This window comes from Gastrolobium bilobum, unplaced genomic scaffold (assembly GCF_033153095.1).
Source record: "Gastrolobium bilobum isolate Gb01-03AN ecotype WA unplaced genomic scaffold, APGP_CSIRO_Gbil_v1 utg69057, whole genome shotgun sequence".
Lineage (NCBI taxonomy): Eukaryota > Viridiplantae > Streptophyta > Magnoliopsida > Fabales > Fabaceae > Gastrolobium > Gastrolobium bilobum.
The window spans coordinates 107702-159369 of record NW_026895406.1 but is presented as its reverse complement, the minus strand read 5'-3'; the positions used below and the strand labels follow the sequence as shown (position 1 = coordinate 159369).

Below are 51668 nucleotides of genomic sequence, written 5' to 3'. Positions count from 1 at the left end.
GTGTTTTAGAGAATCGGCCTTTAAAAATTCTCATAGAAACGGCCCTCACTTCACACTCACATAGGTGATTTCTTGTGATGTAAATCACTATACATCATCTGAACACAACAGATTAAGAAATCATTAAAAGCCTTAATGTTTACCCTCATAAATACACTGTCTTGTCTTAGGAATGAGTATGAGTTTAAAAACTCCACAGTGTTTGAACAGTCGACCATCACTTATTTGTCTCTTTGAACCTAGTTCATGGGATCTCCACTCTTCTAGGTAGAGTTACCGCAATGCTCAACAATTGATAGGACTTAAACCCATTCCTTTCGACAAATTTTCAACCAACTCTCTAGGAATCCCTTTAGTTAACGGATCCGCTATGTTTTCCTTAGACTTAACATAGTCAATTGAAATGATTCCATTCGAGAGTAGTTGTCTTACGGTATCATGTCTACGACGTATGTGTCTAGACTTACCGTTATACATGACGTTCTTGGCCCTTCCAATAGCTGCTTGGCTATCACAATGTGCAGGTTTGCTTAGACGATTTCCAAGACACAGCACCTCCACCAAGGGTGAACACATATCCACTAGTGGATCTAGTGTCGTTAGAGCCGGTGATCCAATTTGCATCACAATACCCTTCTATAACAGCGGGGTATTTTTCGTAATGCAAAGCATAATTCTGAGTATACTTCAAGTATCCCAAAACTCTTACCATAGCTTTCCAATGATTCTCATTTGGATTACTGGTAAAGTGACTTAACAGACTTACTGCATAAGCAATATCAGGTCTGGTGCAGTTCATAACATACATAAGGCTTCTCAACACTTGAGCATATAGCTTTTGTGTTGTAGCTTTACCAGTGTTCTTTAATAAACTCAAATTAGAATCTACAGGGTTCCTCACAGGAGTTATATTCAAACTCTTGAATTTCTCAAGAACCTTAACTATATAGTGAGCCTGTGATAATGCCAACCCTGCAGATGTTCTATGGATTTTAATTCCTAGGATAACGTCTGCTATCCCCATATCTTTCATCTCAAACTTACTTTTAAGTAATTGTTTAGTAGCATTAATCATTTGATTATTACTACCCATGATCAACATGTCGTCTACATAAAGACAGACAATGGCAAAACCTTTTTCAGTATTCCGAACATAGACACATTTGTCACATTCATTAATTCGAAAACCATTTGATAACATAACTTTGTCAAATTTTTCATGCCATTGTTTTGGAGCTTGCTTTAACCCGTAAAGGGATTTTATTAAGCGACAAACTTTCCGTTTTTGTCCTGGAACAACAAAACCTTCAGGTTGTTCTAAATATATCTCTTCGTCCAGGTCGCCGTTTAAAAAGGCAGTTTTCACATCCATTTGATGTATTTCTAATCCATTCAATGCAGCTACCGCGATCAACATCCTGATGGATGTGATCCTTTCCTTGTAACGGGTGAATAAGTGTCGAAGTAATCGAAACCTTCACGTTGCCTGTAGCCTTTTACCACAAGCCTTGCTTTATATTTATCAATAGTGCCATTCTCTTTCATTTTTCTTTTGAACACCCACTTACTTTCTAACGGCTTATTGCCAGGAGGAAGATTTACCAGTTCCCAAGTGTGGTTGGACAAGATAGACTCTATCTCACTATTGATAGCCTCTTCCCAGAATGGTCCTTCCGGGGACGTTATAGCTTCCTTATACGTGCGAGGTTCATTTTCCAATAAGTATGTCATAAAATCAGGTCCAAAGGATGTGGCGGTCTTTTGCCTCTTGCTACGTCTAGGTTCATCTTTTATGTCCTCTACGGTATCAGTATCAGTTGTAGCATCTCGAGGTATCTCAACCTGATCATCATCATTACCACTTGATTCATGTATTTTCTTATACGGAAATATGTCTTCAAAGAAAGTAACTTCCCTTGATTCAATCACCGTATTAATATGTATATCTGAGACATCAGATTTATACACTAAAAAACGATAAGCACTATTATTAAGTGCATAACCGATGAATACACAATTCACGATTTTAGGTCCGATTCTTAACCTTTTAGGTTTAGGAACCGCAACCTTAGCCAAACACCCCCACACTCTAAAGTATTTCAGGGATGGCTTCTTTCCTTTCCATATATCATATGGTATGCTTTTTATCTTTTTGTGGGGCATTCTATTAGTAATATAATTAGCCGTCAACATGGCTTCCCCCCACAAATTCTGTGGTGAACCGGACGTAATTAACATAGCATTCATCATCTCTTTCAGTGTCCGGTTTTTCCTTTCTGCAATTCCATTTGATTACGGTGAATAAGGAGCTGTTGTCTGGTGTATAATACCAGACTCTATACAGAATTCTTCGAAGGGGCCATTATATTCTCCCCCACGATCGCTCCTTACCATTTTAATTTTCTTGTTGAGTTGATTCTCAACTTCACTTTTATATTGCTTAAAAGCAACAATAGCTTCATCCTTACTATTGAGTAAGTACACATAACAATATCTACTGCAGTCATCAATAAATGTAATAAAATATTTCTTATTACCCCTAGACGGTGTAGATTTCATGTCACATATATCAGTATGTATTAAATCTAACAACTCGGTTGATCTTTCAACTGATTTAAAAGGTAATTTCGAAAATTTTGATTCAACACATACTTGGCACTTATTATTTAAACATTCAAATTTAGGTAATAAATCTAAATGTATTAAACTCTTAATGGACTTTAGATTAACATGTCCTAATCTACTATGCCATAAATTAGAAGACTCAAGCAAGTAGACAGAAGTAGTAGTATTATTAATAATATTGGAGTTGTTTACAGTCATCACATTCAGTTTGAAAAGGCCCCCACTAAGGTAGCCCTTTCCTACATACACATCATTCTTAGTAAGTACAAACTTATCAGAAACAAATAAAAGTTTAAAGTCATTCTTGCTTAACAGAGATCCAGAGACTAAGTTCTTGCGAATATCAGGCACATGGAGCACATCATTCAGTGTCACTATCTTGCCAGATGTCATTTTCAAAGCCATTTTGCCCACTCCTTCAACTTTTGAAGTAGATGAATTACCCATATAAAGTTTCTCATCATTATCAGTAGGAGTATAAGAGGAGAACATGCCCTTGTTTGAACAGACATGTCTGGTGGCACCAGTGTCCACCCACCATTCGTTGGAGTCTCCCATCAGATTGCACTCCATCACCACTGCTGCCAGATTCAGTTCTTCAACCTGATCAGCAATATCAACCATATTGGCTTGAGTGCTCTTCTTCTTCTTATTGAACTTTTGTGGCTTCCTCTGATCTTTCCTTTGTTCCTTCTTACAATCCTTTGCACGGTGGCCAGGATTCCCACAATTAAAACAATTGCCTTTGAACTTTTTGCCCTTTCCTTGCTTAGCATTTCCATCTTCAGAATATTTCCTCTTCTTTGACTTTGATCCCTCTTCAACTACATTAGCTTTGGAGATCATAGGATTGTTGCCATTCCTCTTGTCAGACATCTTATTGTCTTCTTCTATTCTCAATCTGGTAACCAGATCTTCAAGTGTCAATTCCTTGCGCTTATGCTTCAGATAATTCTTGAAGTCTCTCCAAGAGTTTGGTAATTTCTCTATGAAAGCAGCAACTTGAAAAGACTCACTAAGAGACATTCCTTCTGCATGAATTTCATGCACAATCACTTGAAGTTCCTCAACTTGACTCACAACAGATTTGGAGTCTACCATCTTGAAGTCCAAGAATCTGCCAACTATGAATTTTTTCAAGGCAGCATCCTCAGTTTTATACTTCTTGTCCAGACTTTCCCAAAGTTCCTTACTAGTCTTCAGGGTACAGTACACATTATACAGTGAGTTGTCTAGAGCATTGAGAATATAGTTCCTGCAAAGGAAGTCAGAATGCTTAAAAGCATCAATGGCAGCAACCTTTTCCTTGTCAGACTCTTCTCCCTCTTTCAGTTTAGGAGCATCTTCCTTGAGGAAACGGTCTAGACTCAGAGTTATCAAATAGAACAACATCTTCTCTTACCAGCGTTTGAAATTTGTTCCATTCAGTTTTTCAGGCTTGTCAGCATGCATTGGAACAGAGGCAGTAACATTGGCATTGCTAGTACTTATATTAGCCATTTCTGTTACACAAACAGAATCCGAAATTAATCACACAGATTAATTTATCACACAGATTAATAACCCTGATTAATCACACAATAAATAAAACAGAAACAGTATATATAACGAAAAAATAAATACTGATCACAGGTTCAAAAACACCAAATTGTCTTAAGATTGTTATTGAAGACAGTGAGTGATATTATATCACTAATAGATTTGAACCCATGTATAAAGCAGAGGAGGTAGATGATCAGAATTATCATTGTGTAATTAAAAAGATTAAAAACAGATTTACTTGTCAGTGGCAGAATGATGAAACAGACAGAATGAAAGGATGAATATATGCAGTATCAGAGGAATTAAACCCGAGCCCACAGAACGTGTCTCCTTAAGACAATTTGCCCCCTCACTGATGCCTAAGGTTGATGGACACTTGTCTCCCAGGATAGAACGGATTTCGTCTGAAGAATGGTGGCACTACCAATCAACAGCCCAAACGAACACAACAATATGCCAGAGGAAGTCACACCGGGGGATGAACAACAGTATGCAAAACCGGAAGAACAAAAAATTCCGGCAGAGTTTAAGTGCAGAAAAAACTGGATAGATTTCTGAAGGTAATAGACACTGACCGGTCACGATGAACAGTCGCCGGCGGCGAACCGCCGTGTCTGATGGCGGCGAACGGTGACTGTTCCGACGAACAGATACGACCGGTGACCGGTTCAGCGAGCAGACACAACCGGTGACTGGTTCTCGAAGGGAAAGAACCGGTTCGGTTCAATACTGCTCAAAAAATCGGCGGGTAGAAACGTTTTTGGTTGGAGGGAAGCAACGGTAAATTATTTTTTATTACACACTATGAACCGAACCGAACCGAACCGAACCGAACTGATCCGAGCCGAGCCGAGCCGGCCGGACGGACGGCGGCGGCGGCGCGCGCGTGTGGGGAACCAATCCCCACCTAGCTCTTCCCCCTACATAAAACATGTAGTGACCCAAGGGCAAATCTAAGAGAGGGAAGTGGGAGCTTATATACTCTTCCATTTCCTACTAATTGTCCAATGTGGGACTTGTTGAAACCCACACACCTCTTCATCTTCCCTTTTTCTCTTTTCTTTATTAACCCACTTCTTATTCATAACCAATGGTTCATTGTACATTAATTCATTCATTAATTCCAACAGCCACCACCATGCCCACCACCACATCATCGCCACTGCCACCACGCCATTGTCACCAACCACTACCACCATCGCCGCAGCCACTGCCGTCTCCAATACCAACATGCCATCACCACCACCACCATCGTCACAGCCATTGCCATCACCATCACCATCGCAACCACCACCGCCGCCGCCGCCACCACCACCATTATTACTGCAACCATTATCATCACTACCACCACCCCCACTGCCGCCACCATGCCATCACTACGTCATCGCCACTGCCACCACGCCACCGCACCAACCACCACCACCATCTCTGCAGCCACTGTCGTCACCACCACCACCATGTCATCACCAACATCACCACCACCACCGTCGCCACTACCACCACTACCATCGCCGCAATCACTACCATTAGTACCACCATTGCCGCCACCACGCCGCCGCCGCCATATGGAAAAGAAAATGATGATCCGAAAAAAATTATGCTTAATAGGAATTATTTTTTATTGTATTATTTGTTGTGTTATCAAACGCAATTCTCATTCTCAGAATTAAAATAGATTATGTTATCAAACATATTTTTTTTTTCTCAGAAACTGTTTCAAGGAACGAAAATAGAAAAAAATTGTGTCTTTTCAGAAACAGTACTAGGGAACAGAATAATTGTCATGCACACCCTAATTTTCTCAAAATCGCTTTTAACCAAAATCGATTCTTACAAAATTAAGTTAACAATCTTTAATTCAAACACACACGATGTGTTTGTGTTTGATGTCAACTCCATTATCCCCAAAGTACGCCGAAGAATATCTTCCAAATTCGAAACCGGTTTAGTATTATTAGGGCTTCGAACACCGGTTGCTAATTACTAAAAAAAAAATCGTCAAAAAAATATGGATATTGAAATAATTCCAATCCATACCCTAACTGACTTTTATTAATAAGTAGCATGTTTGTCAAAAGGTTGACTGAGTTGCATTTTGATATTCTTTTTAGGGGTGTAAATAGGGCTTTGATTTAAATAAGTTAGATCTGTATAAAATATTTTAGGTATAGTCTATTCTATTAATCTTGTATAGGATCAAATTATAACTATAGTCTGATCTATATTAAAAAATAAAAGTCTAGGTCTGTTAGCCTGTTTAAGTCTTTAGGCATTCAATAATTAAAAATAATAATTAAATAATATTACTGTATTATTCAAAATTATTAAAATAATAATTTATTTATTTTACTTAAAATAAATAATATAATATAAGCTGACATATAAACTTATAGGCACAGCATGTAAAAGAAAGTCTATAATCTACTTTCTAAATATAAATATTTTTTAAGCATGAGTCTGGCTTGATATAGACTAAACCGTAGGCCGGTTAATCCATTTATATCCCTTTTGGCTTCAAATCATAATTTGAGTGAGAGATAAAAGAAATTACTTTTTATTAAGTTAAAAAATGACTAGTATATTTAGATTGTAATTTACAAGTCATTTTTTTTATTTAAAAAAATATGACTTGTAAATTACAATCTAAATATACTTTTTTTTTTAAAATAAAATTGTTGAGGTCCTTTATCTTGTTTTGGGCCATAGCCATTGGAATTTTGAATTATGACGTCGTGAGACTAGTATATATGACGTCCTGTTTCAGGATCATCGTTCGGCAGAAGAAACGTGTTTTGAATTATGTTCAGTACTCAGATAACACCATTGGAATTTTTGTTAGGAAAAAGATGTCAAAATTATTATTAAGAGGATGATCTTAAACATTGTTTTAATAACACAGGAAGTTTTATGCAATGCATACAAGAAACTAAAAATAAAATAATACGAAATTAAAGTATATCGTATGGAAATATATGATACAACAACGAAAAATCCAAGTTCAGACAATGTGTTCTTAAAATAACTTTTCCTCTCTATAGTGCCCATAATTAATAGGTAATTATCTTCCAAGATAGAATGAACTATCCCTATTCTTGTAATGACATTTTTACATATAACAACTTCATTGGTGATTAATGGCACGAAGAATGTAAATACAAATGCAAAATAATGTATAAAGGAAAAATTTTAAACTCTTGAAATTCCAATCCCAATTTATTTATAAAAAATGAAATGTCACCTTTGGCAGACCCAAAAGAAAAATCCAGCTAGTGCCAAAAGATTCACGGGGTAGAATTCAGCCAATACCAATGTTATATACTTATATTATTTCTGAAAACTCAATTAGTACTAAAGTTGTACTATAATTTTTGAAAAAAATATGTGCCATTTTAAAAAATTAGCTGGTTCTTATACAAGTGGCTCCGTCACTAAATGTCACGTTTTAAATGACACTTATTAGATTACGAAACAACACATTCATTCAACTACGAAAATATATATCTTTTTTAAATTAATATTCTTATTCATAAATATAATTAATTTAAAATTAATTCTAAAAATTTTCAAATATAATTTTGTCGGCAAATAATTGTTGAACACATTTAGCTCTTATTTTTGACCGGTGACATGATTATGGTAGGTAAAAATATTCATTTGCTAACGAACTTGACATGTATGCATTTCATAATCAAACAGGTGTGTTTCCACCTCTTGCGTAATTCCAATTAAAAGAAGAAAACAGTTGACTTGCTAAGTAACAAGAAAAATCTAGTGAGGCACGTAGTTCGGTTTTCTCTGCTGATCAATAAATATTTTCAGCACCATGATAATGAGCTCCTGGTGTACCAATTGAGTGACACATTTTAACAGCATCCTTTAATTTGCATTAATTGACTGATTTTTCAGTTGCCTTAAAACAGGCACCCAACTACCACCAATCAAAGCAATGAACTAAGCAGTTGAAAATATAGCTCGACAAGTTCATCAAATTTATTATGTATCCTTTCTCCTTTTCCTTCTAAGTGATTCTATGCTCTTACGATAAACTTTTAACAAAATGACGTATTCATATCACTTCCATTATGAATTTCATTATCAATGGAAGCTCCACATGATATGTACGTATCATGAGTATTAATAATGTTTTGTAATAATGAGAAAGTGACTAACAACTAAGCATTTTCACTCTTTTGCTTTTCTTATCATTTTTTTCTTAAAGAAATATAAAATTATATATTAAAATGACATTTACTTAATAGCTTGAGTTGTTAGGTTAAATTAATTATTTACATGATATAAAAGCATACCTGATTACAAGGTTAAGAATGCAATCCTCTTCGCCCTCACATTCAATTAATAAATAATTAAATATTATGAAATTTTCTAATACAACAACAAGCCTATAAACATATGTTAAGAAATGTGTTCACTTAACACTTTGAGCTCTAAGATTGAATTAATTTTTTATATTTTTTTATTGTTTAGCATATAAAATTACAGCTTGGGGTCTTCTTAATTTGGTAATTACTTATTGGGTTTAAATTGATTACAAATGCTTTCAAATCACAAGAACATCCTTGTCTCAATGGTTAAACTACTGCTAAGAATTTTTTGAACAAGCCTTATAAGTTGTCATCATTTGTATTTACCGGAGGGAGACAGCTTTAAATAGACACAATTAATGTATAGGTGGACAAGGTTGGGGGGGCTTCAAGATCCAGCATGCGTGCCATTCGTCAGGGTCTGAGCTAATTAACAAGAAGATAGAAAACTTCACATGCAAGCAGCATCGAGATTGCTTCACTTTTTAGCTTTTGAGCTGCTTATAAAGGGGCTAGCAAGGAAGACCAGGTTCCTCCAATGCATGCTCTGTACGTAGGAAACACACTCTGAGTCGCTTTTGATGGTACCTTTTTAAGTAAAAAGGGCCGTGTAAGTTACACTCTTAATCTCATCCGTTGATCCTATTTATATCTAAGGGCTCTAATTTTTTAGTAATATGAACCATTGGATACAAGTGGATTAATGATTAAGATTGAGTGTAAGATTTCTAACTCTTACACTGGTGTAAGAATATCCTGCCCCTATATATATATATATATATATATATATATATATATATAAAGGGTTAAGATCATTTTACACCAGTGTAAGTTATACTCTTAATCTTGTCCACTGATCCCATTTATATCTAAGGGCTCAAATTTTTTAATAATGTGAGCCATTGAATACAAGTGGATCAATGGTCAAGATTGAGTGTAAGACTTCTAACTCTTACACCAGTGTAAGAATATCATGTCCCATATATAAAATAAGATATTCTTACTACCAAATATTTCTACTATCAATTTACTACCATTTTTTAACTGTTAGATTCCACTTTTCAGCAGACAATCTTTAAAAAATTTCTTAAGAGAAAGAGAAAAAAATAATTTTTAATGTACTATCGGTAATACATAATTATATTAAATTAATAATAGGAATATTTGGTAGTAAGATATTTTACCTAAAAAACCTTCCAAATTAACAGAATTGATTAATATGGAGCATAGAGTTTTTGGATTTATATGCGTTGTTCAATTTACTCATTTATTATGAGTTGTCATGTTTTTCATTGATGTGTGAATATTAGTCTTCCTAATTAGAATAATCCAAAAACTTTTAAGGTATTAAATTTAGGAATAAGCATTTTTACTATTGCAGGAGAAGTTTTTTTATCTCTCACTAACCCATAAAATATGTGAAATCCGTCACTTAGTAAAAAAAAAATTGAGGCATGAAGTTCGATGAGACTTGAGAAAAAACTTCTCCTTTATCCCTTAAATTTATAGTCTCTTCTACTTATATATTTCTTCCTTTAAGTGCGAGTGATGCAGGGCTTTGTCGTTCTGGTGTTAGTTTTTATCAAACTAGCATAAGAGCTAATGTGATTTGTGAAATTTATCTTGTAAACAATGAAAACTAATACCAATAGAATGGGGCCTCAAGTATAATATTTGAAAGACAAAATTGGAAGATCTATTTTATGGAGAGAAAAAAAATCATCAATTAGTTTTTGCTACCGTGAAACCTAATTATAAATCTGACAAAGAGTGGACTTTGTTGCATAGACAAGTATATGGATATATTAGGCAGTGCGTAAATGATAATGTACGCACGGATAATATGGTCTAAGCTTGAAGTGTCATATTCTCAAAAAACTGTAAATATTAAGATTTTTTCTCAAAATTATATTTTTATTAAAATATAGAATACATATTAATTTTAAAGTAAATATTATTACACAAGAATCTAAGCAGTCCCCCCATGATACCCGAACACGCACATTTTTTAAAATAATGGGTGTCGGATACCGATAGGTTTCGACATGTTCTGACACTCCGTCAACATTTTGAGACACGCGGTCAACTCTCCGACATGTTCTGACATATTTTTTCAACACGCAGTCAACTTTTTTCGACACACGGTCAACGCTCCGACACGCATCCAACACGTTTTTTGTAGTCTTAATTTTATCTTATTAACTAAACATAAAAAAATAATTTATAAATCAAATTTTTTCTGTTATGAAATTTGACAAAAAAATTAACAAAGTACGGTCACCGAGTGACGCGAGGGGGACCCAACGGCACTGAGTGCCGCTACCCTCCCCCGCGTCACTCACATTCTTTTATTTTTTTCAATCGAGTGACGCCACCTCCCCTTGAGCACTCACAGAATTATGCCAAGTGACACAATCTCGTTAGTCCAGTTACCATAAAACATCAAAAAGCCATAACTTTTGACTCGGGTATCGAAATCAGATTTTTTTTTGTTTCACATAACTTTTTGAGATTTACGCAATGACACCTCATTTGACATATTTTATCTTTCATTAACATAGTTCAAATTTACAACACTAGTTCCACTTTTTTTTACAGATTTGAACTATGTTTGTGAGAGATAAAATATATTAAATGAGGTGTCATTGCGTAGATCTCGAAAAGTTATGTGAAATAAAAAAATCTGATTTGGATACCCGAGTCAAAAGTTATGGCTTTCCAAAGTTTTACGGTAACGCGACTAAAGAAATTGTGTCACTTGGCACAATCCTGTGAGTGTCCTAGGGGAGGGGGCGTCACTCAATTAAAAAAAAATAAAAAATAAAAGAATGTGAGTGATGCGGGGGGTGGTAGCGGCACTCGGTGACGCTGGGTCCCTTCGCGTCACTAAATGACCCCCATTGATAAATACCGGGAACCAAATACCAAATTAATAAATTAAAACCTCAAAAAACCCTGTTGGTCAAAGAGCCCTTATTATGAACTGTTATATGTATTAAATATAAATTATATTATATATTTTAAAAATATTATTTAATATCAAAATGTGTCCAAATTTATAACATATTTTAGAATTAATGTGTCGACATGTCATATGGTGTCGTGTTGTCCGTGACAATGTCAATGTCAATGCAACGTAGCCGTCCCACTTAGGGGTGGCAATACAGGTATTGACCCGCGGGTTGACCCATGACCCGACCTGCCAAATCACGTGTCGTGTCAACCCGCGGGTCAGGGCGGGTCGTGTCAGGGTTGTGTAAATGTGACTCGTTTTTTTTCGTGTCGGGTCACGTGTCAACCCGCGGGTTCGCGTGTCAACCCGCACAGTGTCATTTTTTTAATTTTCAATTAAATATTTTATTATATTATTATTTTTATTCGTTTATATATTGATATAAATAGTCATTGTTTAGTATAGAAAAGAATACAAGGAACTAAAAATCTCAAGAAACAGAAGTTAATCTTTTTTTATTTTATTTTTTATTTTTTTATTGTTTTTAATTTATTTATTTTCAAAAAATCCCACTTTTTTTAAAATTTTAAATTTTGCGGGTCGTGTCGTGTCGACCCGAACCCGCAACGGGTCGTGTCAGGGTCGTGTCAAATAGTGTACGGGTCGAAAACGTGTCGTGTCGTGTCGAGTTGACCCGTGTTGCCACCTCTAGTCCCACTTTATAAAACTTTAAACATTTCAGACTCATTCAATTCTGTAAGATCCGCACCATCGAAACCCATGGAAAGCGCCATATATTAATGATTAATAATGACTACCTAGCTACCATTTTTCATTGCCATTGAATATATAAAATACCTTCACTAGGGGCTTAATTTCTCTTCATCTTACCTTTTCTTTTGTTTTCTAAATTCTAATCATAATAGAAAGAAAGAAAGAATGCAGAAATCGGAGAATGCAGTGATAGTCGTTGGAGCAGGCCCTTCTGGCCTCTCTGCTGCTGCATGCTTCACAGAACACTCTGTTCCTTACATAATCCTTGAAAGGGAAGATTGTTTTGCTTCACTATGGAAGAAATATTCCTATGATCGTCTTCACCTTCACCTCAAAAAGCAGTTTTGTGAGCTTCCTCACAAGCCATTCCCTTCTTCGTTTCCAGAATATGTTCCCAAGAAGCAGTTCTTGCAGTACCTGGATGACTACGTTTCTCACTTCAGAATCAGTCCTCTGTATCGCAGAACAGTGGAGCTGGCAGAGTATGATGAAGGTTCTAAGAAATGGAAGGTGAAGGCTAGGAATGGAGACTCTGGTGAGGTTGAGGAATATGCTTCGAGTTTCTTGGTGGTGGCTACTGGAGAAACCGCTGACCCTTTTGTGCCGGTGGTGGAAGGATTGAAGAGCTTCCCTGGGAAGGTGCTTCATTCAACTGGGTTTAAGTCTGGGAAGGATTTCAAAGATGAACATGTTCTTGTTGTTGGGTCTGGGAATTCTGGCATGGAAATTGCATTGGACCTGGTTAACCATGGTGCCAAAACTTCCATTGTGGTTCGAAGCGCGGTAAGATTCAAACCAGTAACTTTTTAGTCATGAGAAAACAATTTTACCACTTTTCCTCACTCGTCCATTTTTTTTCTCGTCATATATTATTGATGTAAAAAAAAATTAAACACGTATACTTAAATGGGTATGGTTATTAGATCTTTTGTTTACTTGAATGAGTTGTGATTTGGTTAAGACAGATACTAATTATAGAGTGCATGCAATGGGCAGGTTCATTTTCTATCAAGGGAGATGGTGAATTTGGGGTTGTTTATGCTGAAGCATTTGTCGTTGAGCACGGTGGACTCAATGATGGTGATACTTAGCAGGATTGTGTACGGGGATGTCACCAAGTACGGGGTAGCTAGGCCCAATGAGGGTCCCTTTTACATGAAGGTCAAGTACGGCAAGTATCCAGTTATTGACGTTGGAACCTATAAGAAAATTAAGTCTGGAGAGTTAAAGGTGCGTTATACAGATAGCCTTAATTGGTTGGTGTAACTTCAACTTGGGGGTTAGTTGAAGTTCATATTTCAATTACTACCCTCTTTAGTGAGTACATGACAATTATTCAATGAAACAGGAATTTGATTTTTTACTATTACTAAGTTTCTTTTTTCTTTTTTCTTTTTCTTTTTAAAAATCCATAAAGTGGCATTGCGATGAACTATTATTTTTGAACTTTATTAGTTAGGTAAACTGTTTCATTTGCCGATTATTATTTTATCCCTGGCCTGCAAAGTGCAAGAACTATAGTTGTGCCGTGCACCTAATGTTTTTGTAACGTGACGAATCGGCATTGTATATATTGTGTGTGTTACTTAGGTGTTGCCAGCAGAAATAGAAAGCGTGAAAGGCAAGGATGTCTTATTCAAGAATGGCAAATTGCACCCATTTGACTCCATTGTTTTCTGCACCGGCTTCAAGAGATCAACTCACAAGTGGCTCAAGGTAATATAGGGAAAAAAAGGTTAATATCGAATGATTAATATGTAATATAGGAATTAGAAGAAATGCGTTAAGCTAAGAATTTGTAAAACTTCAATGTGGACGCGTATATATAATGAAATAACTAGCAATTAATTAATTGTTTATGGTGTAGGGAGATGATTACCTTCTGAGTGAGGATGGTCTTCCCAAGCCAAGTTACCCCATTCATTGGAAGGGAAAGAATGGTTTGTATTGCGTTGGATTATCAAGGAGAGGTTTCTATGGAGCTGCCGCAGATGCTGAAAATATAGCAAATGATGTGAGCTACATCATGCAACATCCTTAAGAAGAAATTATATGAGCTCAGTACATTAATATGTATGAAATTTTATTCAATTTCGGTCATAAACGTGAATTTCACTCCAGAATCTAGATTTTCTCATGAATATTGATAGCTATAGTGAATTGTTAAACATTTATTACCTATTAGTTATATTTAATTTAATTTTGAATATTTTTTATAAATTTAGTCACTGATAAATATTTAATAAGCCACCCTATATACATTTATTATGAAGATACCATAACAATTTTCATAAATCTTACATGGAAATTGTTACATTATCCTTAATGGTACCGTACTCAAGTGAGTCTTTAAGCATTCATTTTGTTGATTTTATGATAGATGGTTAAAAATTTCTTAGATATAATCCTTTGAAAAAAAAAACTTGATAACTCATTTTATTGTATGTATTGACTGAATTTAAAATTTTAATATAAATTCATTTGACTGTTTTAATATAATTTAATTAATTAAATTCCCATAAAAAATTATTTAAGTTTATTATTTATATATTTTTATTAAATAAATAATAATAAAAAATTACAGACTAACTCGAATAGCTGTGCGAACAATTTGTCACTCTAAAGTCTAAATGATACTTGACTTGGTGTGGTCCAAAGTCCAAACCACATTTGACCCGAATTGTATTTCCACTGACCCCGAATAAGTGAGATCTACCCAAATTAACAGTAACACCCCTAAGGCCCTAACTTTACCTAGCATCGATGGCAGACCAGATTTTGAAATGACAAAAAAATTTCTCAGCCATAATCAACGAAAACTGCAGAATAATTGTAATACTTATTTTTTTGTTTTTATAATTTATTAATAATAAATTCTTATTATTGTCAGCGAAAAATATTATTTGTTTATAAAATTAATAGTTAATGGTGTAATTAAACACTTCATAAAGTAATGTTACATATAGATAATTAATAGTAATATTAAGTGACGATCAAGACAGGTTTACTGTATAACACTACTATGGATTGAGCTACAGTCGTTACAAAACAAAATATGGTGATAATAATTTTAACTATGTCTTTGATTGCTGCAAAAAACTTTTTTTTTTTTTTTTTTTTTTGGGAAATTATATGAGAATCAAAATGTAAACCAAATACACACCCAACACCACTAGCCTAACCCTAGTAGTGCAAATCTAAAGGAGAAGTTAAGGACCCTAATTTTATTAAGATAAATTAAATACATAAATCATTATCTAATATATGGTGTTAACCAATAATCATTAAACTTTTCTGTTTGTTTATAATTGTAATATAGTTTGAAATAGGATTATATTTTTATTAATATATTACATCTAATTATATCATTATAATAGTAAATACGCATGTAAGAGGATAATTTTTTTATATCATATTAACATTTATGTTTAGGGTGAAAGAGAAATGAGGATACTTATAATATATTTAATTTAAATTTAACTGACTATTAGGAATTGAAAATTCATTATTAATTATTATTTTTATGTAATTCCTTTTATATATATATATATATATATAATTAATTAATGAAAAATTATGATGAAATCTTTCAATAAATGTTTCTTTATTTACATGAAATTATAGTAGTGCTTTTTGGGACTAAATTTTTATAAGAATGCTTCGAATTTCATTAAAATATAATTGATTATTAGGGAAATATAGTTATTAATTATTCATATATTTTATATAACTAATAAATCTTTATATGAAAATAATTATAAAAAGAACATTATAAAATTGATTGAATAATTAGAGTAGGCTTCAAGTCTTCTTCAGGAACTAAATCACGTCCCCTCACGGTTCCTTTCAGCCATTGATTGATGACAACTTAATTATTTGATATTAAATAATACCGAAAACATATATAAGTGGCTAAATAGAAAAAATTGAATTTGATAGTAAAAAAATCCTCATTCTGATTATAATTATCAAGACAATAAAATATTCAACTACCAACAAATGAAGTCTTACACACGTTTTTATAAGGTGTCAAATAACCTTAAAACGTAATTAAAATACGCATAAAAAAATTAAATATAGCTAATTATAAATAAATCAACATTAAACACACCTAAAATAATAAAAATAAAATCAACTTAATAATTAAAAGATTAAAAAAATAAATCACATTTCGAGCCTAATTAATCTTCTTGTAAAAGCCAAATTCTAAGTGCATTATATTTCACAATATTAATATTTATAAGAGATTTAAACTAATATGATGCGTTAGATAAGATGAACATGTAATGGATAATATATGTTATTTTGTCACAGGATGAGCAGGGGAGTTGAATAAGTTCCGATAATTGTTATACTTATACACCGAGAGAGGCGAGAGCAATAGCAATGAAAAAGAACAAAAAAGAAATGCAGAGAGGGGAAAGGAAGGGAACGACATAGTAACATAAACAAACAAGAATAAGCCTCATCACGTGTCTGTCTCGGTTTTGAGGAGCTAATAGGGGCGTGAGCAAGCACTCAGCAACATCAGAAACGGTCGGGCGGCGAAAGGAACGATTTCATGGCTTTTTTCTATTCGCTGCCGTTTTTCGTCTACGCGCATGCCTTGACGCCTCATTCTTTCCTTCCATATAAAGAAAGTCTCCGCCACCTCATTCTTTCCTTTCATGGCTTTCTATTCCCCCTCCCTCCTCTCATTTTCACACTTTTTTACTCTGTTTGTTTTTCTAAATATTTTATGGAAAAGAATATTGTAACAGCTAAATTATGTTACTACCAATCAATTTCATCGTTAAATTGCTTATGTTGATCTAACGGTTATATTTATTTCTATTTTTATATAGTCATGATTTTCTATATTTAATACTTTATATTTATTTTCATCTTTATATGGTTATGATTTTTCATATTTAATGCTTTCATTTTAAATATGAGAAATCATAATCATACAAAGATGAAAATAAATATAATCGTTGGATCAACATAAGCGATCTAACGGTGAGATTGATTGGTAGTAATATGGTAGTAACATAATTTAGTTGTTACAATATCATTCTTCATATTTTATTTGATAAATTAATTATGTTCCTTTTAATTATTTATAACAAAAAACTATTTTAGAAACACATGAACATAACACCGAAGTATAATAAAAATAATTTAACATATATAATATTTTTTCCCCTATAAGTTAGGGATAAAATTACCTCTTCAAGAAACAGTGAAATATAGTTGATTTTTTTTTTTTCATGGGCCCCACTCAAGTGTCATTCTAGACATTACAAATGTCGCTTTCATTGGGATCATTTTGATAACAGGTGATTTTTCACCGTTAGGTAGTTCTATATATGCCTAATCACTCAATCCTTAGCGCGCCTGCAGACTCTTAATATATAAAAAAAATATGAGTCGTTATTAATCAAGCCTATAAACAAAGGTTCATTCACAAAAAAATATATTAGTGGGATAGAGAATCTCAAGACTCAACTACACATAGAACATAGGGTTATAATATATTAGTTTATAACCTAACGAATGTAGTTGATTTGAGAACACAGATTAAGTAGGTGACAAGAGAATTGTCATTAAATATATTTTTGGAAATAAGCAAAAAAAATTAATTGTGACTAATTCTTCACATAGGATTAATCTCATAATAATTTTAAAAAGGTTTATTTTTTCTACAGTTACTGCATATAAGTTATCTGCAGTAAGCTCAATACGACATCGTTTTGGGTGGAAATCATAGTGTTTTTATAATTTTAATTTATTTCAGGATTATAATAGTCTTAATATTTATTATTTTTTAAGATTTCAATATCAAAACGACGTTATTTTGATAATAAATGCAGATAACTTATATGCAGTAACTGCAGAAATATTTTTTTCATTTTAAAAAGTTAAAATTTATAAAAATATTAGGAAATAACTCCCCTCAAAGAGTTAATTATCATATATATATATAATTAGTTTATAAGTAATTAGTTTATAAGTTTATTTTCAAATTGGGTTGCCTGAATTTAATTTCTAGCACTCCGTAGTATTAGAATCAGTCATATCTTTGAATTAAAAGGTATGAAAATAGCAAAAAAAATAATATAAAATAATTGAATTAATGGTACAAGAGGTATAATAGCGTAAGTCGTGTGAATGGGGTGAGCCGTACCAGCTTTCTGCAGTCACTGGCGCTTGGTCTGCATACAAAGTACCCGCATGTCCACCTCAAGTTCCCTCTACCACACCACACTTCACCTGTGCCCGGTTTGGACCCTTCTCTCTCTTTGTCTCGCTTGTATCTACTATGAAATGATTACATGCTAAAATCGAATTATTCTTATGTACAAAAAATAAAAAAAATAAAAAAATAAATCAATTATTCATTGAAATCAACGGCTATGATTGAGCTGTGAGGACACGCTAACTACCATTGGCCGTTACCCTATAATTTCCCTTAGGAAAGGAAACGCAGAAGAGACGAATGGGCGATGCAATGCAAAGCATGCAGGCGCAGGCGATATAATCAAATGCTTCGATCGTATCGGCGCAAGTTAGCAAACATCGCCACCATCACCATTCAAGATAAGGAGAGAGAGGAAGTAACGGTGACTACGGTGGTAGAGAGAAATGAGAAGCTGCGAAGCGACTCATCGAACACGAGAAAATAAAAAGGAAACGAGTCTCTAGCTATTTTCAGGTGCACTCTCTCTCTCTCTCTCTCTCTATTTTTTATTTTTTTTGGGTCTCTGCTCTCTTAACTTGCACTTGCGCGTACCCGATCACATACACACGTTCATGCGTTACTCAAAGCTGGCATGGTAATGGAGGGAGAGTGAGACTTGTACTTGTTGAAAAGAGAGAGAGAGAGAGAAGAAGGGTCCGCATAGTGTGACTACAAACTTGAATGGCATGGGTTTCAAACGGTTTCTTTTTCCCTGCGTAGAACAAGACATGCCGCGGTCTTAAATCACTGTTGTCCCTTTTTTGGTTTCTCTTCTTTTTTTTAACTTCCTCTACCTCTCAAATTGCTTCAGTCCTTTCTCTCTCTTTTTCTTCCTTTTGATTTCTCCTCTTCATTCTCTTACATTCAATGAAGAGGAAGAGAGACATGGATGGTGAAGCCAGCGACAGCGACCTTAACCAAGGTAGGTGTTGGGGTCATGGAAGAAATTAAAGTCAACCATATATATATATATATATATATATATATTTTTCAATTTTTAATTCGTTATGTTCTGATTGTTTGTCCCTTTTTATATTTGTTTGCCACGAGAGTTTTTGTTCACGAATCATCTTCATCTATTATTAATTTATTTTGGGGTTATATATATATATATATATATGTTGTTATAGATGTGAGAGATGATTTGTACACTGAAGTGTGGCATGCATGCTCCGGGCCATCCGTTTATGTTCCTCGCGCTGGGGAGAAGGTTTTCTATTTCCCTCAAGGTCACTTAGAGCAGGTTCTATCTCCTTTGCCATTTTTCTATGATCCCTTTCTCATTTAGTACCTTTTGTTCATCCTCTGCTTTATTTGTTTTGAACTCTTGTGTATTTATTTCTATGTAAAATATTTTACATGTCTCATGACCACATCTTATGAATAGGTATATGAGTTAGTTTTTCATTTTTAAGACAAACTTGTCCTTAAGGCTAATAAAGATCTTCTCATCTTACAGAAAGACATGAAGATTCTTTTCTTCTTCTTTTTTGGTGAAGAAAGACATGAAGATTCATTCTTCTATTAAGATGCTTACTATAATTATAAATTATTTTAAATGGTTTTCTTAATAATTAAAGGAATTTAATTGGTAACACTCAACTGAACATGTCAGCTCAAATAATTGGAAATTAAATTATATTTTATTTTTTAGACTAAAATAATTTTCTTTTATTTATTATTTATTGTTTTGGCAAACTTTATTTTTTATATTTTTTTTATCCTTCCCGATGTAGGATGTTTATATCATGAAATGACTTTTTTTTATTTGATACCCTTTATTGACACTTCAATATAACTTTCTTTTATTTATAACATCATTAATTAGTGAATTAAAAATATCAAAAGTTTTTTATGTTTTCAAACATATTTGTTGTATTTTTTTATAATCTTTTGATCCTTCGATGCAAGACCTTTAAAACATTCCACTATTTTTTTTGCATTTGATACTTTTTTTACACAATTAATAAACACGTTTCTTTGGTGTTTCTTAGCAAATTTTATTAGAAAATAAATAAAAATATAAAATATCTTTTATATTTTCAAATCTATAAAATATTTATAACTTTGTTTTAAATAATTTTTATCCTTCTCAACGTTGGACTTTTACAACGTGAAATTTGCTGAGCCCAACCCATATAGTCATCTCTACAAAAAGTACTAAATATCTTTTTATTTTCAAATATTTAACGTATTTATATTTTTTGCCCAACCGAATGTAAGACGGTTATATCATGAGGTTATTTTTTATATTAAATGCTTTTATATTTTTAATTTTTTTATGAATTTATATTTTTTTCTATCCTTCCCGATATAGGATTTTTATTTCATGAAATGCCATTTTTTTTTTATTTGATACTCATACATACTCTTTATTGACACTTCAAGATGAATAAAAAAATATCAAATATTATTATTTTTATATCTTTTTAATCATTCCCAATGTGAGACTTTCAAAATACATGAATGCCACTTTTTATTTAATACAATTTTTTTTTTTTTGGTAATTAATACATTTTTTTAGCACGAACAACACACTCCTTTGTTGTATTTTTATCAATTTTTATTAAAAAATGAAATAGCATTGAATATCTTTTATATTTTAAAATATTAATATATATTTGTATTTCTTTTATATTTTATTGACCCTTCACTATGAAAAATCTTTATAACACGAGACTATCATGTTTTATTTAATACCACTTTTAACACTTTAAGATGAATCCAAAAGTATTAAATATCTTTTCTATTTTCAAATATTTAATGTATTTATATTTCCCTTCCGGATGCAGGACCTTTATATCATGAGTTTTTTTTTTATATCAAATGCTTTTATATTATTATATTTTTATGTATTTATATTTTTTTTTTATCCTTCCCGATATAGGATGTTTATATCATGAAATGATGTTTTTTTTTAGTTTGATACTCTTAATTTATTGACAATTCAAGATGAATAAAAAAAGTATCAAATATTAATTTGTATATCTTTTAACCATTCCCAATGTGAGATTTTTAAAACATATGAATGTCATTTTTTATTTAATACATTTTTAGAACACGAACAACACGCTCCTTATTTGTTTTTTAGTATTTTTTATTAAAAAATGAAATAGCATTAAGTATCTTTTATATTTTCAAATATTCAATATATTTATAGTTATTTAATATTTTATTGACCCTTTTCAATGCAGAATCTTTATAACACAAGACTGTCATGTTTTATTTAATATTATTTTTAACATTTCAAGATGTATTAAATATTTTTTCTATTTTCAAATATTTGATGTATTTATATTTTTTACCCTTCCGGATGCAAGATCTTTATTCTTTATATCACGAGGTCCATTTTTTTATATCAAATGCTTTTATATTTTTTATGTACTTATATTTTTTTATCCTTCCCGATATAGGATTTTTATATCATGAAATGGTGTTTTTGTTATTTGATACTCTTTATTGACACTTCAAGATAAATTCACATCACATATTTTTTATGTCTTTTTAACCATTCCCAATGTGAGACTTTTAATGTTTTTTTTATTTAATACCTTTTTAACCATTTAATTGTTTCTTAGCAAATTTTATTTTAGAAAATAATTTTTATATTTTTAAATATTCAATGATTTTATATATTTTGGACCATTTTTCACGTGAGGCCTTTAAATCGCTTGAATTTTGTTTTTTCATTTAATATTGATTTTAGACATGAACAACATGCTCCTTCAATGTTTCTTAACAAATTTTATTTTTGGAGTAAAAAAATAATAAATGCCTTTAACTTGTTGAAATATTTAATGTATTTATACGGAAAAACTTCTTATGTAACAGCAGAAGACTGTTCTTCTTCTGTCACTCTCTTTTTGTCTTCGCGCACTAGCAATTATTTTTTGGGAAAATATTTTCTCATTTTAAAGGAGAAAAATTTTCTCATGTTAGTGACTCATAGCATAAGTAGGTTCCACCTTGAAACTTTTTCTCTCTCCACTATTTTGTGAGCCCCACTTATATTATGAATAACTAACATAAGAAAAATTTTCTCCTTGGAGAAAATGTTTTCCCTTCTTTTTCTCTTCAAAGTGGACCTTACCTTTTTTTTCTCTGCTGCACATCCCCAACTTCTGCAGCAGAAGTTGCAAACCCATTTATATATTTTGTCACCCTTCCTAATTTTTATATGGGTTTTATAAGAGTTATGTTGTAGGAAAAGTGATTGTATAATGTTATAGAGATTCGTTTTGCGTGCCTTAATTTTTTATTTATTTTTTTGTTTTAAAAAGTGTGGGTCCCACAAAATATTGTGAGAGTAGGAAAGTTTGTTGTGTTATGTTAAAGGATAAAACGAAAACCCTTTTTATATCCTGGGATACCATTTTTTTATCTAATACTCTTCTTTAACACTTCAAGATGAATAAAAAAATATTAAATGATTTTTATAATTTGTATTTTTTCCAATCATTTTTGTTGTAAGATCATTAAAACACTTTAATACAATTTTTTCATTTAAAACCAACACGTTCCCTCTGTCTTTCTTAGCAAATTTTATTAGTGAATGAAATTTTTTGAATATCTTTTGCATTTTCTATTGGATAAGTGGCATCAAAACTCAAAAGGAATGAGTAAATTGAGTTTTAAAATTTTTTCAAGCCAAGATATAATTGATAGCAACTTAGACAAGCGAGTATAGATAAATAAATATGAATATAAATATGCTAAGTATGCAAACAATGCTTATCTAAAGAGATAAATGTTAAAGAAGGTGCAAACTCCATTCATCTTGATTCAATCACAATCATCGTGATCTACGTCCAGCCTTCAATATCACTATTGATCAAGCTTCAACAGTGCTTGAACAAATCCCTATAATCTTAAGATTTTGATTCTTGATTACCTTACACTTCCATCCAATTTCTTAGGTTATGGACAACCTTTCCAACAAGGATCTCACTATCCTCGATCACTATTATCTCAAGAAGGAAATGTGTTTAAGATCAATAAGTACAATTAAATTACAAATTGAAATCTAGTAGGTATATGGCTTAAACTTGAATGTCATTTTTTCATTTACTATTATTTTTGGACACGAACAACATGCTCCTTCCGTGTTTCTTAGCAAATTTATTCGGGAGTAAAAAAAATTAAATGTCTTTAATATTTTCAAATATTAAATGTTTTTATATTTTTTGTTACATCTTCTTGATGCAAAATATTTATATCATGAGATGCGATTTTCTTATTTAATACTCTTTTTGACACTTTAAGATGAATAAAAAAATATTAAATATTTTTTTATATATTTATATATATCTTTTAACCTTTTATGACGCAAGACCTTTAAAATAATTTTAATACAATTTTTTCATTTAATACCTTTTGGGACGCAAACAACATTTAATAAAGAAATTATTACGATGCTTGCTTGTAGAAGCAATGCAGCTTGTCTACCACACATAGTGGCAAGAGTACAAGCTCTTATTGATCAAGATTGGACAGTGGCTCTAAAGCACATCTCTAGAGTAGCAAATGGGTGTGCTGACTGGCTAGCTAAGTCTTCTATCCAAAGTTCATTTGGTCTACAATACTATCGGATCATGCCTGCGGAACTGATTCCCGTTTTTAATTTAGATCTCCAGGAAACATCTCATTGCATAGATGTTGATCCTGGCTAGTCTGAGTACTTTCTTGTCAGTTTTTTAGAGGTTTATTTTGTTTTTCTGTTTTCTTGGGCTTAGCCCCTATCTGTTATAAAAAAAAAAAAAAAAAAGATTGCACATCTTTTGCATTTTTCAAATATTGAATGAATTTATATACTTTTTTATATCTTATTAACCCTTTCTGATGCAGAATCATTATATTATAACACAAGAGTGCCGTTTTTTTCGTTTGATACTCTTTTTAACACTTCAAGATGAATAATTTTATCATGTAGGCTCTAATGTTATGTCATATACTAACTATTTTAAAAACTTGAACATTTAGGTGAATGATTTTATATATAACACAAACATTTAGGTGAATGATTTTATATATAACACAAGTGCTTTTATCCAACAAAACTGTTAGATCAAAGCACATAAATAATTTTACTTTTACATCTAACCATTTCTAATTCATCAAATTATCAAAACAACATGATGTTTCCTTGGACTAAATTAGTAATTACAGCTATTTCTTTATTTCAAAATAAATAAGCAGTTTAAGGAGTGGGATTGCTCTATTCACTCTTGCTACATGAGATCACCCTCATTGGCAACTTCTTTCAAATTGTTGTGTCTACTACTTTGTTCTAAAAAAAAAGTATTGTTTGCTTGACATGTTTTGTGTGAATCTTTATAAACAAGTTAAACTTTACATTAAAGGTGATCTTCCATTGTTTCCCCAAATTTATTTCGGAACCCTAAATTGTGCTACATTGAACAGTTACTTTTGTTAATCAACAGAAGAAAAAGAATGAATTATTGTTTGCTTGATATGGTTTTGTAAATAAAACCCATATTTCTCCAATCAATTACAATTTCATGGTCTAATGACCGGAATCTGGAATAGGTTGCTGTATTTACTCAGCATCTGCAAGATGACCATATGGAAACTCCTGTTTATGATTTACCTTCTAAGATCTTATGCAGGGTTGGGTCTGTTAAGTTAAAGGTACTGTCATCTTTCTTCACAGGTTAATATCGTTATTTAATTTAAATGTTTAATGCATATTGGACATAATGTGCTTTTTTGCTTTTATAGGCTGAAGCTCACACAGATGAGGTGTTTGCTCAAGTCACTTTAGTTCCCGAACCACAGGTTGGCTACTTTCTCTTGTAACATCTATTTTCATCTTCTTCCCTTTTTCCTTCTTTGTTTCATGTGTAACTAGTGTCCTTTTTTTTAATATATTCTGTTGGTAGATGGGTGTTTCAATGATACTGAATTAGTATACTACAGAGTTCAATCTTGAAGAATGAAATATCAATTAATCTTGTGAGGTAGATATACAGATATGGATAATGTATTAATATAACTGGTTACTGCTCTTGATCTTTGCAGCAAGATGATCTTAGATTGGAGCAAGAAGACACTTATCAGATACCTTACAGAACTATAACATACACCTTTAGTAAGATACTAACTCCATCAGACACAAGTACACATGGTGGATTCTCTATTCCGAGGCGACATGCTGATGGATGCTTCCCTCCTCTGGTTGGAATCCCTATCTAGAATTATAACACTTTGAACAACCTTTTTTAATTTACAAAATGCAGTGTGCTTGATAAGGGATTATGCCTTGTCTACTTATTTGCAAAGTGGTTTTGGACTTTTGGGTGATGTCTGTTCTTGTTTGTGGCTTTTGACTATGTTATTGTATTTTTATATTTCATCAAGAAGCATATTTTTGCTATTAACAAGTGGCTTGGATTAAAGAAAACATTGACATGATTTTTATTGGTTTGGTTTTGTCATTCTACTTTTCCTCATGCCAATCTTATTGCTCTGCACTTTTCTGTTTTAATTTTCACCAAGCTTTTATCATTTGTTTTTGGTAAGAATTGAGCTAATTTCATGTCTTTGATATTACAGGATATGACTCATCAACCACCAACACAAGAGCTGGTTGCGAAAGACATGCATGGGTTTGAGTGGCGTTTTCGACATATATATCGTGGTAAGTTTAATTTATGTCAAAGATTCTCGACCCAATTGCAACAATATGCTACCAATGTTAATGCTAAATTGAATAAAACTACAAATGGTGATAGTTCAGTTAATAGCAAAAGAACTGAGTAAGTGAAAAGGAAAGAACCTAGGTTTGATCCCCACATGCTATCTTTGGGAGGGGTTTAAATATCCTCATCCCTGACCCGTTCCGCACTCCGGATTATCCCATAGCCGGCTCAAAGAATCGAAGCTTGTGGAGACATCGAAGGGAGCCAACTTGCCTCAAAAAGTTAATTAGGGTTGGGTTAATTCCAAAAAAATTGAAAAAAAACTACGATCCTTTTGATTTTGATCAGTCCACGACATTTTATTATGGAAATATATTTGGATCCTTTGCTACTAGTCAACCCATATTGCAATAACCAAAGTGTCGAGCTAGTAGCAAAACAAGTTTTAATCTCTTATTTGGTTACAAGATCATTTTGGTTTCACAATAATGCACAATATATAATGATAGGTCATCTGTTTTCATGGTATCTGCCATCCCTTCTGTAAGTAGCCCTTCAACTTTTGCAACCCCTTCAAATTTATGACCATAAGTTGGGGAACATGTCCACATATTTTTTTTTTCTTGCAATAAATGCTCTTTTAGATTCATTAGTTAATGTCTGAGTTGGATACTATCTAAAATGAAATGCAGGTCAGCCGAAACGACACTTGCTTACTAGTGGCTGGAGCAAATTCGTGAATGCAAAAAAGCTTGTTGCTGGAGATGCATGCATTTTCGTTAGGTTCTCTCTATATCTATGTCTCGTCTTTCCCTCCTTCTCCCCAAATTCTGTTTGTTGGTATTGCAGAGAAACTCTGGTTCCATTCCAAATATCATGTTTTTTTAATTTATTTGAATGCCTCTAATCTTAGCATGTTAGAAAATAACTATTATTATTTGTTCTATCCAATTCGTATAGGTGTTACTATAGTCATGGTTATGCATTTGCAAAGGAGTTTTTTTGGCTGTAGTGGTAGACTGGAGGATTAGAATTGAAAAATTATTTGATATGGAATTATTATTTGAAAATTTATAGGAGCAATGTAAGATTTTGAATGATTGGGACTGTTAAGTGAATCATGATAATGATAATGAAAGTGTTAGTAACCAGGACAATACTTTATATCATTGCAGTGGGGAAAATGGAGAACTTTTTATTGGGATTCGTAGAGCAATTAAACAATACAACAGTGCATCCACATATCCATCTCTGATATCGGGTCAATGCATGAAACTTGGAATATTGACTAGTGCTTCCCATGCTATTGCCAGAGGATCCATGTTCAGTGTCTATTACCGCCCTTGGTGAGTTGTTCAGGATTTATCAGATTGAAAACTCAATTGCATATATCTAATTTTCTTACTTTTTAGATGTATATATGCCCTTTGGGTATACGGTTGAAGTGGAAAGAGCTTTTACACGCATCTTTTACAGGACCAATCCCTTTGAATTTATTATTCCTCTGAAAAGCTACATGAAGTCAACTGAAACGGACTATTCAATTGGAATGAGAGTTCAAATGCGGTTTAAAGTTGAAGAATCTCCAAGAAGGTGATGATGCCAAAGTTTGGCTGAGTCATGAATGGTTTATTTTGAAATGCCTTTGTCCCTATAAAAGAAAAAATGTACCAATGATGTTTATGATAATTATAATATCTACTTGTAACTAGGTCTGATGCCTTTTTGTTTGAGTAACCAGATATGCAGGTACAATAATTGGTGTTGAAGATATCGATAGTATCAGGTGGCCTGGTTCAGAATGGAGACGTCTCAAGGTAATCAAATCCTTACCAATTCTGTGGATTTAGTTCCTTGAAGTAATAATACCTTTCTATTTTATTTTACTTTGATTTAATTAAATCTATATTTTTCTTCTTAGGTGCAATGGGATGTCATACTAGATAGGTATATGCATCCTGAAAGGGTTTGTCCTTGGTGGATTGAACCATTGAAATCTGCCAAGAAGAAGTACATTCCTATTTCCCCCCTATCAAAAAAGGCATGTGTATTTAACCCGTCATTGCCTGGATTAAGTGGCTTGCCCAAGGATGGTAAGTTCTTATCCATATATTTCTCAAAATTGAGTTACCTGTGAAATTCTCTTGATTCGAGGAAGCTACAAGATGCTATAACTTTTCATGTTTATGATAATATGTGATCTTTTTTGTGAACATTGGCCTAGTTGAATTCTCTTTTTGTTAGCAGACGAAGTTCAAAATTCAGCCAATCCTGCATCTCAGAAAATGGATTGGGACTTACAAAGTCAAGATTACAATACAAATCAGCTACCTTTTCTTATGCTAGACCCTCTTCACCAATCTCTTGGCTACCCATTGTCATCTCCACATGAAGACTTATCAACTTCGAGTTCAAATGTGAACTCCACTGGTTCTGAATCCCAGGGATGGCCTTCTTCTCATTCTAAAGATGAAAATGATGTTCCTTTTGGCCAACCTGGCAGTTGTAGTAGATACAAGCTTTTTGGGGTTAGCTTAACTGATAACCAACCAAAGCTCCCTTCACAACAATTTTCTGTTCTTAGCGAGATTTCAAGTCTCCTTTCCAATCCTCCATTATGTATTACCTCTGGGAAAACATGCAAGAAGTGTCGCTCTGTTAATAGGAGTTGCACAAAGGTACTTAGCATTTATGATTTAACCATCCATTGCTTGATTTTATTTAGTTTTGTAGAATGTTTTTCATTGTTGTGTGATATTTTTTGTGCTTCTATCTAAAATATAGGTAGGAGAGGGAATTGAAACCTCATGATATAAATAATATAGTTGGTAGCTAAAGCTGAAACAATTTTTAGGCATTTAGAAATCTAAGCCAAGCAACTATCTATTTCAGGTGCTTAAGCTGGGAAGTGCTCTTGGAAGAGCGATTAACCTCTCTCATTTTCCTGGATATAATGAACTCATTTCTGAACTTGACTGCATGTTTGATTTTGGAGGAAGCTTAATCAATGGAAGCAGTGGATGGCATGTGACCCACATAGATGCTGATGGAGATATAACGCTGTTAGGGGATTATCCATGGCAGTTAAGTACTGAAATCAACAGTAATGTCTTATGAAAGTTAACTTGACATTACTTCTCTGCATGTGTTTCTAGTATAAATAACAATTTGATATTTGTAAAATCTGCATTTGCTTCTCAAACATTGCATGTACATGAGAAGAAACCTGAAAAACCACCGTTGTTTTTCTTTTCTTTTTGTACATGAATGTGTGAAAATTTACCATCAACATTTTAGTAATATGCATATGGTAAATTGCAAAATCAAGTGATTTCAATTTTTTAACCAAAAAACAGCTCTGGTTGGATTTTTTCATTTACTTATTAAAACACTACTTTTTAGTTACTTAAGCAACACTTGAAAAAATTAAGTGCCCTTTGGTATGATAAATTACTTTTTTTTTTTTTTTTGCTAAATTTAGTATTGTACCATTAAACTATGCAGGGATTTCCAGTTCATGGTGCAAAAGATGATCATATGTCCAAAGGATGGTATTAACAACCTCGATCCAAGCTCCTCAGCAGATCCTACAAGCCTTTAGACATTGCCTTACTGCTTGTTGGACTAGTGCATCTATGTCTGTTCTTTGTATGCAAAGGATGGCGTTGAACTTGATGCAGCAGTTCTGTGTTGTTTCTAGTTCCATGATGTTCTATATTTCTTTCGTTTTCAGACAACCTCGGAGATCTGCAATATCATAATTCATAAACTTGTGTGAATTATGGCATTATTGATATACAACAATCATAGAAAAAATTATAGGGTCAAAAAACGAATGTTTTTATTAATATTAATAGTACATACATGGCCATTATATCATCATGAATGGGTGTGTAAGTATCATTCCTATTGCTCTCTGATCAGGTTAAATGTTTTTATTAATGCAAATTTTGTTTGGTCATATGATGATTTCAATGCCGAAATACCAAATGCATGTTTCTTTCAATTTTCACACTATCATAGTAGAAGATTTTAAATTTTTATGTATTTAATGGTTACTCAAATTCTTTCTAAACTTAAAAAGAGAAATAGTCTTCTAGAATAATTGCACTGCCACCTACTTCTGGTGGTTCAGGCCTTATCTAAAAAGTTATAAATATCTAAACGAATGGTAGATGTTAGCATTTGTTGTTCCCTGTGAGTACGAGACAGAGACTATGATGTCCATATCGACAACCTTGAAATTGAATCTGGGTCAGCCCATGATTTTGAATCCCCATGTCACTTGTGTCATCAAATTCCCACCCTCCTCCGTTACCTTAAGTCTGACTCACCAACATGCTGCTGCTTCAACAATTCTTCTTCATACTCGAACCCACTTGCACACACTTGCTTGGTCCCATTCTCATCCATCCCCAGAATCCAATGACCAAGTTGAAGACCTTCGGGCTCCTGACCCTTGGTTAGTCCCAACCATTGCCTTGCAGGTACTCCTTTTGTTCCTTTTAAGTCTCAAATTGGTATTCTTTTTAGGCAATTTTAGAAATATAAGTGGTTGAGATGTTCCAACATGTGTTTGTTTTTTCACTAATTAGGAATCGGAGTGGCTTAGGGTTACTTTACATAAATGGTTGGACGATGAATACTGTCCAGAAGACACCAATGTGGAGATAAGCAGAGTTGCTGCCAACTCATATTACAATTCTTTGCTACAGAAGCAAACAGACTTGGGTGAGATTTTGTTGAAGATGGCACATGAACTGGAGTCAATTTCTTACAAAGAAAGTTTTCATGGGGCATTCTCATCAGCAAATGCTGCTGTTAACCTCATTGCCCAACGAATAGAACAGTTCTCCCAGTCAATTTGAATTTGATTGCTCCACATGGTTTGGTTATTTCACTGCTGCTGGGATTGAATTTTACTTCCCCTGTTGTTTAGTATAATCTTGCTTCTTTCTTAATTTTTTTAAAATCTGATCCTCATGAAATCAAGTAGCTTAGGTCTTTTGGAGTTTCTATATCCCATCTTGTGATTGAAATGTTGTGGCCTTTGAGTATTGTGGTGTTTTATCTGTTTCCATTTTTGTGCTAGCAGAAAAGTGAAATGAACCACATAAAGCAGTGTGTGAGAGTAATGCGCAACTTAAACAAACATACTCCGTATATGCATTTCACTCACTTTAGACTAGTAAATAGTTGTCAAAAAGTTTAAATTAATAATATATTTTAGATTTTGTATCAGAAGGGTTAACAAATCAAGAAGAACTCCAAGAGTTCATCTATTTTGCAGCTTACAAAATGTAGCTGACTCCAATTTGCTGATTCAGGAAAAGAAAATACATACATTTTATGTGTATGGACAAAGGGGATATTGTTTTTTCTCATTTTGCACGAGATAAATTATCTCATGCAACACAAAAAAAAAATAGTTGGAACCTCATGAACAAATTTGTCAGAATCTGTACACTATCAACGCAGGTCAACTTATACATCATTAAAATCATTACCTTGTAAAAAAAATAAAAATAAAAATCACTCCCAACTCTGTAGCTATCCTTCATCGTTTTGATTCTCTTTAAGTAGAATATGCCAAAACAAAAATAACAATAATAGTAATGCTAAGTTGCATTTGTAAGTAGCTGCACAAGTAGCACTAGAATGTCAACATCGGACACGAGTGCCCGTCGGTTTTATGAGCTCTCCCGCAGACCAGAATAATACTGTCTCAGAAATCAGGTATGGTCCAGATTAAGTCCTACGCCTTCTGTAAACCTTCCCAAACCGATTAGACGTACTTGGTTTATTCCTTGTAACTTGATTCATGAAGAGTTGATGTCTGCCAAAGTTCAAAATAATGTTAAATTTTAGAAGATGCGTTACTGATCACTTTATTGGGTAAAAAAAATGCTTTTTTCCTTTTTCCTCAGGGCTGAATAACCTCGCTACATGCAAATGTGTGCATGGGTTCCTACACTCGTGAATTTGAATGAAGTTGTCTGAAAAATACCCTCCTTGATGGCATGGCATTAGTTTAGGTTACATGTTCCTATGAATATAGCTCCTCTAAAGTGATCAAGTAAGAGTATATCTACCCTTCATTTAATTTTAAGTGCATGTGATCTTAAGTTCTTAACCTTACTAAAATTTAAAAGCAAACACAACTTATTCATTTAAGAGACAAAATCACTTTAGGATAGCCTTTTTCCCATGAATACCTAGTTTAGACGTAACTTCAAGAGGGACAGTACAGAAAACTATAGGTTCACATAACAATTTATCGGCTAAATGTGCTTTACTAAATGTTTAAGCTATCCTTAGTTTTGTTACTTCAAGACAACAAATTCACGGTAGCGGGAGACAGCCATACATGGTTGAGATCAAAGGTGGCATTTATATAGCTGGGCTAATGTATCAAACTAGGTGAAAAAACAGAAAAGAATTAAGTATCGTACCTCTCAAGTTCCAATTTCTGGATTACAATTCCATTCAGAACAAGCTCTGAACTGTAAACAGCAGTTCCTGCAAATTTAAGTAGTTCCATAAGACAAATGAATATAAGATTAATCATAACTGCATTATTTATGGGGAAGATGGAAGGGTTCAACACCTCTCTCAAGGAAATGGTGGCATATTGCATAGTCGTCTTCACAAGAAAGAATCAATAGATCATCTAAGATATTATCATTCTTGTCTGCATAGATCTGACTATCATCCACTACCTGAAGAGTAAAGACAATCTATGAACTATGAAAATGTGGGCCGAAGGTTGGGAAAGCAACATATTATATAGTCTAAAAACGCCAAATATTGCAACCACATTTCAGCTGCAGTTGTGGAGTGGTACGCTTAGGTGAATATGCATACCTGGCCATGAACAACTGTGACCAAGCTTGTGACCACTTCCTTATTAGGTTTAATGTGTGGCGTCATGTAGACTCTTTTACCCTGTAGAGGCAAGGAACCGGATTTTGAGGCAAAAATGATGAGTGCATAAGAATCTGAGCATAACTAACGGAAGCTTATACGAATACCTTCAGTAGTGGCTTCTGTCTTGCTCGAGCAAGAGAAACAGGCATGCTAAAGCCTATTCCCTTTTCCTTTTTCTCATCCCTCAGAATGTAATGTTTCTCATCAATAAAACAGTTGGCTTGTGCACAGCTCTCAAGCCATAAGGGTGTCACCACTAATTTACCAAGAGCCATTGTTTCCAACATATTCTTTGTCCGTGTAAATCTGTCTGCTACGAAATGTGAGGCCTCCATTGAGCTTGATGCAATAGATATATTGAGACGTACCATGATCTGCAAGGAGGAAATAACAAAATCACTAGTCGGTAATGGCAACATTTAACATCTGCTATCATAAACATAAAATCAACAGTTTACCTTTTTTTGCTGATTGATGACACTGTCATCCAAATGCTGGCTAAACAGAACTCGGACACATGCCATATCTCTTCGATGTCTCAGATCTTTCCATATCGTATCTGACGTGGACTCAGGAGTTCCTAATCTGATAATCTCCTTCAAAAGCGAAGACTTCGGCTGGTTTTTGTCATGGGGCTTTTTGTGACGCTTGTAGTATGTGTGGTTAGCGTTTGAAATCTTTATGCCTTCACTTGAGGCAACAGTAGCTGGGGTTTCTAAACTTGATTGTGCAACGCTCTTGTTTGATGATATTTCAACATGTGCCAGCAATAAGGGATGCTTATCATGAAGGTTTTCAAATTCCATGGCATCACCAGCTAAAGCTGGTTGAACAGGGTTCCCCTGTACGAAGCATCTGCCATTGTCAATAAATGAAGCATTACAAAGTGGACGGGAGTGAGGAAAACATGATTTATCCACATCATCTCGACCTTCTAGATTTCTAGCGGAGTAGACATTGGTTTCTTTTTCAACACACAAAACTGTAGGTGCATCAAAACTAATTCGCACATTAGCCTGCTTTCTTTTTCCTCTTGGTCTTTTCGGATAAACCAAAGAATCAATACATGAAAAACTGCTGCTTGCAGATAGCTGTGGAGTAACTTGAACCTGATGATTCAACCTGCTCTTCCTAGCCACCCCATATAAATTGGTAGGCAATTTAAGACGTTTTGTCCTAACACTCAACTTCAATGGATCAGCCACTATACCATTACCCTTCCTCTTGTATCTAATAATACCCTCCTCCTTGACATTATTGTTCTCTGTATGATGGCTTGGTTGATCTTTGATCCTTGTCCATCTGCTGTCATTATTCCAATTTTTGGGTTCTTTGGCAGCAGGTTGAAAACTTATATACTCTCGTAGTGAGCAAACAGCTTCAAGTGATACTTGTTCACTGCATATTGGCAAATTAGTATTATTTTCAGACTCTCCCACAACAGTTGACTTGCTTTTCTTCATTTTTTTCATTTTCCCTGAGACGGGATTAGGCTGACTCCCAGTGTGCTTGCAAGACAAACTAGAAGTTACTTTACTATATCTACCGGAACAGACATTTCTCTTATTTGATTTTACTGTGATAGAATGTAAACCAGGATCCTGTCTATATGAAGAATTTTTCAGATGAGCTTCATTCTCTGTCAAATTGCTTAAAGAGCCATCAAGTGCATTCTCTGGTTGGTGAGCATAATTGAAATGACAGGCAGGAGGGGGCACATAGGCTAAGGCATCCATAGCTTCAGCAGCTATTTGAGTATCTAAACCAATATCAGACATGTCTAACGTATCTGCCACACTGGAATAAACATTAACATTCTCTCTTGTAGCATTAGACTGAACATCCAACTCCTTGAGAGGGTTATTGTTTTCAGTTACCATTCCTGGTCCTTGGACTGAATTCTCATCACATCTATTACCTGTACTACAGTTTCCTTGGTTCTGAAGATGGCCACCTTTTTTCTGTCTTTTTCTCATATATGTCTGCCTGTAGCTTCCAAAATTTGAAGATGCTTCATTCTTTTTACAATAGATACCAGCTTCTTTGTCATTTTGATCACTGTCGAGCCATTTGAAAGGTTCTTTTTCTTCATTTTGAGTTCGAGCTTTGATTTTCTTAGCCAGACTTAGTGGTCCTTTTGCACTAAATACATGAGGTGAATTCTCCCTAGGAGTCTTTCTATACGGAATTTCTTGAAAGAATTCCGCATTGTTCAAGTACTGATCCACAAAGCGAAGTGCAGCTTGGGTTGAATCCCCGGGCTCTGGTGAGTGGATGTGATTTAATCTTCCAGGAAGATATAAATGGTTGTCGTCATTAAAGCTCTCAGCATCAATTGAAGTTCCTTTGTCCCCTTCAAGCATATTATATTATTGAAAAGTTAATCATTCATGAAGTGCGCTAGAAACAATCACTTATTGATATGGTAAGTCAAACAAGAATAACTTACAGAGATGCAGTACAAAAAATATGCAAGAATTATTAGAAAGGCTGAAACGAGGCACTCAATGTTAAAAACGTAGATAACAAACACATACCAGTAGCAGATTTCCCAAAAGTGGTGGCATTTGAGTTTGCTTGCTGACGAGGTAGTTTGAGCCGTCTCTTCTGTAATAGCATTGATGGACTAGTTTCATCCTCAAGAAATCCTTTGACAACAGTTACTGCATCTCTATTATTCATTTCTTCGTCCTCACTATCAAGCACTACTTCTTGTTCATACTCACATATTGGACCCGTTGTCATGTTCTCTACAGGTTCCCAATCCTCTACAAGCTCAGTGTTCGGATTGAGATTCTCCACCTCAGTTTCAGTGAAGGGACTATTGAGCACTAAAGTGTCCTCAAAGATCTCAGTTTCCCGAGACTGCTCATCTTCATTTGCATCTTTGACTTCATCTCCTAATTGTAGCCAAACAACATTCTCAACAGGCTAAGCTAGTACTACCATACATTAGAGAAATTATATATAAAACCATTAAAGTGGCATTCACCTAACAATTTAAGCTTTTTGGTGAGATGGTTGTTTATCATGGTATCAGATCCGTATCACAGGGTCACGAATTTGATCCTCACTGCCACCACATTCCAATACAATATCAACACTTTAAGCACACTTTAAGCTCAAAGAATCCTTGCGTGAGAGAGTGTATTAGAGAAATTATATATAAAACAGGTCAGGAGTACGATCCTCACCAGCCTTCACCAAATTTTATAAATACATAATATTCCAAAAGCAGAACCAGAATCAATAACTTTCGCAATTACTTCTCAGTTCTTACATACATACGTATCCCTAGAGAAACACAACTTTCAACTCAATCTGTTGCATAATCGTAGGGAGTAGAGTCTGTTGATCAAAGTACACAAAACGTTAAACTCTATTTTAGTTTTTCATTAACTTATTGAGTGGGGGTTGGCGTGCTCTATTTCCACCACAATCAGGTATAATAACTTGAAATAAAAATTCTCGACCCAAACGACAAAAAGAACAAACGAAATGCAGTTTCTGAATAACATCAAAGCGCACAGAAATTCCAATACGATTAAAGAACAAACCACTTGTGAAAGGAACGATCAAACCATCGCAGTAAAAGATAAATAAGTTAACAACAAACGAATAATTAAAAAATAATAAATAAAAAAAACGAAGCAACGAAAAATCGAAAATTACCAGCAGGTGGCGGTGAAGGTTGAGAGTGAGGCGAAGAAGAAAAGGTGTAGGCCTCAGTCATAGGAATGAAAACTCCGATACTATTTTTTTTTTTTTTTTCAATCTTAGTATTTGGTTACAGTGAAATTGAAGCAAAAACCTAATGTAATGATTCTAATGAATGATGAGATAGCTAAGAGAGAAGAGAAGAAGAAGTTCGGAAAACTCGGCAATCAATTTATGAAATTGGAGCGGAAATCAAAATCTAAGTAGAAAGAGATGAATGAAAATTTTCGGTTCAATGCTTTGGAGGGAAACAACTTCCTTTCTTAAAACTTGGGAAATAAGTTTAGACGAATCTTTCAGAGGCGGGCATTTGGTCTAGTGGTATGATTCTCGCTTAGGGTGCGAGAGGTCCCGAGTTCAATTCTCGGAATGCCCCTATATTTTTAATTTTAATCGATTTATTTGAATAACAATTGATTATGAAAATTAAATTTGTAAATTGAACTATAACCGCAATTAAGAGTGTGTGGATGGAGACATCTGCAAGTTGACGTGCGGTGGCAATATGGGTTGAGCCCGGCGGGTCAACCTGCCAAAACGGGGTGGGTTGGGTTGAGATTTTCAACCCACCTCAACCCGTTCCGCCTAGAAGCGGGTCAAAACGGGTTCAACCCGCTGCGGGGCGGGTTGACCCGCCGGGTTTTAAATTTTTTTTTTATTTTTTTACAATTTAGTAGTATTTCATTAGTACTTAAATTTTTGTGATATTCAATTTTTTTTTATCTTAGTATTTTCTAGAAAAAATAAAGAATAACAATTTTATTTATGACAAATGTTATCTATTTATAAATTCCTAAAGAATGTTTGACAAATATTAGTATACATTTAAGATTGAGACTAAAAAAAATATAGAGAAGTGTGAAATAAAATAAAATAATATTAAAAAATTCATAAAATATAATTTATTTTTAAATTTTAATTAATTGGCGGGTTGGTGGGTTGACCCGCCAACCCACCATAATACGGGGTGGGTTCATTTTTACAACTCATATTTTTTGGCTGGTCAATCCGCCCAGCCCCGTTTTTGGCGGGTTGGTGGCGGGGCGGGGCGGGTCGGGTCAACCGAAATTGCCACCCCTAAGTTGACGTGGCTTAAATTACTTAACACATGGTATTTTCTTAAGTATATTTTGAAATGGCGCAGGATATACTTACTACCAAAAAAGTTTACCACATTTACAATCAACTTAATTATCATTAATTTCAGTCAATCTAACGGTTATAATTTCTTAAGCATATTTCGAAACGGGACATGATATACTTTCCCTTTCGAAATTACTTTTTTTTATTATGATTCATAAGCAAACTTCAAAAATAAAGAATAAAGTTCAGTGGTTAATTTTGTCTTCTTCGGGGCTTGAGGTTGAGTGTAGGTCAAACCAAATCAGCTAGAAGTAAATCCCGTTAAGATATTCTAGGTTTGATTTTATTGATCAAACCCACACATTTTTGCTAGTAATTTGAGCTTGTTTGTCGAGCTGAACCCACTTTGATAGTGCAGTCCATTTTGACTCCTCTTCATGAGAGTCATCAGTCATGTTCATGTATGACTTCTCCTAATCCTATGCCCCGATACACTTCAAATAGCTTAATTGACTTGTTAAGATTTACTTTTGTAGGTGAAAAGTACGTTTAAGATTTGTTACGTTATATTTTAGTTGATTTGGGAATTGTGTTAATTTCATCCATGTTTTATTTTGACAAGTGTTTTATTTACTGGGAAACGTATTTATTATTTTAAAGGATCGTTATTTTAGTTAAAATTATTATTTTTTATTTAATATTTAAATTAACATTTTTTTCATTTTTTTCCACCATGGTTTTTGTTTTCCTCGCTATAAAACACAATAGTTTTGACTAAAATATCACAATTGTATGTCCTTTAAAATAATAAACACTAATTCATTTATTTATTGATTTTTAGTATCTAGATAACCACCATAAAGAGAATGTCATAGCTCAATGATATAACTTTTAAAGAAATTTTACCAAATAGCACAATGGCAGAACAATTTTAAACACAAACACATCATACTTTGTTGGGGTTTTATTGTTTGATCTTTGATGATCTCTTCCCTCTCAAAACAATGGCTTTACCAGTTAAAACATGTTTGGAAAATAACTATCCCTTGAAGTATACAAAATAATGGCTTTTTTTTTTTAGTAAGAATATACCCCCTCTTTTTGTATATGTTAATGTATAGTGTCTTGTGTTTATATCAGTGCATGTGCTTAGGTCATAACAGTATTAATAAGATGTTTTGATTCAAAGATCAGTCTAGGGAACTGATTCCTTTATCCATTGTTAAATTCTCACAATGTCGAATGCAATGCATTTTGACTGATGAGGTTCAAAAACAAAATTATTCTATGAACGTCAATCATGGGGCATGCATATTATTACATATATATTCTTTAGCCACATTGACCAAATTACCCAACAGCATATTATATAGTACTTGTACTTACTACCCTAAGCTCCACAAATTACATTATCTCTCTACCTCTTGTTTAGTCTAACAAGGAAGCAAAGCTAAAGCTCGGACTACAACACCATCCTCTGTGTGTGTCTTCATCTGAGCCATATTTTTGGCAGAAAATCATGTTTAGAATTGGTTTGAGGTTGGTTTCACACTTCATTTCATCTTTTTATCTATCTTTTCTGTTTGATGATTAAAAAAACTTATAGGATGTTCTGCTTTATATTTTCAACTTAATCTGCTATTCTATCTCTTGAATCAGCTTTCTGTTTATTGAAATATTTTGGATTAAGGAAATGGCTATAGATTTTCTTTACTTGTTCACTTTTGTTGGGTGGAACTGTGGAATGATTGTGCAAAGTGTTAACAACTAGGTCAATGAAATGAGTCAATTGACTGATTCTTTTCCTTTTGATCCTGCATGTGGATTTTCTTTTCGGTTCTTTGATTATTTCCGAGTTATGAATAGTAATACAGCTTACTATGTTGCTGTTGATTGTGAAAAGCAGTGAAAACGTTTTCTATTCAAGGGCTTTGTTTGCTGAGAGCTTCCACAGGTTGTTATCTACTCAGACTGGAAGGTTTGGCAAAGTTGTTCTTCAGTTTCTGTTGTCTTTGGTTTATATTTCCTTTTTCTATTTATCCATAGCATGGCAAACCGTTATTTATTCTGGTCAGACAAATAAGAACAATTATGGTTGGTAACGGGAAAATTTTGCAAAAGAAGCAAGGGGGTGGGGGGGAGGGGAATGAATGAATATTCATGATGCAACTAGGCATGAATCCACTATGAATGCTTAAAAAGTTTCTGATTTATAGTCCCTGCAGTCCTTCCATTTACACTGTTACTAATCACATACTTGTAAATTTTAGTTTAAACATCTCTTGTGTAGTAAGTAGGAATTTCAATTTGAAGGTTTTTGACCGATACAAAATGGATTAATTTGATAAATGCATAGTAGTCTTAATACTCAATTTAATTGCACAAAGTCAAGCTAGCCGCTTTGACTACTAATTGAGCTCTTTTCTCTTGCATTTTAGTTTGTATACTTCCTTTGATAATATGGAGCGGATTAGCTGCTTTACTATTTCTTCAGGTCTTTTTCCCTGCATTTGATATACTACCTTAGATGCAGTACATTGTTGTTTATCTGCAAGGAGAGGACTATAGAGATGAACAAATGATTAGTCACATACTGACATACAAGACTTTAATGGCACATTGAAGACTACATAACCCTTTTAGTTCTGAATTTCTATTTCCACCAATTATTAGATACATCATCAAATGATGCTCAGCATATTGGAAATGTTATCAAAAGAATCTAGTTTATGCCTTTAATTAACATCTGATGGGATGGTCCAGGAAGATACAAGAAAAGGTAGCTCTGATCACTGGAGCAGCTAGTGGAATAGGAAAGGCTGCAGCAACAAAATTCATCAATAATGGGGCCAAGGTTATTATTGCTGATATCCAACAACAACTTGGCCAAGAGACTGCAAAAGAACTAGGACCTAATGCTACTTTTATAAAGTGTGATGTCACCAAAGAATCAGACATATCTAGTGCTGTTGATTTTGCCATCTCTGAATTCAAACAACTTGATATCATGTACAATAATGCAGGGATAGCCTGCAAAACTCCTCCAAGCATTGTTGACCTGGATTTGGCATTGTTTGACAAAGTCATGGAGATAAATGTTCGTGGGGTTGTGGCAGGCATCAAGCATGCATCACGTGTAATGATGCCACGTGGAGCTGGATCCATTATCTGCACAGCCAGTGTCACTGGAGTGATGGGAGGAATGGCCCAACACACTTACTCAATATCCAAGTGTGCTGTTATAGGCATTGTTAAATCTTTAGCTTCAGAGCTGTGCAGGTATGGAATCCGAGTCAATTGCATATCACCTTTTGCCATTCCCACTACTTTTGTCATGAGTGAAATGAGTCAGATATATCCACATCTTGATGCTCAGCGACTTGTAGACATAGTTCATAATGTTGGTGTTCTGAAGGGAGCAAATTGTGAACCCAATGATATTGCTAATGCTGCACTTTATCTTGCATCTGATGATGCCAAGTATGTTAGTGGACATAATTTGGTTGTGGATGGAGGTTTCACATCTTTTAAGAATTTGGAGTTTCCTGCACCAGATCAAGGACAGTAGAAGTTTGTCCAATATATTTTAGAAAAAAGTAACAATGATGAAAAACACCTTCCAATTTAAAAATTTAAGTACTTGTTTAGTAAGAGTGAGTTATTTCACTTTTATCCGTACTCTTCTAAATATATTCAAGCATGGAATTTAAGGGCAACCCCAAATAGGATTAGTTTCACACCCAAAAGGTTGGGATACCCACGCAATGATTAAGAAAAAGGCATGGCATTTAAGTTCATTCTGTAGGCAAAACAAGAAAGTCTCAAGCTCTCAGCAAAGAATTCTTCAGTCTGATTTTAGATAAAATAACTTCTTAAAAGTAAATATATGAAAGAGTTGTGTAATGAAACTATGATATATTTTCATTACAGAACAAGAACAAAGATCATTCTTGTCATAATTGGAGAATTGTGAAAGTTACTGACAGTGATCAAATCCTGTGCAATGTTCTTCAAAAAGAGGAACATCAAGAATGCCAACTGCCAAGGCCGAAGTAAGCTAGCTGCTTATTTATTAACTGATTTTCATTTCTGTCAACATTAAATGCGCCACATATTTATTAACAATATAACGACCTAGAAAACCTGCACATGTCACTCTGCTGGATTGTTATTCTAGTGACATAAGTGGCCATGTTTCTAGGTTTATTGTTTCGGTAACTCAGAATGTTAGAAAAACATATGGTAACATATCATCTTGTAAACTGAAAATGGGGTCTGAAAAAAACCAAAACTGTTACAGAACAATCTGGCACTTGAAATCTTCTGAAACAAAAAGAATATATTCATTGTTATGAAAATTAATGAGAATTAAATTGATGATAAAATTTGGAAGCAATAGATGATTAGTAATACTCAGTAAAAAGATAGAATTGAACATATGCCTGTCTGATAAACAAACATTTCAACTCACTCACCACTATAGATCCAGCTGAGGAAACCTCCTGCAAGAGCCTTCTATTTCTAGGTGTGTAAATAGCATCGAAAGCCATCTCATATGCTCTGAAGGCACCCTAAATAAGCATGATAGCATAAGGAATATGTATTTTATTGTTCTATACTTTTCTTGAAGGTAAGAGAGAGAGAGAGAGAACCATTGTAATGAGACTTTCATTATAAGGTTCCATTCCTATTTGCAAGGATCATCCTGCTTTTTGGAGAGAATCTTTCCAGGCATTCATATGGTAGATTTTCCCCTGAGATCGCATGAGCAAGACCCTTTCCTCTTTCTATTGAAACGTAAAGAAAATAAGATAAAAGCCTTTTTGGCTTCTGAATATTATATATTATATATCATGCTTTTTGCATCAAAGGCTACAACACAAAAACTTTCCTTGCAATTGGAGAAGTCTTGTGATGCTTTTCCGTTTGCAACTTGTCTCCCTGTTCAATCCAAACAATTGTCAATAAGCTACTTTCTTCTGTTATCGTTTCCTGTGGCTCTGGTTTGAACAATTTCATCGAACTAGTGGTCATGAACCACATCCACGTGTAAATTGGATTGAACCAAAAAAGATTCTCCACTAACAGGATGAACAAATGACAATCTGTCCTAGACCGCAGTCATTTCAGGTCCTTCATTTTCTTCTCAATGATACAAGAATAAGATTCTCCAGGTTTGCCTTTGGACTCTAGTAAACTCTAGTAAAAGATGGCAACTTTGAAAAGATCCTCCATGTTTACCTTTAGACTCTAGTAAAAGATGACAGAAGCATTGATGCTCAAAGTAGATCTTATTGCATCTTCAGTTCATGTGATAAAAGCCTCACAATCGGTATCGTAACCAATTAATTTTCCATGAGTAGACCTCTTCATGATAGGATTTGCAGCACCAATGGAGTATGGACTACTTGACAAAGGAAAGCACACTTTAGAAGATGCTTACACAAAGATAACTTAAAATCAACCTGGAATCTCTCTAAGGATTGAAAGTAAAGAACAAGCATTGTACAACTTCAGGTCATTATGATTATTGCCACATGAAAACCTATGCAAAAACTTCGGTTCCTGTTGCTTAAAACACTTTTTGGTTCCCATGTTTTAAGAAGGTTTATCATTGAAGGAATAATCGGATCGGCTGAAACATGTAGGATGATTGTGGTTTGGGATGTTAAAGAATCAATATAGTTCATCAACACAAAAGGTATACCTCTTGTAGCATAAGTGCATGGAATACCCTTATTTGGTGTTGAATCTCCTCGCACTCTAAACAACTATGAATGAATCTTCTTGTAGGCAGCGATTATGGGATAGTCAGATGATCTTCCAATCTATGACTCGGGGGTATATCTTCTAACCCCAATTTGTTGGTAAAAGAGCTCCACAAGGGCCTTCTGCATGTGGATCTGTTTGTACAATTCAACCCCCACCTTCTTCTTTGGGACTAACCTAGCTTGGTAGAATATGCTGAAAAAAAAAAATTCATTTCATAATTAAATGTCTTATTGAGTTACCACTCGTAAACATTGTTTTCACTGATTTGTTTAGCAGACTGCATTCATTGGTAAGAAAGTACCATTCAAGGTGTGAATTTCTTGCCTTTTTCCTTCAAAATTCAGTGTTATAGAACATTTTGGTTCATTTGTTGAGTGCAAGTTATTGAATAGATTAACAGAATTGAAGGTTGAGCATTAGTGACCCGATAATGTCTTTATGGATTTCATGATCTTCTTGAAAAGGAGCCATGTCTCGATGACAACTTCAAGCAAAAAGGTTTATCAGAGCCCATTTTTCACATACCTACTTAATTAAATTTAGTGTATAATATCCATACGTGACTTGTGCAAAAGCCAAAATGTGTTTGCCACATGTAGTGCATGTGACTTAATTGTATATTGTAAGGATGTGCCTCTTGCATTGCACTGATTTTTGCACGTAGAAATGATTCACGACTTAAACACATATTCTTCATACGTGTTTTATTCGTATTAGATTAATAAATAATTTGTTAAAAGAATTAAACTAGTAATATAAAAGCTAGTTCATTCCAATTAGATTAATAAATAATGAAAAAAATATTTATCTTTTTAAATGACACAACTTATATTCTTTTACTCTCACAAGGAACCCACACTTTTTATTTTTTTTGTCAACTCTCTCTCCTCCTTTATCTATCTCTTTCTCTCTCTCTCTTAAAATGACACAACTTTATATCCTTTAAAATGATACACACTTTCCCATAAATAATTTGTTAAAAGAATTAAACTGATGATACAAAAACTAGTTCTTTTTGATTCGTTTCCAACGTACCCCGTGACCATAGATTGTCAGGTTGCCAGATTCTCTCACTTGGCCAACCAGCTACAAACCACGCTATTTGTTAAAAAAACAAGGGCTCGCTTATAAAGTAGTCTTCTTTCTATAATGCATATAAGGGCTTCTTATATTTTAGTAGGTTAAAATTATGATGTTTTTTCAATTAAAATAATAGTAAATATATTTATCAAATAATCTTCCCATATGAAACATTAAACCCATTTATGAATTTTCGAGTTTGGAATACTAATATCAAAATTTAAATTGAAGTATTTTGATTTTTTTATTTTATTTCATTTTATTTTACTCTTCAGTTCAGGTCTCCCATGTATTTTCCAAATTGAAGCACTTTACTTAATCACATCATGTAGAACTAAAACATATTACAAAGAATTAGGAACCCCTTTTACTTAGCTCACCATAAAGTTTCAAAACCGAATATGCACATTACAACTAAATTATAAAAAAATGCCAGATCAGAGGTTGGAAAGGCTAAAACTGAAACTGGGAAAAGATAGGTAAAAGAACAAACAGCCTGTGGAGAAGCTGATTTTCTAATAATAACAATACCAGGAATTAAAAGAATGCTGACAAACTGATAATGAAAATGCATTATTCGAAATTGTATAATACAATACTAATTTTTAAAATATCAATTTTTTCAATACCAAAAAGAAAATTATAGAGAGGAAATATATCACCTTCAAACATCATGGCATACTACAAGCCTTGGGCATACAATGGTAGTTATAATTCTCCACCAAAGAGAATTGCAGGCAGCAGAACCCTTGCCAACAATATTTTAAACTTATTTTGTTAAAAAAGGAATTTGTGAAGGAACAAAAGCACAATAACATCCAATAAACTTTGGGAAAACAAATCTAAGTAATTCTAGGTAGCAATTTTTAACAAAGTTATTATATCACATATTCAGAGTCAATGACTCTTGATATAACCTCTAACCCAAACTTGCAGTGGCAACTAGAAGTTTATCAATATGATAAAAGCTTAGATATACATAATTGCACAACAAAGCTATGTCGAAAAATTCTAAGCAACTAGCAACTCAATATGAATTCTTTCATCGAGAATAGTAACTCATACAGTTTTTCCCAAAATTCATGTTGCTTGACACCCTACATACTAAAAATATCAAAATATGATGGGTCGAAATATAAGATGGTAGGTGAGAGTCCTCATTTGATCGTCAACTGCCATGAATAGTTCTAGTCAAATGACAACCATGACAGATAGAAATAGAAATATTCAGAGAGTATATGGAATCAAACTAATGTTAGAATCCCTGCAAATACTATATTTTCTCTCAGTTGCCAATATAAAATAGCAAAGAATAATGCGATGAAACTTTTTGTAAGCAAGTATTGCATTAGATAATTCCATACAACAGAGCATACTAGGTTGACCAGGTCAGTGATTGCCCTCAGGTGCTTGAGTGTTGGCATTGTAACTATCATAACCTCCAGTTAATGATGCTGATGGATTGGCTTGATACACTGCTGATGAAACCATGGAAGGAGTACCATTGGAAACTGGTGTTGCAGTGCTTCCAGGAACCATTGATGGGGGGGCTAATGTAGGGGGTCTGGGTAAGGTATTTGCTTGACCAGGAAACGAGGGAGCACCAGGTGGAGGTACCATTTGTGGCATTGGTGGTCCAGAAAGATATCCTGCGAACTCCAATTGAAAACTAGTTACACTACATATGGCTACAATAAAGCAGCTATTGATAATACTTGCCCACGGTCACCCAGTTTTCCAGAGCTTTGGGCACAAGAATAGAAGGTTGCCACTTCCACAAAAATTTTTAACAAAGTAAACAGATAAAAGCAGGCATGAATTTTCTTACATCTTTTTATTTAAGAAAATAATAGAATTTTTTAAGTGAGAAAAGCCAGACAATCAACTATCAAGTAGAAGTGTAGAACAGTTAAAAAATGAAATGCACAAGATAGGGATTACAGTTATGAAAGCCAAAGAAATAATTTGTAGGGAGACATCAGCAGGTGCATGATCATAGTCAACGTAAGCAGAATAAAAGAGCCACGGATGTCTGCATGTAAAATGCAGCAGACAAATGCTTAAATAAAGAAATTCAAGGGTGCAACAGAACCTGGTCTAGGCAAAAGAGGTCGGAACCCCGGGATTAGTTGTTGATTTCCAAGAACTTGTGCATTTCCAGGAATAGGCAATCTTGGCGGTGGCAAGACAGGAAAGGAAGGCCTCTGACCCACCATGTGATTGTAAGCCACACCAACCTGCTGAAACACTGCAGTTTGCCCAAGATGTTCTTTAATCCTTTGATCAATTAAACTTTGGGTTTGTTGTTCTTCAAATTGCTGGTAGTAGGACCTCACATTTCCCTTAAGTAAGAAACAGCGATATAAACATCATGAATATGATATGTAGCACTTATTTTAAGAAGCAAGACAATTTCACAGTACCTTGTGTTTGTAACCTGCATTATGCTGCTTTCTTACAGATGGCTGCAACATACAAACAAAACAATTAGTGTTATCAACATAAAGATGTGCAGTTGTAACCTTTCATGGAAATAAAACTTAAACTTAACCCAGATTTTTGTTCCACCGATTTTCATTTATTTATTTTTGCTAATCCTATGTATCACATTTTTAAAATAAACTTTAACCCTAAACACATCAAACAGCAGCATTGGAAAGTTAAGCTAAAAAGTAAAAACCATACCAACAAAAATATTAGCTAATAATAATAATATCGCAATTACAAGCAGCAAAAATCAGATGCTATTGCCATGATAGATGAAATGAGAAGTGAAGTGAGGAAGTTACAGAATCGTGGGTCAAATAGGTGTCGCAGTAGTCACAATAGTACCTGCAAATTAGAGCAAGGGATTAACGAGTCACATGGATTCGATTAAACAGAAATTCCGAAAACTAAAAACCGAGCGTACCTCGGCATCGCTGTTTGAATTTGAATGGCTCCTTTTCGTTCGAGCGATCTCAACAAAGTGAAAAACCCTAGCGATTCATCATAGAGAATAATATCAGAACTTGGTACGGCCTCGTGCTTGCAAGTAGAAAGTAAAAACCCTAAATCTATAAAGTGAAATTAAATAAAACCTTAATGTTCTGCTGTCGTAAAATTGAATTTCTACGATCATAAACAAAAGTTCCAATTGAAGAACTCACACTTGACTCTCTAGTGCCTTAGCCAAGCTGCTGAACCTTCTTTGTATTTTGGGGTGCAGTGAATTAAGATTTTAAAATATTTTTTGAGATAAATTTTTTTATAAATTTTAAAAAATTATTTAAAATTGGAGGGACTTTAAAAACAAAAAATTAAAAATTTTACAATCAAGATTTTATAAAATTGAATTTTAAAAATTTTTAATAAAATTTATAAAATTTGAAAAGATAATATTAATTTATAAAATTTTAAAAAACCATATGAATCTTTACAAATATTCAAAATTATAAGAGTCAATAAAAAAATAAAACCTAATATAGTTTTCTTAATTAGTAAAATTCATGACAAAATTTCGTTTCGAATTTTTTGCAATTGATCTTGTAAATTTTTGGGGTTTTATTCTATGTGATGAGAGTTTTCTAACCATATATCATATGCATGTTTTCATTGAATATTCCAAGAAAATTTTGAATTCGAATTTCTGGGTTTTATTATATAAAAATTTAGAAAATTTCTCAAATTATTTTCAAACAATACACAAAAGCCTTAAATTGCTTTGGGACTTTTGAAAAATAAGTTTTTAGTAATCTATTGACACAAAAATTGTTTAAAATCGTTTCTTATAGCGAAAAACTTCCGTTCATGAATGTATTGTTATGAAGCATAAGGTTCATATTATAAAAATTTTAACCTTTCTTTAAATTGATCTTGTTTCATTGTTGTAAAACGAAAATTGATTTGTGAATTTTTGTTCTAATTGTAGTTTTTTCAATGTTTTATGTTATTTTTAATACAAAAAACACACATTTTTGTGAAACGAAAAATTGCAACCAATAGTTTGAAAATCATTTTTTAAACTTTCAAAAACTATAAAAAAAATATATTGTTTTTGAGATGAATTAGATTAAAATATTGTCGGGTTGTTGTTTCTGGGTTGTTTTGTGAAAAAAATCTCAAAATATCTGCTGTTTTTGAGCTTTGACGAAGCTCCCATGTCGAAACTCGGTTTCGAGTGGGTCGACCCACCAAATGAAGAAAAAGACACTGAAATAGAAAAATCTCAAGAAATCTTAGGTGTTAGGGTGAGATTGTGATAGAGGCATCCTATCTATATTTCTCACTAAAAAAGTCTCACGAAAATTCACACCAATAAAAAATTCATTAAAATCTTCAGATTTTTGAATACCACAATTATTTTTTCTTTGTTTAAAATTCTGATTGAATATCATCAGATTTGAAAGGACTCTGAAATAATCTTTTAAAATCCTAATTGAATACTACGTGACTTTTTTTCAATACTTTAAAATCCTAATTAAATATCAGTGAATTTTTTTATCAAAAAATAATCCGTTAAAATACTTTAAAATCTCAATCCAATATGCCCCTTGACCTTATTTATTTCTCATCCTTATATGCTACGCTAATTTATCTATCAATCTAATTTTCACTTTTTACTCCGACTATTAAACTTCAAATTCAATATCTCATCTCTTTATTTTTTGGGATGATGTCTCTTCTTTTACATGATAGATCAAAATATTCTTATACACACATTCAGACGTGGATCCCATTGCAAACTTTTTCTCTCACCTCATTGTTTTTTCTCTTTCCTCAATTATTTTCTCTGTAGAAAATAATCTTTATCTCATTTAAAATGACAAAAATAGTGCCCTTATTTTTTAGGTGAAGTTCTCTTAAATGTGACAATTCCATATTTCGTAGTCTACCATTATAAATAAAGCTCTTTTTCAGTATCACAATTTAGCCGAGTCATAATAACCATACGTGGAAGGTAATAAATATATGTTGGAAATAAATTTATTCTAATTTATTTATTTTGGTTGTTCATGGTATCAAGTGATTTGGATGAAATTAATTCTCTTTATCGCATAGAGCATAAAGGTTTTTGCTACATATCCCAAGTTACTTTGCCTAAAAATTTAAATAGAAATCTTTTTGCGTAATTCACTCTTTAAACCTGAACTGAATTGAATGAGTTTAAATCGGTTCAGTTCATAACTAAATTATCTTTTTTTTTTTGGAATCGGTTTATGTTTCAAAACCGATTCCTAACCCATTATAAACTAATTCAGGTATAAAAATTCGTTTTGAACTGATTTTTTGAAACAATTCTTTTGGTTCAGCTTAATTTTTGAATTAATTATGAGATCAATTTGATTCTCAAATTTGGTTGAGAAAAATGAGATTTGGTTCAATTTAATTATTTTGCAGTGTCTTATGACGCTTACCAGCCCCGCACCCCTAGGGATTATTTCATGTTAGTATACAGTTAAGCCTAGGCATATGTTTTTCCAAGTATTTTGCTCAAAATACTCTTTGCTACAAGAAAGCTTTGAAACTTTAAGTCAAGACAGTTATTGGTGAATCTAAGTTCAAATCATTAAAATAAACAAAGCCAAAAATAATATAAGATATGTGATGCCGGAAACACATAGAATAAATGGCTAAACAAAAGTTGAAAATCAGTAAAAGAAAAATCATATGGTTCTTAAATATAATAATCAAAATAATAAAATATTAAACTCTTGTAATAAAGGTCTTACATACCCTTTTATAGACAAATCAATCTAAAATTTAAAATCCAAAAAATACGGAAAGAATATAAAAATAATTATAGCTGGTTACAAATCAATCAACATTAAACACAACTAAATTATGGAAAAAATAAAATAAAATAAAGATACACCTAATTTCCAAAATAATGTACATACACAAACACAATTCTAAGTGTAACATTCTCCTCCACTAGAAAAATGTTCGCCCTCAAATGTATTTTATCTTCATGACGCAACATTTGCTTAAACATATCAATTTTTTTCCATTATAGAAATTCTGCACAATATCAAATATAACAAAAGTCAACGATAACATTTAATGCTCAACACCATCATCTGCAATCATCAACATGAAGATCTCAGAGACCACCAATGTTTATTCATCCTTACGTGAAAACCCATATCTCGAAGTGTTCCAAATTACCACATTTAAGTTCACATTAATGTTCTTAAGATTATATTGCACTAAACTAAATGAAAAATTCAATGCCTCATTTGTAAAGTCGTGTTGAGCGTACCCAAAAACAATAGTATTAAGAGCCATTGAGTCTTTCACAACCATCTCATGAAACACCTAGTGCACATCCTTAACTCTAGGGGAGAAAGTGGGTTGGGCTGAGTCAAGCTTTGCCCCGAAAAACCCAAGCCTATGCCAAAAAATTTCAATTGGCTTGAGCCTAGTAAGAGTCTAACTGTTAGCATGGTTTGACCCGTTTATAAAAAAACAAATGGCTTGGCTTAGCTCGTTAGCCTGTTAATTTTAAATTTCCAAGCAGAATCATGAAATTATAAAATAATTTCAATTGATTAAATTTATACCTTTTATTTTTTCAAGTCATACCTATTATGTAGCCAATCTCTGTCATATATTAAAGTTTGGATGATATCTTCAGTTAAACTAGAACGTTAAGCATCAATAACTCTTCCTCTAGTACTAAATGTTGATTCTGATGGTACTGTAGAGATTGGTACAGATCTTATGTCACTCTCAAAGATAGTATTGGTGAAGGAACGAACCTAAGTCCTTCCACCACCTACTGAGTTCACATACACCAAGTGAACTATCACCATTTGGTACTACTATGAATAATATTATTTTATTTAATTTAAAATAAATAATATGATATAGACCGGCCTGTAGGCTTATAGGTCCGGTATGTAAAAAAAGTCTATCACCTACTTTCTAAATATGCTTCTTTAAAAGCTCGGGTATGTTCTATTTGACTATATATAATAGGTCAAGCCCGGCCTGATATAGGCTAGGCTGTAGGC

General features: G+C 33.3%; 7 protein-coding genes and 1 non-coding gene across 12 annotated transcripts; 5 read left to right on the top strand and 3 right to left on the bottom strand.

The window, feature by feature from the left end:
- The first annotated feature begins 12381 nt into the window (after nt 1-12381).
- LOC133309740 (probable indole-3-pyruvate monooxygenase YUCCA10) lies at nt 12382-14257 on the top strand. The gene is made up of 4 exons (XM_061510545.1): nt 12382-12999; nt 13213-13446; nt 13807-13932; nt 14084-14257. Exons 1-4 carry the CDS (start codon nt 12382-12384, stop codon nt 14255-14257), a joined length of 1152 nt encoding a protein of 383 aa, XP_061366529.1.
- Nucleotides 14258-19303: 5046 nt separating this feature from the next.
- On the top strand, nt 19304-29695 carry LOC133309730 (auxin response factor 2A-like). Its single transcript, XM_061510534.1, has 14 exons — nt 19304-19358; nt 19567-19679; nt 24983-25084; nt 25175-25231; nt 25475-25630; nt 26009-26093; nt 26787-26877; nt 27270-27440; nt 27571-27687; nt 27836-27911; nt 28016-28187; nt 28342-28772; nt 28987-29177; nt 29599-29695. Exons 1-14 carry the CDS (start codon nt 19304-19306, stop codon nt 29693-29695), a joined length of 1914 nt encoding a protein of 637 aa, XP_061366518.1.
- Nucleotides 29696-30271: 576 nt separating this feature from the next.
- On the top strand, nt 30272-31175 carry LOC133309834 (uncharacterized). The gene is made up of 2 exons (XM_061510681.1): nt 30272-30581; nt 30690-31175. The coding sequence occupies exons 1-2, from the start codon at nt 30312-30314 to the stop codon at nt 30960-30962; spliced, it is 543 nt and encodes a 180-aa protein (XP_061366665.1). The 5' UTR covers nt 30272-30311; the 3' UTR covers nt 30963-31175.
- Nucleotides 31176-32533: 1358 nt separating this feature from the next.
- On the bottom strand, nt 32534-34615 carry LOC133309725 (uncharacterized). Its single transcript, XM_061510523.1, has 5 exons — nt 33914-34615; nt 33480-33838; nt 33126-33395; nt 32702-32813; nt 32534-32613 (listed from the first exon to the last, which is right to left on the bottom strand). The coding sequence occupies exons 1-5, from the start codon at nt 34491-34493 to the stop codon at nt 32534-32536; spliced, it is 1401 nt and encodes a 466-aa protein (XP_061366507.1). The 5' UTR covers nt 34494-34615.
- A 27-nt stretch (nt 34616-34642) lies between these two features.
- On the bottom strand, nt 34643-36754 carry LOC133309719 (uncharacterized). Its single transcript, XM_061510519.1, has 4 exons — nt 36694-36754; nt 35559-35921; nt 34740-35374; nt 34643-34660 (listed from the first exon to the last, which is right to left on the bottom strand). Exons 1-4 carry the CDS (start codon nt 36752-36754, stop codon nt 34643-34645), a joined length of 1077 nt encoding a protein of 358 aa, XP_061366503.1.
- A 288-nt stretch (nt 36755-37042) lies between these two features.
- TRNAP-AGG (transfer RNA proline (anticodon AGG)) lies at nt 37043-37114 on the top strand. Its single transcript has one exon. It is a non-coding gene; the product is annotated as a tRNA-Pro (tRNA).
- A 2114-nt stretch (nt 37115-39228) lies between these two features.
- Nucleotides 39229-41737, top strand: LOC133309766 (zerumbone synthase). 4 transcript variants are annotated; one of them, XM_061510590.1, is made up of 3 exons: nt 39229-39360; nt 39725-39775; nt 40585-41737. In XM_061510590.1, the coding sequence occupies exons 1-3, from the start codon at nt 39341-39343 to the stop codon at nt 41387-41389; spliced, it is 876 nt and encodes a 291-aa protein (XP_061366574.1). In that variant the 5' UTR covers nt 39229-39340; the 3' UTR covers nt 41390-41737. The 4 variants fall into 4 exon arrangements, with proteins under 4 accessions (XP_061366574.1, XP_061366560.1, XP_061366584.1 ...); XM_061510576.1 differs by having other exon boundaries at nt 39725-39799; XM_061510600.1 differs by having other exon boundaries at nt 39235-39360; nt 39728-39775.
- Nucleotides 41738-45646: 3909 nt separating this feature from the next.
- On the bottom strand, nt 45647-47854 carry LOC133309805 (U1 small nuclear ribonucleoprotein C-like). 2 transcript variants are annotated; one of them, XM_061510643.1, is made up of 6 exons: nt 47823-47838; nt 47585-47651; nt 47463-47505; nt 47097-47138; nt 46766-47015; nt 45647-46322 (listed from the first exon to the last, which is right to left on the bottom strand). In XM_061510643.1, the coding sequence occupies exons 2-6, from the start codon at nt 47590-47592 to the stop codon at nt 46063-46065; spliced, it is 603 nt and encodes a 200-aa protein (XP_061366627.1). In that variant the 5' UTR covers nt 47593-47651; nt 47823-47838; the 3' UTR covers nt 45647-46062. The 2 variants fall into 2 exon arrangements, with proteins under 2 accessions (XP_061366627.1, XP_061366621.1); XM_061510637.1 differs by having other exon boundaries at nt 45648-46322; nt 47754-47854.
- Nucleotides 47855-51668: the final 3814 nt, after the last annotated feature.

What these genes read in the sequence shown, in the direction of transcription:
- LOC133309725 (XM_061510523.1), bottom strand. Translation starts at nt 34,493, where the DNA reads ATGAAAAAAATGAAGAAAAGCAAGTCAACTGTTGTGGGAGAGTCTGAA. An exon ending in ATCATGTTTTCCTCACTCCC is followed by an intron (nt 33,839 to 33,913) that starts GTCCACTTTGTA and finishes AACCAGCTTTAG; the next exon opens with CTGGTGATGCCATGGAATTT. An exon ending in TCATCAATCAGCAAAAAAAG is followed by an intron (nt 33,396 to 33,479) that starts GTAAACTGTTGA and finishes TCCTCCTTGCAG; the next exon opens with ATCATGGTACGTCTCAATAT.
- LOC133309719 (XM_061510519.1), bottom strand. Translation starts at nt 36,754, where the DNA reads ATGACTGAGGCCTACACCTTTTCTTCTTCGCCTCACTCTCAACCTTCA. An exon ending in ACCTTCACCGCCACCTGCTG is followed by an intron (nt 35,922 to 36,693) that starts GTAATTTTCGAT and finishes GGCTACAATTAG; the next exon opens with GAGATGAAGTCAAAGATGCA. An exon ending in TTTTGGGAAATCTGCTACTG is followed by an intron (nt 35,375 to 35,558) that starts GTATGTGTTTGT and finishes ATATGCTTGAAG; the next exon opens with GGGACAAAGGAACTTCAATT.
- LOC133309805 (XM_061510637.1), bottom strand. An exon ending in ATGCAGGTTACAAACACAAG is followed by an intron (nt 47,016 to 47,096) that starts GTACTGTGAAAT and finishes TTCTTACTTAAG; the next exon opens with GGAAATGTGAGGTCCTACTA. An exon ending in ACCTCTTTTGCCTAGACCAG is followed by an intron (nt 46,323 to 46,765) that starts GTTCTGTTGCAC and finishes TGGAGTTCGCAG; the next exon opens with GATATCTTTCTGGACCACCA.
- LOC133309730 (XM_061510534.1), top strand. Translation starts at nt 19,304, where the DNA reads ATGAAGAGGAAGAGAGACATGGATGGTGAAGCCAGCGACAGCGACCTT. An exon ending in GATGCATGCATTTTCGTTAG is followed by an intron (nt 26,878 to 27,269) that starts GTTCTCTCTATA and finishes ATATCATTGCAG; the next exon opens with TGGGGAAAATGGAGAACTTT. An exon ending in CAGAATGGAGACGTCTCAAG is followed by an intron (nt 27,912 to 28,015) that starts GTAATCAAATCC and finishes TTTTCTTCTTAG; the next exon opens with GTGCAATGGGATGTCATACT.
- LOC133309834 (XM_061510681.1), top strand. Translation starts at nt 30,312, where the DNA reads ATGATGTCCATATCGACAACCTTGAAATTGAATCTGGGTCAGCCCATG. An exon ending in TCCCAACCATTGCCTTGCAG is followed by an intron (nt 30,582 to 30,689) that starts GTACTCCTTTTG and finishes TTCACTAATTAG; the next exon opens with GAATCGGAGTGGCTTAGGGT.
- LOC133309766 (XM_061510576.1), top strand. Translation starts at nt 39,341, where the DNA reads ATGTTTAGAATTGGTTTGAG. An exon ending in ATGTTTAGAATTGGTTTGAG is followed by an intron (nt 39,361 to 39,724) that starts GTTGGTTTCACA and finishes GATTGTGAAAAG; the next exon opens with CAGTGAAAACGTTTTCTATT. An exon ending in TTATCTACTCAGACTGGAAG is followed by an intron (nt 39,800 to 40,584) that starts GTTTGGCAAAGT and finishes GGGATGGTCCAG; the next exon opens with GAAGATACAAGAAAAGGTAG.
- LOC133309740 (XM_061510545.1), top strand. Translation starts at nt 12,382, where the DNA reads ATGCAGAAATCGGAGAATGCAGTGATAGTCGTTGGAGCAGGCCCTTCT. An exon ending in TTAAGTCTGGAGAGTTAAAG is followed by an intron (nt 13,447 to 13,806) that starts GTGCGTTATACA and finishes TGTGTTACTTAG; the next exon opens with GTGTTGCCAGCAGAAATAGA. An exon ending in CAACTCACAAGTGGCTCAAG is followed by an intron (nt 13,933 to 14,083) that starts GTAATATAGGGA and finishes TTTATGGTGTAG; the next exon opens with GGAGATGATTACCTTCTGAG.